Source organism: Convolutriloba macropyga, chromosome 6 (assembly GCF_964194025.1).
Source record: "Convolutriloba macropyga chromosome 6, txConMacr16.3, whole genome shotgun sequence".
Classification (NCBI taxonomy): domain Eukaryota; kingdom Metazoa; phylum Xenacoelomorpha; order Acoela; family Convolutidae; genus Convolutriloba; species Convolutriloba macropyga.
This window is the reverse complement of record NC_134473.1, coordinates 67,365,494-67,432,086: the sequence shown is the minus strand read 5'-3', so window position 1 is coordinate 67,432,086 and position 66,593 is coordinate 67,365,494. Positions and strand designations below refer to the sequence as shown.

General features: G+C 34.4%; 1 protein-coding gene across 2 annotated transcripts; it reads right to left on the bottom strand.

Annotated features, from left to right (window-relative positions):
* Positions 1 to 6,760: 6,760 nt before the first annotated feature.
* LOC142340542 (galactosylgalactosylxylosylprotein 3-beta-glucuronosyltransferase 3-like) lies at positions 6,761 to 56,138 on the bottom strand. 2 transcript variants are annotated; one of them, XM_075391163.1, is made up of 7 exons: positions 55,444 to 56,138; positions 50,360 to 50,785; positions 28,934 to 29,152; positions 10,242 to 10,560; positions 9,880 to 10,002; positions 7,901 to 7,967; positions 6,761 to 7,041 (listed from the first exon to the last, which is right to left on the bottom strand). In XM_075391163.1, the coding sequence occupies exons 2-7, from the start codon at positions 50,620 to 50,622 to the stop codon at positions 6,896 to 6,898; spliced, it is 1,137 nt and encodes a 378-aa protein (XP_075247278.1). In that variant the 5' UTR covers positions 50,623 to 50,785; positions 55,444 to 56,138; the 3' UTR covers positions 6,761 to 6,895. The 2 variants fall into 2 exon arrangements, with proteins under 2 accessions (XP_075247278.1, XP_075247279.1); XM_075391164.1 differs by lacking the exons at positions 50,360 to 50,785; positions 55,444 to 56,138 and adding an exon at positions 31,368 to 32,082.
* Positions 56,139 to 66,593: the final 10,455 nt, after the last annotated feature.

The following is a 66,593-nucleotide window of genomic DNA, read 5'->3' as shown; positions in this document are numbered from 1 at the left end:
CTGAAATGGAAACACTATTGCGGATTTAACCCTGACAAAAATTGCCACGTAAGAATGAGCTGCAATGGGCTCCAATGGGAGGACTTTTGACAAGTTAACCACCTGACTAAAATTGCCAAGTAAGAGTGGGCTGCAATGGAAGGACTTTAGAGGAATTACCCTCCCCCTTTATAAAATTGCCAAGAAAGTGTGGACTACAATGGGCTGCAATGGGAGGAATTTTTGGTTGTGAGGGGGTAGTTTGAGGTAAGAGTTGAGCTGCCAAGGGGGGTAAAGTGGTGTAAGATTTAGAGGTGATTTAATCAGAGAAGTGAGGGGGTGTTCAGGTATTCAGGTGAGGGTTTTTATTGAGGAGTGATTTAAGAGTGAGGGGGTAGTATGTTGAGAGGGGGCAATTCTTACAAGTATTTTTTATATATAGACCGTATCATGAGTTGGACACGCATTGATGGTCTGGAAGTTAAAGAGAATCAGCTGAGGGTACAGAGGTTGAGGGTTCAAGACTGGCAGTCTTCAAGTATGGGGGCTGAAACAATGTAGGATTGAGGCGGTAAAACAACGTAGGAGTTGAACTGTCAAGGGGGCAAAATAGTGTAGGAGTCAGGGGTTGGTTTGTTCAGAGGGGGTAAAATGATGTATGAGCGGGAATGCAATGGGAGGATTTTTTTTAAGATGCAGCTCAAAATTCCTACGTCTTTTTTGGGCTGCATAAGGCTTCACACGGGGGTAAAATGGTGTAAGATTGATTGGGTAAAAGACAAAGTAATCCCCACTCTCACTTTTTTTGGTCTGTCAAGGGGGTAATGTGAAGTACGAGCTCGGGGGTAATGGAGAAATTACCCCCTAGCTCTCACATCTGTTTACCCCTCCTTGACAGACCAACAAAATGTAAGCGTGGGTGGTTAATTTTTCTTTTATCTCTCACTCTTACACCATTTTACCCCCGTTGGAAGCCTAATTCGGCCCAAAAGACGTAAGAGTTTTGAGCTGCATTTTGCTAAAGAATCCTCCCATTGTAGCACCAGCTTTATATCAGTTTGGGCGGAAAAAATGGACCCGGGATTGGAAAAATTTTTGAATCAACGATTCAATTGATTTGCCTTTGAAAAACATTTACTCAAAGCAGTAAGCCCGCGAAATTAAAACTCTGGAAGTTGTATTAGGACAGTCTTTTACAGATAGAAAACTTAAATTCAAACATCCCGTGTTGACAAGATGCGGGGAAATCGATGCAAGAAACGTTTTTTTTTGTCGAATCGACCATTTCCTTAAACTGTCGCTTTTCATCGGTATTTGATGTATGAAGTGTCAAATATCGTCGTTTTTGTCGTTATCGTTAGTCTCAATTCGATTTACAGAAGAAGTAAGGAACACTAAGTAAGAGCGGGCGTAGTGGAGCAGAAGCTGGCTAGGAATCTTGCCGTTCCTCTGAAGGGGGTCTGGCGGCCGGAGGTGCACTGGGTTCTTTCTTCCTTTCTTTCTTTCTTTCTTTCTTTCTTTCTCCTTTCTCTCTCTCTCTCTCTCTCTCTCTCTCTCTCTCTCTCTCTCTTTCCCTTTCTCTCTCTGTCTCCTTTTCTCTCCCTCTCTGGCTCCCTCTCTCCTTCGCCGAATACACAACAAAGACCCCCTGAAAGTAAAACTCCGCCACCAAATTCCTATCCAAACCAATCTTACTTCCTCCATCTTCCAGACTATTAATCAACATAAACCACCAGAAACCATCAAATATAGCAAAACCAAATGCAAACCAAAGTCAAAGCGCGGTATACAAAGTGGCGTAAATTACCAGCTGAGAAATAGCAATTAGCAGTTCACTGCTAATTGAAACATTAAAAAGCTGAAGTGAGTGGTGGAGCAGAGGAAGAAGAAGTGGCTGACATGCAGGAGGAGGGAGGTTCGAATCCGTGTGAGGACGGTAATTTGTAGTAATGTGTGAAATGTGATGTGGTGCATTTTTGTGAGTTCAGCCCTTACTCTACCGGTGAAATTGCATAATTTCACTGCATTTCTACGAAAAATTATGTACGAAATTTTCGATAAAAAAACAACTTTCCACCACTTATCTTACATATTTTTCCGGTTTTCCTCGAACCGGGCTTGACGGCATTTTTTAGCGATTTCATCAGTGACCCGATAAACACGACCCGACAGCACATGACAAAATGCACGGCTTTCGAGCAGTTTAGTATCGAAATCCTTGTCATGTTATGAGCAAATATACTTCACCACTGAATGCAGTGAAAACAAGATACACAAAGAGATCGATAATTAGCAGTTAAAATGGTCCCATACTTAGCCCTCGTCTAATGAAAAGACCACACTTGACCCAAATGGGCTCCACTTCGTCATCTCGCCTTTAGTTCAGACTTGGTATAGTCCAAAAGTAGGAAACTGGGTCATTTCCTAATTTTGGACTATACCACGTCTCAATTTTCTGCTTCTGGATTTCATCTTGACCCAAACTTTTGATTCGCAGTTTTAGCTTGATTCAATTGTTCCGCTCGATCAAAATAATGATTTACAAAATTGGGTCACGCCATTGTTAAATCATGAGCTGAGCAGGAATCTTTTCATAAGTCTGCATCTCTGCTTCAAAAGGTTTGTAGAAGAAACATCAGAGAATATTTCAATTGAAATTGATCAGAAGAATTATGCACGAACCTGTGTGCGTTAACAAGTGATCTTCAAAAAGCTCCAAAATGCATTTTTGCTACAAAAAAAAACATTCAACCTAATCAGGAAAAAGCTTAATACTACCGAATCTTGTCTCTTATGAGTAGAAAACTTAAAACTAACAGTAAAAAAGTGTTGTCGACTGGTACATTCCGGGCTACTCAAGTGGTTAAATGCGCACTGATACCCCAATCTTTTGACATTTTCCGGGATATTTGATGTCGAATGCCGGTTTAGCAAAAAAATTTTATTCGATTTGCCGGCTAATTTTAACATTTTCTGCCCTTGTTTCTGGCGTTTTCTTGGCCATTTTTTAACTTCTGAAAACTTCGATTTATAATTCCCAGGTCTTGGCCAAAGAGTGGATTCATACTGACAATTGCAAAAAAACTACAGTCACAGTTCTGAATCAGTAACGATCCTCGACTTGTAAACAGACTTGCCAAGAACTGATATTCCCTTGGCAATGAGTCCAGGCAGGCATATCAAACCTCTAAAAGGTTGTTAAGTAGTGTTTGCATTTCCCCGTCTTTGTTAATCAGTTTATTTTAAGCGATGTAATATATATGCAAAGTTATATTCCTTTATAACAATAACTTTATTTTACTTTACCAGGAGAACAGCATCCCACCGATAATGACATATGCTCAAAGTCATTGCTCTTAGTGTTCTAGTCCACGCATATGAATATCAAATACAGTGGGCTGTCAACTTAGGTGACAACTGTGGCCCCAAGCAACAGATAAAACATCGATAATGCGACTTCTGGAAAAAATATAAGGCAACTAAATTTTCCAAAAAAAATTTACAACGAAGAGTTCAAAGATAGTTAACTGGAACTCGAGAAGTAGAAGAATATACAACTTTTGAAAAACAAATGAAGACAAACGTCATATCGAATGCATTGAGATGACTTTCAAATGTTGCAAAGGGTGATGTTCTATCAAAATCAAATGCAGTGATTGTTGAGGGAAAACAACAAATTGTAATGAATGTTCTACAAGATAAGCACCCACCTCCGGTTGTCAGAAAGCCTACGATAAATATTCCGTTACCCATATAAGTAAACAAGATTTTTGTTCCATCCTTCAATCAGTCAAAACGTGAAGGGTCTGAAATAAAACGCGCCGCAATAAAACAAATGGAAGCATTGATCCATCTGCCCTTGAGTCAGTGAAATGGAGACATTTTTTGACATCAAACAAATCCTCCTCAAACAATCTCTGTAGAATAAAGGACCACAAAAGAACACGATTTCTTGAAACCTTGTAGCGATTGTTGTGATAGATAATCTGGTCTCCACCAAATGGCATTGATGAGGCCATAAGAACAGTTATTAGCACGAGTACAGTGGAGTGCGTTCAGCTATCCTTCTAATTAACGCAAAGAACGCTTTTAACAGCCTAAGTAGATTTCTTGCCATAAAAAAACTTCTGAAATTTCTTTTCAGGAAGTTCGCAAGGTAAAAAAAAAATAACCATTTCCTAAGACGATAAAACCGAGGTGACACAATGGCTATAGAAATGCACATCTTGGCTAGAATTTGGCTCATCGATATGCTTCAAGAACAAAACTTGATGATACGCTCATAGAGATGTTTTAGCTGGTTGCAATTAACCAATAAGAATTGTTTTAGATAAGCACCCCAAACTTTGCAGCTCAATTGGTCACCATGCTGTCATTTAGCGTGTTTGTTAGGCTTGCTAGAACAATTCATTAATTTTGCTTTATATTTTGAGTTCTCAGTAACTCAAAATAAAAAATTTTTCTAGCAAGCTTAAAAAACATTCCAAAATTACTAGTGTTCATCAGAATGTAATGATGTCTTTCACAAATGGACTTAATTGAACTTCAATGCAAACGGTACTCCAAATCTGACAGAGTGCTGCCCGAAATGGTTAATTTAATTGGGAAACATCTTTCATCTTCAAAAAATGAACCACCTTTCTTTCAAAGATAAAGTTTGCAAGGTTGGTTCTCCCATTGTTAGTTAGAGCGCCCTAAGCAAACTTCTACCTAAAAATCTCAACCAAATGAATGGATCTATTCAGATATGTGAGCAGCTACAGACCTAAAACGTTTAAATGTAGAGTTTAGCTCGAACAAATCTTTCAGATACTGAGCAAAAATATAGGGTAAGGTGTGAACAAAATACTTGCCGTTAGAAAAAAATCATCATTGCAAAATGTATATTTTTAAGCCATCGCTATAGAAAAAAACATCAGGAAGATCCACACCCCATATATATCGTTTTATTCTTACGAGGGGAGCCGTAAGAGGCGAAGTGACCCTCCGGAACGGATGGGTTCCACTAAACTGCCATAAGTATGAGCGTGTCGAGTAATTTTGAAAAGAACTAACGCTTTTAATACCGTAAAAGCGGGTATACGCAAATAATGGAAATAGAAATAAATAACATTTTTGTCAACTTGATCAATGAGGTGTGCCAGGATCTCGAATTAGAGCCTTGTATATTGGCTTGGCAAGGAGAAAATTTTACAATTCAAATACAAATAAAGGCAACGACACTCAACTGTAAATCAATCTAACGACCTCTTCACTTGACCATTCCGCAGAAAATTATTTGATGTGAAAATGTTCAATATGTACACTAGGAGTTTCCGTAAGAAGCGTACCGAAGTGAAACAAATATCAGGAGTCCACCAAGAAGATGGAATTGGAGTCAAAGATAATTGACGTTTAGAAGGCCAATTCTTCCGTTTATCTTCACTTGCAGGAACCGGTCCAAATGCATCAGTCATAAGACAATGGCCAACATGATGTACAATAAGCAACAAACTTAGCTTGAATTTAATGAGGACAAAAATTTGGGCTCAGAAACATCCTTATTTGAGAATTTGGAAAAGTCATTTAGAGAAAAGGCTATTGTTGTTTGTAAGTTTTTTGTTAATTTATATCAAATTCGTATTCAAAACCACCGAATGTTGTACATTGCTTGCAATTTTTCATATCCATACTGTTCATAATTGCACTTTTCTCTCTCTCTCTCTCTCTCGCTCGCTCGCTCGCTCTACTGTCAGATATATTGCTTACCTGCCGCGGCCGAGCTGACCGAATACCCGTATTGCGTGAGGTGCCTTCCTTTAGTTGACCTTAGATTTTTCAGTTTTGACATGCTATGCAACATCTTCAAGATTGACTACTTATTTAGCAAAACCTTCATTAGTTTACCTGTTGTCAATTTAGCTTGAAAAGACTAAATTTCCTTGAACAGATCAGCACAACTATCATCCACAACTTCCAGGACCATGTTTTTTCCAAACATAATGTCAGAAATGCGTAACCACTGAAAAAATTTTTGCAAGATAAATCTTTCATAATTATTCGCTTTATGGTATTCAATTTTCAAAGCCTTTCTAACATAAAGTCCTCACTTGTCACTATTTGACATTTTGCCACTGATAAATATTTCTTCCAGTGAGTATGAGCGCATTTCATACAAAAGATCAACTTTTTCAGCGGCTATTAGCGCATTTCTTACAATTAAATTGCATTTCAGGTTTGCGTTGAACGTTGAACTCAAGTTCTTTTATGTATCTGGGTTACCTTGTTTGATGCTCACTATGCGCGGCACAACAAAAAAATACGTCGGAATGAACATTCCAAAGGCAGTGCAAACAGTTGTATTATGTATTTGCACAATTGTTTATATTGCTCTTCGGAATTAAATTTCAAAAATTTATGTTGAATAAAAACTTCATTGATCGTCCAAAATCTTTATAGAGTTTGCAAAAATTTGCCAAAGACATATTTCGACAGAACTAATATCTACTGGTGACAATTTCTTGCCTTATCATGTAAATGACTTGGATTAACTTTGTCTGGATATAAATTGCAGGATCTTTCCCGTTTGTGGGTGGTGCAAATGATATGCACCCACTAAGTTGAGGGAGGGGGGGGGGCACAAACGAAAAGATCCAAATTGCCTTTTTAATCTGCCTGCCAATTTCTTCGCAAACAAAAAAAAACTGAGCTCAAGCATAGTTTCAAGCATAGTTTCAATTTTTCAAAAATTAATTCGCTCATAGGCTATAAAACAAACCTGGTATAAATATTTAAAGAAAGCTGATTTTTGAAAGGATTTCATAAGTTAATTGAAAATTGATCAGTTGAAATAAAAACAAAAATGTTCACAAAGTAGCTTTTCAAGATAGAGGGATAGAGTTTTAGATAAATAATAGCACCAAAAACGATACAAATATCACGACTGTTTACTGGATTTTGAGTCGTTTTTGGGTTTTGACGTGTCAATTACTGTTCCATTCCAATAAGCAAGTACTGATGGGAAGTATTTCTGATGTTTACTAGTTACTGATTTTGTGTGCCACACGTGAATGCCCAGCTCGCCTGAAAACATTAAAAATTGAAATCCTACAAGGATCATATATGATTTCTTTGGTTTCATACTAGGATCCTACTAAGAAATCAAGTATGGACAGTATGAAATCATTTGGAAAAACTAAGTGAGATGTCCTTACGGACCAGCGTTCGTAACTTTAGTTAAATTTGCGCTAAAGTTAATTGAATAATTTTCAATTCGTGTAGTCGTTCCTTTCTTGTCATATCCCATACTTTTAAAGCTCTTTTTACATTTCTTAAGTTACGTTTTGTGGAATTAAAGAGGTCAAAATAGTCAATCTTGTTCACTTTATTTGGTGCCGTGTCTGACTGAACAACTGAACAAACTATCAAGACAGAAATTAAATTCTAAATTGGGTTTTCTTTCCGTGGGGATTTATTTCCGTGGTTGTGTTTTTTTCGTTGTTTTTTTTCCGTGGGGTTTTATTTCCTAGACCCCTCAAAACGATTCTGCTAAGTGAAATTACTTGCTCGCCGAGTCAAAAGTTAATTTTCAACCCAAACATGAAGTTTAAAAATCCTCTGAAATATGATTTGTGTCCCCCCGTACGTTATGCAACCCCCCCCCCCCCCGTTACTGAGCAGTGTCATTACATAGTAAATCATTGCAGTGCTGTTGGGGGGTGCAAATAAAGCACCCACTAAACTGTGGTGGGAACCACTCACGGAAAAATCCTATTCCTTTTTGACATTTCTGTCGCGCCGCAATTAAAGGCCAACTTGGATGTAGTTACTTTATTTCTTCGCAAACTAAAAACGTTTGAATTTGTTCAACTTCCCATCCCTCTCCACCGCACGCAAAAAATCTAAAAACGACAATTTTTTCCAATAAACTTGACCAACTCACCGTGTATGTATTCCATCTGAGGCGCTGATATGTTGAACTGTGCCAGAAACAGTGGCTCTTGGTAACCCTGAAATACATTTAAATTGTGAACCATTTTTAATTTTGAAAGGAAGGCTAATAAGGGCCGCAAACCGCGGGCTACAATAAGTAAAACTCTTTTTTCCCACCAGAATTGTCTCCTTTCTTTCCATAAAAAACTTTCAATTTTGCTCCTTTTCAATAAAACTTTAAAACACTGCAACCATATTCTTTGAAGCAAAACTAGAGTGATGTGAAGAAAAACGTTTAAATTTCGTGCTTCTTGATAATTTTGTTCTAAAATATTTTATTGTTCCAATCTACAATGAAATGGGGCTAGGAACTTTATACCAGTACCACATTTTTAGTTCAGCCAATTTTACCCGATGGATATCTTCTGCGGCTAGTGACTGTTTAAGCATCTTTCAAAAAAAATGTATGACCCTTGTATGATTACCAGGAAATCATGCAAATCATATCTGACCTTGTCTTTTTCCTAAGAAGTCTGTAAAATAAAATACTCTTCAATGGTCATAGAACTTGGAGGAACAATAATTGCCGAAATTTCCAAGTCTATTACTTCTTCCGTCATGTTTTGAGACCAATCTATATGACTCATTGAAGCTCGTTCTGTGATAAAATTATGTTTTCAGTCGTCTGTTATAAAATACATCTTAGTGTCAGAACCCTCGAATATTTGATTGACTTCAATTAAAGGATTAGAGGAAAATAGTAAAATTTCAATTAGCGATCGTTTTTAGGTTTCTCTTAACATAACTTATGTTTTACGTCATAGTTCCCATTTGTTAGCTTGGAACCATTTATCATGTTTCGGTTAGAAAATTGCGACATTTTACCCTGCGCTATACACGAACATGTGCTGGCAAAAATTTTCTCAGGGTTACACTTTTGTTCGATATCTCCATGTTTTTAGATAAAAAAAACACTGGTTTTCTTTAGTATTATCTGAATGGAATACTTCTCTGTTTCATAGAAAACTCCTCGCCTTTTGAAATCTGAAGCTTGGAGGTTTTGCGATAAAATTGTTAGAGAAACATGATTCGAGATATGATGCAAATATTTTTAAAGTTGTTGTCATTTTTATAGAAAACAGTCCATCACGATTATTCTGAAAATAAGCAGATCATCGCATTAGTACACAGCTTGTTGTCAAGAATTCCATAGCAGAATTTTACTTTTTAAATAGATCCGAGCTTCACACCGTGCTACGGTAAAATTTAAACTTAATTTTTCATGCATTGCTTATGCTTTTAAAGGTCGGAACATTATGTGCAAACTCACATAACCAATTCTCCTCGTAATTTTTTTGTATTATATTGCGACAAAAGAATTTCCTTCCTCCATACAAAAACGTCGATAACAACGTAATAACGACCAAACCGACCATTAAAGATATTTCAAAGTTTTTGTCAACAGGAGACAAATATTTGGGTCCTTCTCATTATAGTTCCCCCCACCCACGAAAGTATATTCCACCCGCATTATGGTATAATTATCACCATTGGGGGGCTATAGGTTATTTGACCACTATATTTGGGGCGGGGGCTATAAAAGACCTAAACATTTCAGCATCGTTTGCATGATTCATTCACCAATAACTGAGGAACGTATCAGTTTTTTAAGTTTTTTCTAAATTTATTTATATATATATATATATATATATATATATATATATATATATAATGGATTAATACAAATCTTTGTTATCAAACTTTGGTTCGGAATCAAAAGTTTTTGCTCATTAAAATTTCAAATAAGGAATTGTTTGTTTTGTTGAAGAATTCTTCATTCTTCTCAATCGCTCTCTATAACATCAGTCTTGTTATCCTTAAATTTCAGAATTTTTCTCTTTTCAATCTTCATTGAACTCTTGAAAATTATTGGGTGAGACAATACTAACAAAAACGAAAGTCATAACTGATGCTAAATAATTCACCTACCGGTTGGACAACTTCGAATGAGGGGAAGTTGTGGTCTGCTAGGAATCCGATGTTGATAGCGAATCCAGCCATGTCTATTGCATACTTCCTGTTTGCATACCACGATGTTTGGAAACCCACAACCTAGATAGAAGGCAAATCTTGCTTTGAAAGGGTCAACACTTCGTATAAGAGTAAACACCGGAGACTTAGCCACTGGGAATACCGGGGGGGGGGGGGGGGGGGGGGGCAGTAGCCAGCAGTGATATCGCTTAAACGGATTTCATGATGTATACCGGTCAAACGATAATTTTGCATAAAAAAGACACGTCTACAATTGCTACAAATTTCGTTTGAGAGCTGACCTAAATGATTTCACGTACCGTATTGTTTTCAACTATAGGCCCTTCGAATCTCGCATTTGCAACATTGCCCACGTTGAAAACTGATATAGTTTTAGTGCCTTTCAGTAAATGCAGAAATGTAGAGTCGAACGTGTTGTCATCGTCTGCAAAATAGACCACAGCCCTCCGGTAAGGGTTCACCCTCTTCTTTTCCAGGGCAGATTTTGTTTTGGAGTTTATTGATTTTTCCGCACTTTCGTATAAATTGCGAACTGTTTCCAGACCCAGATTGCGCTGGCTTCGACCTCTGAGGCTGGAGTATTTTGGATCTGTTTTGGCGGCTGAGTAGAACAAGTACCTGCAAAATTTAAAATTTCAAAAAAACTGTCAAACCAAAAGTTAAATATTTGATAAAATAGCGATAAGATTTTCGCTGAGAAAACGCTAAGATATGTACCAACTTCCAAGACATTAGCGTAAACTTCAAGAAATTAAGGATTTTATCACGATCTTATCAAGCATTTCAATTTCTATCCGAAAAACCAATTTCTTTAACAATTATCGGCGAAATTAGCGGCGAGTTATGAGTTGCTATTTTGAGCGCCAAAATATTTCCCGCGTTTATACCCGGGTCGAGATGTTAAGCGGATGCAAGCGGAACATTTCGTAAGAAATGCGCTGAATGCGCTGAAAGTTTAATTTTAGTTTCTGAATGCGCTGAATAAAAATACTTTCAGCACTGTACTGAAGTGTGCTACACTCAGTAACACTATTTGATAATCTTAGTGCTATTTTGAGAACTTACGTTATAGTGCGTGAAGCACAAACTTGATTTGGACAGAGTCCATTTTAACGTGTGAACAAATTACTAAGTAGTTTTGAATAAGCTACTATTTTAAGATCACTAACTAAAACTGAGAATACTATGACGTGATATTATCACGCCACACAGATAACACCAAGTTAACCTTGGTAACTCTGTCGACACTGTTATCTCTATCCAATAGGATACAAGAGAACCACGTGTCCGCAAGTATAAAAGGAGCTTGCACGCTCAACTACCAGCACAATTTGGTCCCTGATAACTTCTGAATTAAAATCAAAACTCCCGTATTGCCCCCTTTCTCAATCTCAGATTACTTGAGATATTTTTCTAACTTAGAAAATTTTGTGACTTGTTCTTAACTAAGAACTCTCTAAGTCATAAAATATTAACTTAGCACAAAATTGGAAATCAGGTAAGTTAAACTTAACTACTCTAAGTTATAATTTAATATCTCTTAAACTCTATCTAAGTTACAAGTTAACTTAGAATAATTCAACCTGTACTATCTAGTGCTATCTTAGTCTTAATAACTTTAATTATTCTATCCCTTCATGCTCGGTTCATAATTGATGCTGTTTAACATAACTTATTAATTCATATTTGCATTTAACTTTCTTTAATAACTATATACCAAGAGTAGAACTAGGGGTTGAACTCTCAAGTTATACATGTGGTCCCGCACTTAACCCCGTCGTTTAAGTATCTAATGTACGGACTAGCAGTATAAATGGTGGTCCCAGAGAGGCTACTTCAATTTAACTTGTTCATTTAATATAGAGAGGCAACTTTAATTTAACTTGTTCATTTAATATAGAAAAAGCATTCTCAATTTAACTTGTTCATTTAAACTATCAGAGAAGCCTGCCTAAATTTAACTTGTTCACTTATTGTAGAAAAGCCATTAAATTAACCTGTGTAAGTTAACTAGTCAAAGGGCTTCTCACTAAAATCCTTTTTTGATTTTGATTTAAACTATTCCTCTGTTCTTAATAATTCTAATACAATAACTTCAGTCCTTTAAACAATGGCCAGTCCTGGTGGTAGTACTCCTCCACCTGCCGTTACTCCCCCACCTGAAACTCCCATAACACATCCAAATCTTTCACTTGTATCTTTTTCAGGCAATGATCCTAATCAGGATGCCACTTCTTTTTGGAACTCTGTAGAAAACAAAATACTCTTTTCACTAGGAACTAGGCCTACAGCACCCGCTGCACAAACTAGCTATGATAAAAGGCAACAATCCTTATTCGGCTCACTTTTAACTGATACAGCACTAGAATGGTTTGAAAGTGAAGTCACAGATGCTACAGATTGGAATACTTTAAAAGATGAATTTATAAAAAGATTCACAGACGGTAGAGACCAATTTAGATTTAGACTTGAGGTTGAGAACACATTTAGGCAAGAAGGAGAATTAATAAAGAACTATCTACATAGAATAAAGAGTGGAGTTGATAAAGGTTGGCCAGAAAAGATACCAACAAGTATTGAAGGAGATGACAATATAAGGAAAGAAAAAGAAATCCAACAAAGACAACGAAGTCAGAAATACATAGATTTTGCTATAAGAGGACTAAGACCACAAGGTTTAAAACGCAAAGCGCACGAGAAACTCATTGAGAATCCTTCCATAACTTGGACACAGTTTGTTGATCACTTAGTCGTGAAAGACTTAACATTTTCTGTAACAACAGAATCTAGTGGAGCTACAGGAATAGAAAAACTTAAAACACTCGAGAGCAAAATTAACAATTGAACCAGTCTTTTCAAAAGCAATGAAGTGAATGCTATTGATACTTCTAGGCCAAGAGACCCTAATATAAAAGGCAGACCTAACAGTATTGCAGTGATTATTGCAGAAGCAATGGTCATTCCATCTCTAGATGCACAAAGAAACAGATAGATGATAGTGTTAACAAATTGAGAAAGGAACTAGTTGAACCAAGGAGGCCAAATATAACATTCTCTAATGATTATAGAAAGAATAACCGAGGCAATACAAGATTCAATGGTCCTAGAAACCAAGGCTATCAACCAAGAGGTGGCTACTCAAACTATAATCCTAGGTTCAACAAGCCTAACTATCAACCACAAAATACATCTTTCAGCAGTTATAGCAATAGATTCACTCAGCCATACGAACAAACCTTCCCTCAGCAAAACACATATAAAAATAATGAACCAAATCTTGAACAACAATCACCATCACCACAACAACAACAGCCACAACAAAGTGCTAGCTTCTATACACCAAATAGAAATAACAATCTACAACAAAGACAATCAAAACCCAACAATATTCAACAACAACCAAATCAAATAAGTTTCGTTGAAGGCGACGATGACTACGTAAATGCTATAACAGACTTCTTTCCTTTAAACTTTTGAAGTCTCCGGACGCTACTAAAGAAAGTAGTACTAAGTCAAGAATTTATCTCAATTTATATCACTTTGCCACCGGAGACATTAAAAATAATAGTGGTTTAGAAGTAGAATTCATGATTGACCCAGGATCAACCTGCACTATTATCAATCATCCTACATACCTTGCACTAGTAAACCTTGGACAAAATTTGCATTTACAAAATACAAATTGTGATTCAAAAACATATACTGGTTCATCAATCAGAATGCTTGGCTACACAACTATTCAATCTAGCTTCGAAACTGACGGTAAATATACAGTCCCCCATAAAGTATTCGTTACTAAAGAACAGAGACAGAACATAATAGGTATTGATTTTTGTCATTTGTTTTTAAAAGCACTTCACTTCGATATCCCCGCAGTAGAATTAAAAACTGAGAGAGAAACCTAATTTGCTACGGCTCACTCAACAATGAGAAAGATTATACATACATAACTGAGATGACTGCTTTAAACATAGCTCAACCAATCTTTCTACAACAGAAAAGTACACAATTGCATAAGCAAAAGCACCCCAGTCAAGCCTTATTTCCACCAGGAACATACTTCATGCCCCATATTAACGTTGCAAAAACTGACCTAGTCTTTGTGAACACACTTTGTCCACAACCTGAAGAATTTCTACCCATATTTATGGAGAATCAAAAGAATCACCCAATACAGATAAATAGAGGAATAATAGGTTATGCTATGTGTGACATAACCGACAAACCTATACAAAGATACAATATCAAAAACTGTGCCGAATTTACAAGTACAATACTAAACGAAAGTGAGGACTATAACAGTTGCTTCATACTGAACTCAGTAGTAAACAATTTACAAGAAGGACAGCAAATCCCAACTAATTCTTGCATTAGATATATAGATTTTCGTACCCAACCTATATTTGACTCTAATATGCCTATAGCGCACACGATATCCTCAGATGCAGAAATGAGAAAAGGTTTTGCTAACACAATCTCAAAATAAATACCCTTATTAAAGGACTACTGTAAAAGTAGAAACTGTGATATAGGTGACATAATAACTTTCAGAGCAGATAATAACTTAGTATATAATCTCATCACTAAGGCTAATCATTATGAAAAGCCAACAATTGATACAATCAAAACAACACTAATTGCTATGAGAGATCATGCACTAGGACTAAATTTACGCTGTATAGCGATGCCAAAAATAGCTTGTGGTTTAGACGGAATGGATTGGAGAGAGGTATCTTCTCTAATTGAACAAGCATTTAAGAATTCAGGAATAACTATCTATGTGTAAACAAGCAAAGATGATATTGATAAACTACAAAAAGTAGAAACCAATACACTAGAACAGGAAGAGGTGCTCGAAATTATTGAGAGTGAGTTAATAGAAAAATGCAAAGAAGATGAGAGAGAACTAGCCACAGACTTCTCTACCGAAGCAAAAGAGTTATGTAGACCTAAAGTCAACGAACAGTTTCCTAAGTTTAGAGATAAACTACAAAGCAACCGAATCATAAATAAGGCAGTTAGTGATTTTGTAATTAAGCAAAATAGAAATACCGTTCAAGACATAGAGTATCTAGAAAGGTTCTTAGATAATTTTGATTTCACGCAAAGTGATTTGACTGATGATGAATTGTTTGAGTTGCTAGAAATAATACTTCAGGATAATGATGTCTATTCACATCGTTAGTATCATATTGGCAAAACTAAACATAAATTCCATTTACCCCTAAAGAAAGACGCAACCTTTAAAAAGCAACGACCAAGCAAAATACCCATTCATCTCAGAGATAAATTAGAAAAACTAATGGACGAATTAATTCAAGCAGGGATAATCAGAGAACTCAATGAGAACGATGATATGAATAGTTGGTTTGTCAATCCCGTCATCATATTACCTAAGAAGGATTATGTAAAACTAGTCATTGATGCTAGATACCTAAACTCTATAACTGATACAAGTAATTCTAGTTGGCCACTCGAACCACTAAACGTTCTAATGACAAGGATAACCGGAACTATATTTACAAGTAGTGACTTGTCATCGGCTTATAATCAAGTACCACTAACTGAAGATACACAGAAAGTTACAAGTTTTATTGTAGGAGGCAGAGAGTACACCTATCAAGTAGGATTTTATGGTCTTAAACCATTACCCAGTTTCTTTAGCAAACTAATGCGTTATGCATTTGGAGCTCTTATAAAGCGTAAACAAGCCATAACATACATAGACGATACTTTATTGCAAGCTAAAGATAAGCGAGAAATGTTCACAATAGTAAGAGAGTATCACTCTTTGCTTCGAAAGGCAAACCTTAAAGCAGCCCCCGATAAAACAATGATTTTCTTACGAAAAGTGAGATTTCTAGGACATGTTATATCTAAGGACGGACTATCGCCTATTGCTTCGCGCATAGATGATATTAGAAACCTAAAATCGCCAGAGTCGAACACAGAAGTCTTAAGAGTTTTAGGAATGATGGGTTTCTATCATACCTATATTTTGAACTTTCACATAGATGCAAATCCTCTATATGACTTAACTAAAGATACAACATTATTCAAGTGGTTACCAGAACACGAAAAGGTATTCACAGACCTTAAACAAAGATTCTGTCACGATATTTCTAACGCGTTTCCTTCTAATGACTATCCCTTTCATATACATGCTGATTCATCTAATTTAGGAACAGGTTGTGTTCTTATACAAGATTTTCCTGATAGAAAACGTATGATTTCAGCAAACTTGAGAGTATTTGATAAAGCTGAACAAAAGATGTCCCCTCAACATAGAGAACTATGCGGAATAATATCTGCATTACAAACATATGAATTTTATGTGATTGGATCCCCTTTTCCAATTTACCTATATTGTGATCACAGACCAATTCTATTTCTTTGGTCACGACGAGGAAAAATGTCACATCGTTTCTTTAAGTATCAAGTTGTAATAACTAAGTTCCAAAACTTGCAAATTATATACACTGAAGGCAAAAACTTAGCGTTCCCTGACATTCTTAGCCGATACGTTTCTTTAGCAGATGCTAAACTTTATCAACTAGAACACAAAGTGATACCTAAAGATATAAAGTTTCATATTAACGGAAAAGAAGTTAACTACTCTGTATTGCATCAAGACGATAAGGACGCATCAGCTAACGACTGTTATCCAATTATTGCTCAAGTCAAAGGCGAAAGAAAGAAACTTATTAATATAAATGATGAAGGTGACTTTAGCGTAGATGATGCACCAGACTACATAAATGAACACTGTAATGCTATACACAGTTTCTCTGATTGTTTTCGCTACGGCACACAAATAAATCAAATAAAGAAATTAACTTCAGAACTAACTAGCGAGTATGATAATCACTACTATTCCGAGATAGAAGAAATAGCGGAAATAAGTGATGACCGAGAAGGTTATGATGACCAAGATTGGTTAGAATTAGTAGAAGGTAATATTGAAAACTCACTTATTGAACAATTAGAATCTGCTAAAGCCGATTATATCAGACGGACAAAATTTAAGAAACTTATTGAACCAGAAGCTTTTCAAAACATCTCAGAAAAGGATGTCCACACAGATACATTAGATTTAATAGCTAAAGTTACAGATTTTGCAAAAAACGCTAATCTTGACACCGATAATATTCTTGAAGAACAAGTAAACGACTCCGTGATAAATAAAGTTAGAGATTGGCTAAAATTAGGCAAAGCTCCAGAAAAGGACTATATTATTAAACAATCTAAAGCACTACAAACTTATAGGAATAATTTCAACTTGTTGTTTTTAGAAAGTCAATATGATTTACTCTGTTATTCCGAACCTTGTGAAGACGGCTCTTTTGACGTTAGGATATGTGCACCACTTTCACTATTTATAAAGATATTCGAAGTCGCACATACGCATGAACTTAGTGGTCATAGAGCAGAAAGCACAACTTTCAATAGAGTTAAGCGATATTTCTATTGGCCCGGTATGTTTAAATGGATTGAAATGTTAATGCTAGATTGCTTAAGTTGCCAAACTAATAAGTCAGCAGGCAAAGACTTGAACGAAGCACCCTTAGAACCATGGGGACAATTAGAAGCTATACCCCTACATACACTTCATATTGATCATAAAGGTCCACTACGACCACTTAAAAAGGAAATAGATTTTGTCTTGTAATAGTAGACGCTTTCTCTAGATTTATACAAGTATATCCTAGCAAGAATGCTGAAGCTCTTGAAACAGTAAATCAACTAGAGAATTTTATAACTACATTTGGTATACCGCAACAAATAGTACATGATAACGGCAATGCTTTTATTAGTAATGATTTCGTTCACTACACAAATGAAATGGGAATTACACTATGCCCCCGAACTGCATATTCACCGTGGACTAACGGCAAAGTAGAAGTACAAAATAAACATTTGACCAATTACCTAAGACATTTTATTAGTAAAAGTGGATCTAATTGGTCCGAGTACACTAGTAAATTTGCATTTTCACACAATACTGCAGTAAACTACAGTACGGGATATACCCCTTATGAAATACTATTCGGAACGAAACCGCAAATACCCTTATCATTAAAGTTAGGACTACTACGAGATAATCAAAAGAAATGCACATCAGAGTATTGTAATAATCTACCGCCACACTCACATAGTGAAGAAACTTGTAATAACAAAAAGATAGAGAAATTGTTACAAAACAGATTATCTAAAGAAATGTTAAAGCGAGAGAATACATTTAAAACAATATACTCAAATACCTACACTAAATGTAGACAAACTACGAATAAAGCGCACAAGTATAGAAATAGATTCAAACTCGGAAAGCCTATACCTGAAGGTAGAAAAGTACTACTGGAAAATCACTCTAAAGGACTACCAAAGTCTAAAAAGCTACAAGAGCTACGCTCAGGACCTTACACTGTGCAACGAATGCTAACTAATACTACATATGAGATACAACATGATAAAAACAAATGAGAAGAAAACCGTGCATAGAAATCATATAGTACCTTATTACCCGAAAGAAGAAAAAATACAAGAGTTAGTTGAGAACTGTATAGTCCCAGACGATACAGATGATTATTGTACTCAATATAATAAGCATAATATAACCAAATCTAATGCTTATAGAGGCGCACAACATATTGCTATTTCACAGTGGCCCTTAGTAGAAACACAATATACTGTTAATCCTAGTACTACACTACAGCCAACATTTAACGCTGAGGCTACTCCAACAAAAGATTCAGGCTTAGAATCGCTACAAACACGAGCAGATAATACTACGCATATACAAGGCACAAGCTCTTCTAATTTTCTACCCCCACGCATTTCAACCCCCTACCCTATGCAAAACATGTATTCACCTAATAGCCCACAGCAAGAAAATTTTTCTACACCACCTGATAATACTAGTAAATTTAAAGCTACACGCAAATTATTCCCCCAAGCATCGCATAATAGCCCCACATCATCACCTCATAATTCTACACCTACAGCTTCACCTAATGTTTCTAAGTTACCAGACGCAAATGAAGTATTAAGCAGACCTCAACGTAATAGAAAAGCACCTACATTCTTTGGTGAACCTATTCCTTCTGACTTTATACAGAAACTCAAAAAGAAGTAAGAGACATAAAATCTCCTTTAAAAAATATGTTATAATAAAAGCGTTATTACGCCTAAAATAGAACAAAAATAGCCAAAATTACACTGACGATTACATCTTGCGTATAAATATAAAAATAAACAAAAAAGTTAAAATAAAGAACCTGAATTTTTTTTCCTCCCAACATTTTATTGAATGTGTTTTTCAACTAGCGCCCTCACTGTTTGCGCCATCAACGTTTGTGTCTTAAAACACAACAATTCTTCAAAATTCCAGTTCCGCAGCTGCACATAGCACTCCTGCAAAACTGGACCCGTTTTGAGGTCCCACCAAGCTGACCCCAACGCATCTAGTTGGTTCTCTAGCTTAAGTTGCTCATCCCAATATTTCTCCACATCTTCCCCACACTTCGCATAGAGACGCTGATAGAACAAAAACAAACTTTTCTCCATATATATATAAATATATCACAAATCAGAACCCTCAAAACAAACAGCCATTTAAACCCCTTCTTCTCCAATAACCCCGTGGAGGTCCACAAAATCAGAATTGTCAAGTTCACTCACATCCTTTCCGAGGAAGTACTCTACAATGTCCGATGTATCATCTGACACACACTGTGTCCTTCTCAGTTCCCAAGGAGAGTAACTCCCACGGGCACCAAGGATCCCAATAACTTCATCCCCTGTCAGCACAATTTTATATATCTTGTAGCCAACAGAAAAGAAAAACAAGTAATCCTCCGCAGTCAGCCCCGAGGTATCCCGATAGATAAAATCTAAATAATCCTTCCTCCTGATGTGCTCAGTAGAACTATTCACCATAGGCTCGCTGAACCCACTTGTCCTCAACTTCCACTCAGCCCCTCCCAAGTCGTTTCTATTCTCCTCATTGTTTCTGAGGTAGTTTACTGTGTACCAGTTCATGATGCAATAAAGAAGAAGAAAGAAACGAAAAAAAATAAGAAATGAACAAAAAAGAAAATTAAGAAGAAACAAATTAAAGAAGGAACTAAGATTAAGAAAATAAAAGTTAAGGAAAGGCTAAAAGAACTAAAATTGAAATTAATGGTCAAGAACGAAATAAAAAAAGAAAGTTAAGAAGAAGTTAAAGGATTGAAATTTAATAGTCAAGAGAGATCAACTGTATAGTATGAACATTTAAGGCAAAAAGCAAATAGCCCACTCAACACAAATCGTACATAAAGCACGCAATTAATCACCATTGCAAGCTGTTACACACACATAACTTCTCTACATGTTTAATACTCAAACACTTTCAACATTTACACAAACCTTTTATTGCAAACTAACGCTGAAAACACATGTTACCCAAAGCACAGCTAAGTAGAAACAAGTCCCACATGAGCAAATAACTTATCTAAGTTAAATACCTTAAGTACAGAATTTTGTCCCTTACAAGCTATATACCCCACACTAACTCAGGAATGCACTAAATTAGTCAGGAAACGCGAATTTAAGCAACCCACATAGTCAACAAATAGAATTAACTTTACTAGTTTAAGCACCCAAAGAATGTTTAAAATAAACATTAGAACAATTGTCAACAAAAAACTAACCGCAAATTTAAATCCCCCACGTAAGAATTATGTCACCTAAGCGCAAACTTTACTCAACCGTCAGAAAGAGCTATAGCTTGATCATTTTCCCGCTCAACATTCCATGCACAACTAGTTGAAACCTTCTTTAAATTTAAGTTGAAACACCAGAGTAACCCAATTTTCGCATCCGTAAAAAAAATTACAAAACCCCAAGCGAACCGCGATTCGCAGTGCAGTAATTTTGGCACCATTCGAAGCGCGAGTATTTGTTTCGTGTTTTAAACTACTTTCCGGACCGCTCGTGACAACACTATTCAAGATTAATCACCATCCAATCAGATTTTGAGCAAACAATTCAGAGCACACAAAAATTGGTAACTTAACCCTGAAAACCACTATTTAAGAGCCTTACCCAAATTCAAAATCACTTTTCTCAGTTACCTTCTGAAATCAATCACTTCTTTCTCTCACAAATTCAGCTCTAACTTAACCATCGCTCTCTCTCTCTCTCTCTCTCTCTCTCTCTTTCTCTGTCCCAATTTCTATCTTTTTGCATTTTGCCCCTTTCAACTAATAAACTTAGAAAACTTAGCAATTTTTCAAGCCTTCCAAATTGTGACTAACAGCAAATACTTGTCACAACCCATCCCCACAACACATATACCAGGTATCTCAGTTCAATATTAATTCTCAATCAATAACTATAGCAGGAGTTTATATCTCTTTAGAGACTGACAATTCAGAAAGTTTCTAGTCCCAACAAACACTACCTACACTAAACACTTTCATCACCAGTTAAACACACCACAATACACCACCACCGTAAAGACAATCAATCCTAATATATGACCAAAATCTCATTCGACCAAAATGATTTTCTTATTTCTCTTTCTATCAACCCTGACACACTTGTGAAAGTTTCCATTAAAGCAAATCAAAAGCTGAAATTTAATAGTGAGTTTAACACCTTAACCAGTTGTCAAATTTCTAACAAAGTAAGAACTGTAGTATTCTTTGCTACTAACTCTAACGAAGACCCTATTGCTGTCTTCTGGGGAAAGTATAACCCTCAACAACTTAACAGTTTATTACTTCAAATTCATTCTTCAAGCCTAGTTGACTTCGACATTTTAAATGTCCCTTGTTTGGTTTTAGAACCACCAACTGATCAATGAATATTCCGCTAAACGATTATTGGGTTATAGCTTCAAGAACAACTTTCTCAACTTCTTACAGTCCTTATAACATCCCACATAAAATTCTGAAATGTAATAACAAGTCAGCAAAAATTGATCGATCATATATTTCATATAAAGAAAACATTGTTATTGTCTTCGTTAAAGACCAGTTTGTAAACTTAGAAATAATTGTTTATTGGACCCCTAACAAACCAGAACATATTGAACGCTTTCATTTCCAATTGAACAACAGAGACGAAATAGACCTTGATATCATCGAAGCTCCCTTTACTGTAGACCCTTAATCTATGTTACCACCTTCCCTTGAAACACAAGTTCTTACTGCCCTTGCATTCGACCCACTATCGTATATTAGAATATTCCTCTTACAGAAAATATTGAAATTCGGAAATAAAACTGTAACACTTGACAAGTGTTTTGTTTCTAATCAACAGAGAACAGTTGCATTCTTCGTAACATCAGAAAATAACGCAAAATTTGTCATATTTTGGGCACCCTATAATTCCGCTCACGTTCACGAGCTAAAATATCAGTTTACTTTCACGGATAATATTAACTTGAATTTGTTAGACTCACCTTATACTGTCTTCGTTTATTAAATGGAAGACGGCGAAATCAAGAAATCACCAGCAATAGACGAAGTAATAAACGTAAGTTACAAAAAGCTTATTTTTACATTACTTTGCTTAACTCTGTTCCTACCTGTAGCAACTGATATTGAATCTGAAATTGCTCAGCGTATTGCAGAATTAAAATTCCTAGTTGAATATAACGATTCTCACCCACACTTCAAAGAATGTGTCGTAAAATGAAATAATTGTCTACCTGAAGAAATTCCGTACCTTAAATTACTAGAGCCTCCTGAAAAGCTATTAATTTGGTCAAAACGCAACGTCCATATGCCACTATCACTGATTAAAGACCAGTTCTTTAAAGAAAAACTTACTGATAAGAAAGCGTTTCTTTCAAAAGTAGAATATTTTTTAACCTACATAGGAAACCAAATTCGTTCTGTTCAGTTTCTTAAGATTATTGCTATAATACCTCTCACACTTCTCTGTGTTATAACTGCTTGCTCTGCAAAATATTTGATCTTTGTTATATTTCTTGCATTATTACTCTTAACGTCTTTCACTGACGCCAGACCAATTGAAAAGATGAGTATCTACGAAAACACAGCTCCTAACCTTCATGTTAACCACTTTGATTGCTCAAAAAAGATCTCAAACCAGATGTATTCTCTCAACAAAGTAGCACCTTGCGAAATTCGCCCTGATAAAATTAGCACTAATCAAGCACGAGTCACTCTCTACCAAAGAAATTATAAAGTTAAACTAGAAGCAACTATGTGTAAAGCAACCCAACAGCAATTACGTTGGTTTTGCGATTCTTTTGACTCTAGCGGCATAGATGCCAGACATAATACTATCACTACTTCAGTTAAGCTTGATGCTCAGAAATGCAAACTTGCAAAGGAAAGAAAAAAGAAAAAACTTTCCTCTTCTTCTAATTCAGTAGAATTCGATTTTGACAAATCTTTACTCTCAAACTTTAACTCAGGCGATGTTGGAACTGGAAACAATGAATGTAACTCCCGAGGTTGGATTACACACTACACTTATGAAACATATATGCAAAATGTTAGCCTGAATGTAAACCTTAGAGATGGCACAGTTAATAACTGGCAAAATATACCTCTACATTGTCCTTTATCAGCCGGAGGCTGCGATTCTACATCTACTGATCCATTCGCATACACTTGGGATGAACCCAATAATTGTCTTTTCACTATAATTCGCACTTTTGACGCTCAAATGATTAAAGCTAATGACAAATACTACATAGTAAAGGATCCTAAATTTACTTCAGCTAAGTCAGATTTCGACTTACAAAGCTTTATGATCCAAGTTTATAATAAACCACAGTCTTTATGTAGTCATCCACGAATAGTATATCCTACGCCATATGATTCTCTATACATTAGTCTTCGTGACGGATTTGATATGAACACTGGAGAACCCATTCACAAATTTAAACCCGATACTGCTGCTATAACTCAGAAAAATAAATTCTATTCGAGTGACAATAAAACAGTTGATACAACATATTCTCAAGTTTATGAAAGTATTGATTTCGAAGCACATCTTGGAACAAAAATTGACTATTTGCACTTTAATAATCTTCGGCAACTTCAAACTTCTACTCTAGAGCTATTAAGAAATGACTGTGAATTAGAGCGCTCAACTATTCTTAACACTTTAATGATTTCTCATGAAAATCCGCGTTTAGCTGGATATACCTTAACAAGAAACAGATATATGTTTCTCAAAACAAATGGCAATGTTGCCTGGCTATATAATTGTCCTGAATTTCACTCACCCTTACAGATTCTTAATAAGTGCTATAATCGAATACCAATTCTTTATGAAGATGAAATTCATTTCGTTGATCCGATTTCTAGACAAACTTTCACTGAAGCCGAAGAACAATTGTGCTCTGATAAACATTCAAACTTATTTCAACTAGATGTTGACGATGATAATTCATGGGTTGAGCTAACCCCACAAATCACAAAAGTAAGAGGACCTGCACTCTTCAAGCCACACATAGTTATTCAACAAATTGCGAATGTTATTACTGCGAGTATTTATGCTTCTATCTATACATATAAAGAAATGATGTCTTTCTGGAAATCAATAACTTTCAACTCCAATATGAAAGGAGTTCTCAAACACTTCACTAAGTCATTAATAGATAGCAGAGAATCATTTTCAAATATTTCAGGCACGAATTATTATAACTCTAGAACTATTTATCTAGATTCATTCATTTCACCGGACTTCTTTAATAATCAATTTGTTGAAACCTTTGGTAAAATACAATATATAATTGAGCGATGCGGAATATTCTTTGCCGCTTTCTTATTCATTAAGCTACTCATCGACATAGTCTTATGCTTAATTCGAGCAATGCAAATTAACAAAATTACAGATGCATCTATTCATTTTGGTAAGTTACTCTTTGCTGCCACATTTGACTTAATGTCAGTTCCAATTTTGACATCTATCTATCAAGCAACAAATTCTGATAATAATAACACTGATGAAAACAGAGAACGGACAATGCAAGTTCCAAAAACCGAAAATATTAATATTAGAGAACGAGTTATTCAAACTCCACCTTATGCAGAAAATATAGGCTTACAAGCTTTAAGATTTGAGAATAAAAGTGGTTACCCAAACCTACATGATGAGAATAAAAAAGACGAAAATAGAAACGATCACAACGTTCCTACGTCTCCAGTATAGGATTAATTCCTCTATTACCTTAATATCATCAAACTATATGATGATAATACAGACTGACTTCAAAATTACTACTGATTTACTTTGAAAGAGAATACAAAAAAATAAGAAAAAGAGAATACTAAAAAATAACTTCAAAAAATATACTCTAAGAATAGAATAAGAGTAGAGAATACTTGATATTTCAGGAACTTTCTTCAATCCCTAACGAACTGATACCAGTCTTTCAGAAGGAACCATCAAGTGGTTGGCCCGAACACAATACACAATCAACTTCTAAACCTCAATCTGGAGTTAAACAACTTGACAGACTAGTACAACCCACAACTCACGTTACTCCATCTACAACTTTTCTCTCAACTATCAAGATTTCAGCAGTACAAACTCAAGCAACTAGTGCAAATTCATCAACGACGGTTACATCATCCAAGAAGAGAACTAAAACTGCAGATACAATTGCAAAGAAACAACCACGTAAACAATTCATTAGAGAGACATTCAGCCCAGCGACACCGCTAGAAGTAAATATAACCAAGACAAACAGTACGGCACCCAACGTCTTAGCAAACACTACAACTACTCAATCGTCACGACCAAACTTCCTTAATCTTCATCATTACACAACTACCCCCCTGCAAGACCGCCTACAAAAACAACATCAAGCTGAAATACAAGCTAAAACCCCCGGTTTTAGTGGACACCCGAACTACGATACAAATTTAATCTACCAGTTGCAACCCAACATCAATAGATTCAATCTCATTGGTTATTTGTCAAACAAAAATTCTTATCTACTAACTAATCACAACCTACAAGAACAAACAATACAAGTCCCGTTTGATAATATTACAGCAAACCTCAATCCTCAGCTTGATACCTTCACCTATCAGGTACAGCAAAACTTTCTGACAGAGAGACAACGCTCTCAACAGCTCGAATAACGGATTACTGAGCTCCAACTGGAGATCGCAAATCTGAAGCATCAACTCCACATCCTCCACTCATCACGTTGAGCACTCACGGAATGGAATAGATAAATTTGTGGTTGTTGATGTTCAGTACTTCCTTCATTGCTTCTTCTTCTTTCTCCCGCGGTGAGGAAAATTATTCGTTAGTTTAAACGCCTAATTATTAGTCATTTTGATTACCTTACTCTCTTTGAATCCATTACTCACATCAAGTAAAGTAATCCGCATTGAAACTATCTTCAATGATTACAATTAGCGCAATTTATGGTGAACAATGAGTCCATTCTTATCTTTAGATTGCAGATTTGGTTTGTTCTCGCTTCTCTAAGAAAATCTATTCTTTATCTTTACCGGTTTATCTTGCTTACGACATCACTCGATTGTTCCATCGAATTCCATAATTTATTTAATGTCTTACAACCTTTCAGTAGACGTTAAATATTTCAAAACATATTGTGATCTCGCTGAATTTATTCAATCGCAAGTTATTAAAACTTCGAAAACATTCTTAGTTGGAAATAAATTCTATACCCCATTGTCAGTTCATTGGACATTTGAGTTACAGGAGATTATCTTATTCTTGCAAGATAACAATTCCAATGAAATTGTAGTTTATTTTCATCAAATTCCTGAGTACGATTTATTTGAAATTCTAAAACTTATTCATACAGAAGAAATTCTTAACATCAATAATCTAAACTTTCGACCGCTCACTTACTTCAATTAATATGTTAATCTTCAATACTTCAGTGATCACGAATATAAAAATGTTACAACCCTTCGTTAACAGGTTTGCATTCATCGCCATCCGCCATTTATAGTTTAAGGACTATTTGGATCTTCCTGTCAATTCCTTTCAAAGATTAATGGGTCTTCCATTCTCCCCATTGACATTAAAATTGAATTACTGCATTATTCAAAATGAACACATATTTTGAAGGAGGTGTTGATATCGAATGGTTTAAAGATTATTGTCAACTCTCTGATCATGTTGAATCCGCTGGGGTTAACTTTTCTGAACAAATTATTTTTGACGATAAAGTTTTCAGAATCTCCGAATTATATTATTCTGAATTTCAATGCGAAGTCATTTTATTTCTTGAATACTTTGAACAAAAAGATTGTTATTTACTTTGAATCAATGACGAAAAGCAAGAATAATTATTTCATGAAGCTAATTCATAATGATCAACCAAGTCTAAATATTAATTCCATAAACTATAGCTACAAAGCTTACTTCAATTGATTTATTCTTCAACAATACTCAAATAAAGATGAATTACGAAACGGAATTCTTTATTTGGGGGAGTTATTTCAACAACACTAGCCCTTATGGTGTTGTGCGCAGTCATTTTAATTTCCCTATTCATTTACCTCGCTTGTCATTATAGACCATTAACTTAACCAGTATATTCTTCAACTTATATTATTCTATTATTCAACCTCAGATGTACTAGCAGCACAATTTTATAGAAAAACTCCAAAAGGTCTATTATAACGGCCAGCCAAAAAAATTGGATCTATTATTTTGTACAGGCCTGTATCTTAGGACATCGTCAACCCTTCTTCAAGAGAGAACTCAGAAACAAGAAGCTACGATGAACTTTAGAACTTTAACCAAGTAATCTACCTCACAAACTTTAAATGCTTGATTAGTATAAAATTAAGCTAAATAATTTATTCGATTATGTAAAATTTGATGTTTTGATTTAATACCTATGGACCGGGATGGGATGTACTGAAGTGTGCTACACTCAGTAACACTATTTGATAATCTTAGTGCTATTTTGAGAACTTACGTTATAGTGCGTGAAGCACAAACTTGATTTGGACAGAGTCCATTTTAACGTGTGAACAAATTACTAAGTAGTTTTGAATAAGCTACTATTTTAAGATCACTAACTAAAACTGAGAATACTATGACGTGATATTATCACGCCAGACAGATAACACCAAGTTAACCTTGGTAACTCTGTCGACACTGTTATCTCTATCCAATAGGATACTAGAGAACCACGTGTCCGCAAGTATAAAAGGAGCTTGCACGCTCAACTACCAGCACAATTTGGTCCCTGATAACTTCTGAATTAAAATCAAAACTCCCGTATTGCCCCCTTTCTCAATCTCAGATTACTTGAGATATTTTTCCAACTTAGAATATTTTGTGACTTGTTCTTAACTAAGAACTCTCTAAGTCATAAAATATTAACTTAGCACAAAATTGGAAATCAGGTAAGTTAAACTTAACTACTCTAAGTTATAATTTAATATCTCTTAAACTCTATCTAAGTTACAAGTTAACTTAGAATAATTCAACCTGTACTATCTAGTGCTATCTTAGTCTTAATAACTTTAATTATTCTATCCCTTCATGCTCGGTTCATAATTGATGCTGTTTAACATAACTTATTAATTCATATTTGCATTTAAGTTTCTTTAATAACTATATACCAAGAGTAGAACTAGGGGTTGAACTCTCAAGTTATACATGTGGTCCCGCGATTAACCCCGTCGTTTAAGTATCTAATGTACGGACCAGCAGTATAGCACCTGCCAACATTTTCTCACAAAAATTCAGCACATTTTTCAGAACATCAATTACATAATTTCTCTACTTACAAAAATTCGGAATTCAACACATTAAGCGGATAATTATGTACTTCTCCGCTGAAAAATATTTTCTTTCAGTGGCTGTCAGCGCATTTCTTACATGATTTTCAGTAAAAATCTCGACCCGGGTCCGCAATAGTTACAACGATATTCGATTTTGTATTGAACAATTACTTTTGTGACCGGTGGGTGCCGCGGACCTCCTGCCTGTTAGAATAATGTTAGAACTATCTAACCCGGAGGAGAAGTCCTTGAGGTACGAGTGAACAAGTGGGTTCGTATCTGTGGCATCCTCAATCACGACCCAGTCACAGTTGGGCACAAGTTGCAGGGTCTGCTTCACCCTCATCAAGTCTGGCACCTGGGTGCTTCTTTTATACGTTGGGGTGATTACAATCAGTCTGTGGGTCCTGAGAGGATCCGTTTTGGTCGAGTCCATAGATGAACCAGATAGACTGAAACAAAACAAAACTGAATGATAGAAATATCGAGTGTATTCTCATTTTAAAAAAGAGTGGACAACCCGCTATTCCATTGGCCCTCGGACAGCCGCTTTCATTCAAAAGTCGGCCCTGAGTCATGATCAGACTACCCCGGTATGGCCTGTTAAAAAGCGCGATATCCAGCCCTATCTAACCCCCGTCCCCCCTCCCAATATGCACTATAATTGGCTCATCATGAATAGAAGTCTCAACACGCCATAAAAATGCAATTGGAAGTGATCGCTTAAACTGAACTGAGATTTGTAAACATAGACGAAAGAAAGTACAATCTTTGATCTTTAAAAATGCAGAAAATTAATTGAAAAAATAGAAATTCACAATATAAACAACCTGCCTAAGGTGCACCTGGGAATTGATATGAAACTATCACAGCCAAAAAGGATTTCAAATTAACCGGATCATATTATAATAAAACATGATGGAACAGCCAACTGTCAGTTCGAAACCGAAAATGGAATAAATTGGGCATTCTTGTATTGAGTATTTTGACACATTGGATAAATAAAATTTTTGTAAAATGTCAAGCAACCAAAAAATATCAGTTCAGTACAAAAATTTATTTCAACACGTTTTACAATTTGTGATAACGGATGACTATGGGCTATTTATCGTGTCCCCGTGAAAGGCATTGTACAAAAATAGTTTTCTTGGCACACAGGATTTAAATTTTGCGGAAATAAATATAATTTAACAACTTTTTTAATGAGAGTACATGCGTGAACAAATTGACAAGAGGTAAAAAAGATCAAATTATGTGATCAAAAAACAAACACAAATTCAAAAATAAAATAACAAGAGTAAATACCAAAAAAGCAGCATTTCGACGTTTGGAAGATGTTCTCAAATTCTGCTAGTTTTATTTAAGGAAACAGTAACGAAAGATGTGTGATAACCCAGCTTTTTATGTACCCACTAGCAATGTTCTGGCCGCATTTCTAGAGATAGTAATTATTTAGCAGTATATGGAGTTAGCTAATATCGCAGGTAGCTTGTTACAGTTGGTAGAGCTCAAATTACCGGCTGCTGCCTTGTGTCGTAGTTACCATAAGTTCAGTTGGCTATTGAGTTGTCTGGGACCAACTTGCTTGAGAGGGAAGTAGCGTAATAAGCCAGCTTGTGGTGTATCAAGCTAACTATTTTGTTACTTCAGTAAAACTTGGGTGCAATGACAGCAAACCTGACCCGGGTTCTGGAGATAGTAAGTTTGGTTCGCAAAGCTCTGATTTGGTTCTTTAAAGCTATCGCGACTTTCAGTTGGCGCGAGACAATATTCGGGGCTACCGACAAGACGTCGGAAAAGTCAAGTTCACACCAAAAGGCTCGAAAAAAGAACATGTTGTCTCGTCAGTCTTCTTGATTTCAAGCAATTCGGACTAGCAAATGAAAAAATCTTGAGGGAGAAGTGTGACGCCCCTGCTATAAACTCATATTAAAAATTCTACGAGAGGTTTCATTAACTGTCCTTGCTGTTTCGAAGGTGGCAAGTTAATATTGTTTGTAAATATTTTAGTTTAATAACACCAATTTCCTGCTCTTGCTTTCCAACAGAACATTTAATTTTTTACATTATTCGTCTGCTATTTCAGCCTCAATTTTGATTCCCAAACTGACCTGACAAAATCTCTTTCATCGGTTCCCCGAGGCCACCGAATCGAAGTGAGTCATTCTAATTTTTCAACTGGCAAAGAAAAGTTTTTCTAATTGTACCACAGCAGCCAACACTACTCGAACAGAGAGCAACTCATTCTGGTCTGCAACAGATTCCTATCTCATAGATATTAAACTGTTTTCTTTTCCAGTTTCAATCGCAAAATATCTTCTGCGCAATTTGTAATTTTTGTAAAAATAACATTACGCGTCAAATTGTATCCTGAAAGAGCAGAGCTCGACCAGAACGAAATGAATTCAACCCTCCAAGATCTTACAAGTCAATTAGGCAGCCTTATTTTTTTTTACCAGAACCTTATATATCCAGTCTCGCCTACGGTTTTGACACGAAATGAAACTTAATGATCGAAAATTTGAGTTGGAGAAAAAATATTACATTGAGTAAAGTTACGATTTCAAAAAGAGCTCTGAAACGTCTAAAAACTTGAATTTTGACCTTTTTTTAAACATTTTACGAAGAATTGATGTTTACAGAAACTTGTTGACTTAAGAATTGTACCTTTTGTGAGATGACAGCAGTGTATTCGCGTACGCGTCTCCTGTAAATTTGATTGACTTTGACGTTCGGAAGTTAATATTACTTGGAACCCATGGAATCCCGCAAAGGGCAATTACGAGAATTAGAGGCAGGGCTAATCTCGTGAGAAGCACCACGACGTTAAAATGTCGCAAAATTGACAACATAACAAATTCTTGCAGAATCATTAAGTTTAACCCAGAAATTTTAATTTAACGCAATAAATAAAGAGCTGAAAGTAATAATTCAATTTTAAGCTTTTCTTATCAAGATGACAAAATTCGGGCTATAATTATAAGTGGTGATTTTAAATTTGATAAATTTGAGAAATCTTTTTTGATTTTGGTCAACCAATCATGAAGTAATATTGCACAACTAACTCATCACAAATTTCATTACAAATTCACCTTTTTATTAGTTATCACATAAGTTTGTTGTTGATGATTTGTGATTCATTGTTAATGATCTCGCGACAGGAAATTATAGGTTTCCGTTGTTTTGTAAACAAACAAGGGAAAAGGGTAAATTTCCATATCACATCAATTAACATCCAATTCACCTGTTTGTTATAAGCAAACTGCTACAAATTATACGACGGGCAACACAGAAAGGAAACACACATTATTGTGAAATAATACTAGAATAGTAGTCAAAACTTGCAATTAACTAACTATTAGCAGAAATTAGTAGTCTGGTTTGAGAAAACAACTCATTTGTTTACTTAGTTTGGCGGCTTGGTCAGGTAGTGAAAGTGAATAACTAGTGTTTGTTCATTTTGTTCAGCACATAAGTACCCCCCCCCCCCCCCCCCCCAGCCACCACCCTCGCCGACTAGTAAAAAGAAATAAGCGACCACCATTTGCAAATCAATTAGTAACTAGGGCTGCGTACAAAGAAAGACCCAGATTAACAAATAGTTATTCACTTTTCACACACCATTCACCCATTTTACCCATCCATTTTCTATTTGTATCTTTGCAAACTTATAGTGAGAGTGAGCGACCTTGTGATTGCGATTACAATAACTATTGCATGGGTTGCATTTGCCATGTCACGAACGGCAAGTTTGAGTTATGGGCAAAGTAGTTAATGGAGCATTTTGTCAAAGTTTATATTAGAATGATGTGTCAAATATTTGCTTTGACATTACAATAGGGTTGATGTAATCTGAATTCGCAAAAGAAAGTACGAAAGAATTACAAAACACAACCAATTTATATTATTCAAGGCATCTATCTATACAGCTAGTTATACAGCTATAGCCAACTTTAAGTCTGCAAAAATAGCAGCCAGTTTTGGGCTATTTTGGTGAAAATCAATTTTGTCTAATAATGGATAATATTTTTCACTGTTTTATTTCAAAAAAGTGGCAATTTTGTCCCATGCTCTTTGCTACCGTTATAATAACTATCTAGTTCAGTTCTCAAATATAACATTGATGTGAACAAGTTAACAGCTTATAAAGTCATTCACCGTTTTTTCTCAACTTTTTACGGTTGAATCGCGATATTTGACCCAAGTTCTTGCGAGCTGTCGGGTGTAATCTAGGAGCTCGCCAGGTACTGCGAGGAAAATTGCAACAAAAGCTCAGCTCAGATACCGATATACAAGATAAGATATACAAGTTTTGTCTGTGCATAGTTTGTGGTTTATCAAAATTTGGATTAATTTAAAAACAAACGAGGTTTTACCTAGTTTGCTCTTGAAAAAGATTAATTAAATGTCAAAAACCATTTAATATCATTCAAGGATAATAACATTTTTGTTATGAAATAGTCTTTAAATAATCAAACAGGTCGATTTTTCTCATCTGTCACTAAATTAGAGTACAAAGTGGTTAGGATCAAATTCCGAGTTCGAAGTTCATCAATTGCCATTGAGGGACATTGGAAGTTCAATCTCTGAAAACCTGATTTTTTAGATTTATAACTAAAATTGAAGGTGAACTGAATGTCAACTTTTCCAATAGTCAGCAGCTTTATGACTTTGACGTTTTCAAAAGAATTTAATTCCGCCTACCGTCATAAACTACTGCGATTAACCAATTTCATTTTTTGATTTCTCATCTAACTTTTGCAAATTTTTTTCTGCTATTTTAATTAAATAGCTTATTTAAGGATTGCATGCATTTGTGACTGTTGGCCCATACTTTATTAAAGGTTAGAGTATGCACTCTAGTAAGTAAGTTCTGATCATAAGAGGGAGCTTAATATGTTAGCTCAATTTAAGAGAGCATAGTAGGACTCTCGCTGTGTGGACCAGTTGGTTTAGAGGAGATCACAGGTTTGCAATTAATTAAGAGATTGTGGGATCGCAACCCACAAAGGTCTCAAACTTTACTCTCACTATAATGGCGTGAATATAATAGCTGCTCTAATATAAACTGTTTTGAAAATAGAGATCAGCGGCATAAAACTGTTTCCACGTATTACACAAGCATTTACATGTTTCTAACAAATGATGAATTTGTGGAAATAAAAGCAACTGAAAGCAACGTTTTTAGCTTAAGCCTCAGAATTTTTTTACGTGCATGCCTTTCTTTGTCTTCAGAATTGGAACTATTTGACATAGTTCTCAAAAATTATCAAAATGTCAACATTTTATCACATTTTCTAATCGAAATCATGCTCATCTCAGCCACGATCAGTAGCAATAATGATTAATTTTGTGAGCTCAGTCTTAAAAAATTAAGCGTTTTTTGGCGTTTTGTTTTGCTATCAAATGGCGGCCATTTTAGGTTGTTTTTCCCTGACGAGATTGTTTAGCTGTCAAACTTTTTAAAGCAATTTGATGGAACGAGCGAGCCCTCTTGTTCAAGCAAGCTCTTTTGTATGGATTTTTGTGAACTTTGATTAATATCCTATGTTGAATTTGTTAGAAAGCATGCGCTAAAAAAATAATTTCATTACAGAAAAATAGATATTAAAACAAAATTTCAAATAATAATCATCCAAAGCAGAATAATATTCTTAACATACAATCTAAGAATTTGAAGTAAATTTTGTGAAAATTCAGTGGTTTTCAAAACTGGGATAAAGTAACAACAGTCAAATTTTTTTGTATTTTAAGAGCAAACATTTTGATAAAAACGCGCTTACTGTTAAATAAAAAAATAATTGATAAACCAAGGCGTCGTATAACAAAAGAATATTAAATCCAATTTTGTAGTTTTGATATATTCTTTATAAATCGAGATTTAAGCGCCTCGAAATGTCCCCGTGTAGATTTGTAGACGGGCGATTAATAAATCCAATAAAATGTCCTTTTCAAAAGTCATTATAATTATTTCAGGCTTCACAATTTGATGGAAATTTAGTTTCCTTTTGTAAAAAAAATGAAGTAGCTCTCTTTTAATGTAGTTCTACAATATTGTAAGGACCGAAATAAACGTGTGAAAAAATATATAGAAATTTCCAAGTTGGTAATCTATGGCACTGCTTTGTTGATATTGTATCACACGCCATCAGTTAAATTTATAATTTAGCCATTCCCAGCTGTAGCTGTCTTTTCAGTCCAGTCCAATTGTATAAATAATTCAAAGTAATATACAAAAACTGTCCGAAAGGAAATATGGAGCAGTTTATAAAAATGGACACAAATGTATCAACAAAAAATCACTGCGGTACGAAACAGCTGGAAAAACTTAATTGCTTTTATTTTTTCCCTTTAGAAAGTAAATTTGGGAATGATTATGAGGTTGAATGCAGAATGAAACTTATTTATTCACGTGAACAAAAACACATATTGTTTACAGAAAATAGCATATGGAGTTGATAAATAAACTTTGTAAAAGTAGCTCACACTGGGGACGCTTGCAGTTTTTACATCTTCTTGGCTTTTGTATATGACCCATGACTGCTTTTGCTTCTCATCCAAAAAACTTTCATTATATTTAAAAGTCATTCAGAAGCAATTCAAAATATGATTATATACATTTCACTGATGTAGCATGCAGTGGTTACAATTAAAATCTCATTCGGGATAATCCAAAAAAAATACGTATGAAAAATGTACTTAAAATTACCTATCAGTATTATTTATCTAAAATAAAAATGTTTTATGGGAGCACAAAGTCTTTTCAGACGTGCCGGAATCCAAAAAAAAAATAAAATACGTATCAAAAATCTACTTAAAATTACCTATCAGTAATATGTATCTAAAATAAAAATGTTTTATGGGAGCACAAAGTCTTTTCAGACGTGCCGGACTGTTTAAGAAAAATCATCTGAACAATAAATACTAATAAAAATTAAAAATCATTTTTTGAAATAACACAAAAAATATTCTACATCTCCGCGCCCCATTAAAAAAGGTAGTTTTAGCTGACGTTTTGAGACCCTATAACATCCTTTTTCCCTTCTTTAGAACCTTAAAACTCGGGGGGATTAGAACGCCTGTAACGGATTTTTTGATTTTGTATAATCGCAAATTCAACTCGTAACGGCAAGGTGGATGTCTTGTAAAAAAAAATCAAGTTTAAATCGAGCCTTAGTTTATTCATTCCTGGTTATGAGGACATTCTAACTCAGGTTAAAAATGGACAAATTTTTCGCTCAACCGAGCGTGAGGCGGTTTTGCCACTTTTAGTCGTTGCTTTTCAGTTAAGAATTCTACAAGTATTTTTCTGAATGCTGTAACAATTTTTTTTCATGAACAAATTCTGTCATCTAATAATTCGTTTCTCACCGGTTTCTTATCAATGGAAATTTATAACTTTTGATACCATTCCAAAGAAAATTGCACCATCTTAAGTTTCGTCTTTTATGTTTCATCTGGTTAGTGAGAAGATGCACCTTTGTTACTCAAAATTTTTAGTATATAATGAAAAAATTAAACACAAATACTCGCTAATGCAATAGAACAAAACAAAGTTGGCTGCCTGTATTATGCAGTATTTTTGGTAACAAGCCTACCCAAGTTCAGGTGTCATCCGGAATTGACCTCTGATCAAAAAGTTCCAGACGAAAGTAACCTCTGATCAGACCATCCCAGACCAAAGTATCCACTGATCAGACTAAAGTGCGCTCGAAACACGGTGTGCGCTCGAGGCGCGCTAAAAATTGTCTGATCAGACCTTGCCAGACGGGAATGACCTCTGATCTGACCAAAATCAAACCAATGTCTAGACGATTTTGCAACTCAGAGCATCATACAGACGATTGTGCGCTCAAAATCACTTCTGATCATACTATTGTGCGCTCGAAAGTCACTTCTGAGCAGACTATTGTGAGCTCAAAACTACCTCTGATCATACTCAATTGCTCTCGAATTAGTATGATCAGTGAATGGTTTTCGCTATGAACGAATTTGTTCAATTTTGCTATAATATATTCATTTCGTAAAAATTAATTTTTGCAGTATTATATTCATCTAATGAAAAGACCATTAGTTTTGCGAACAAAAAGAAAACCCAACTGTTGAGAAAAAATTTATTTATTATACCCTTAGTGCATATTTTTGACTCAATGGATGAACTTAGACAGCTTTCCATATAAAAAGTTTCCTCTTAAGGGGACCGGCATTTTCTATCAGCTGGACCCCTTTGGTTCCAACATCTCTCGGTAAAAAAAAACAAATCAAAAGAAAAAATATCCATTCGAAATGGTCTCTCATCAGACCCAGTTGCGCTCCAAATCTTCTCTGATCAGACTAATGTGCGCTTGAATCCGCCTCTGATCAGCCCAAACAATCCGGAAGTGCCTTCTGATCAGACCATCCCAGACCGAAGTGACCTCTGATCATACTATTGTGCGCTCGAACCAATTCCCAGACCCTGTAAGTTTGGTCTGGGAACACACCGAGTGCGTTGGACGTGGTCTGATCAGAGGTCACGTCCGGATGCGACTTCAACCTGGGAAAAAACGATGCGAGAACAATAGATCAAACGACAATAGATCGGAAGCAAAAATGGTACAAAAGATACGAAACGATAGCGTTCAAGTTGCATTTTATTGGTCGACCAGTTTTAAAGACTGACATAAGATCGTATAAATTGTTTGGTTGTGATTTTGCGTTTGGTGTCGACATACTCATATCATTTCCATGTCGTGGCCACGGCTTATCGAGCTTATTTGCAGTCAATTATCACAAAGTGCGTTTTTGATCCAATGTCCCAATTTTATTATTTAGCTCTATTGTCTTTTCAATATGTTGTCACCTCAGGGCTCATGGGTCAGCAGATTTGGAATACCTATATTTATGACTAAAATTTCTCGACGCCTGATAAATGCTGAATTATTTTAATTGGTAAAAAGGAAGATTGAATTTATCACTTCATCAAATGAATATTTTTGCAATGTAGTGATAACTTCCATTGAAGAACTTTAATTCCAAATTTGAAAAGTCAGGTTCTAATCAATTCAAAGCACTGAAATTCTTGTCAAAATGACAGCAAACACTTTGCATTTTTTTATTTTCTACTTCTTCCTCAATTGAAGAAAAATTGTACAATTTTTAAATATTTAATTTTAAAAACCACACAGTACACACACTAATGGTTTTGAAAGTACAGATTAAAACTGAGTATATTTTTTGGTTTTCAAATTTAATAAATCTAAATTTTTAACAAATTTTATCCCATGTATTTACAATTTTTCGTTCATAAACAACAATTAAAAAGTTTGCAATGAAATTGAGCCAAACATTTTGCAGCTAATAAACAGAAGGAGAGAGAGAGTAAACATTACAAAAATTTTGCTGTCTTTATGGGATTGAAGTTTCATATTCAACTCTGAAGAAAGAGCAAAAGATTTTCTACATTTTTTCTCAATTTTGACGTTACCAAAATATAAGGCTGAAAGCAATGGGTTAAGAATATTACGTAAAAATGTATTGAGTTTAACCATAATCTTTTTTATCTTACTTTTACTTACTTTTTTTCTTATTTTGCAAGCCAATTGGGAAATATCTGATTCTTTAATTAGTGAGCATCTTTTGAAAAAAAAATCAAAACAAAACAATTGATGATACCCACACCATACTGTTAGAAGGTTGAGAGAGAACAACCTGATGTAAATTGTGCATAAGATAAGCATGAAAAAGCTTGACAAGAAGCTCTACTTGTTCAAAGTATACTTGGCTAGAGAACTGAAGCCCTGAGGAACAAGAAAGAACCTGCGAACGGGTTATAAGAGATGCACAAGTTCGAGAACTTAAGTTATTGTAAATGGATAGTACACAAGGCTTGCAAGTAAGCGGTGCTGGTTCGAATCCAATACTGGTCCATTTTCACAGTAGTTGCACCTGCTTAGACCCCCTTGCACATACCTATTCGAGAAACAAAATAATGCACCAGCTTTTCACAGATCGAAAAAAAATTTCAGACCAGAACAATAGTGGTAGTAAAATGTCAATTGAAGCGAATCAGATTAAAAAATGTACATTCTCTTCAAATTAAAATCGAAAAACAGAGTTCTTGAGCTTGTTATCAATTATTTTCTCAATCAGCACGTATTTGTAAGATTTTTGTGCGTTCTTAAAATCTTTGAACTCTGACACTTTTAGAATTCAAGTTTTTATTTAAGTTGGTTTTGCCAATGCTCAAATGCTCAAAAATTTTATGCTCAAAACGGTAAATGCTAAAAAACGGTAATCCCTCTATGAACCAATTTAATTGTTAATAACAACAATCATATATTGTTAAATCGATGTGCATATACACTGCTTCGAAATGATTATTAAATATTACTAATTTAAAAAAAAATTGTAATAAATTTGACGCCCCTTAATAAGATGAAAATGAATGCAAATAACTGAACTAAACACTGAAAGCACAAAAAGTTTTCGTTGCTTTGAAAAAAAAGAGGAAATGAAATTTAGTATTCTCGCCACTAAATTAAGTAGATATAAATTTCTTCTTCAGTCTAATCTTCCAAGTCTCCCAGGCTTAATTCTTCATTCGAGAGAGACAAATTTAAGCCGACGATGCAAGGGCTGTTAGATCCTCAATGTTGGATGGAAATTGGGAAAAATTAAAAGCAAAACATCTACGCTTCCTTTTTTGAACTAAAAAAATAGTCAGGCGCATATGCACATCACAGAAATATTTTAACAATTTTATGATTTTTAGGTGCACACATACTCACAGCATAGTTGCTCATAAAATTTGCAAACTTAAGTTACACCCGGTTTTGAAATTGATCAAGTAGAATAAAAATGTTTGCAAATTTCTTGGTTAGATTAAAGTGAATACATCAACAGGTGGGATGTAAAAAAGATCGCAAATGTTAAGTAACAAAGAGTTTATAATAACTCATTTGAACATCGCTAGTTTTCCATTTTCATCAGAGTTAAGACATGGCATCTCTTTTCGCATTTATGCAATTCGTGGAACATCTTAAGATCTGAAGATCTCAAAGCAAATATTGGTATCAATAAATGTGGTTGTTAACACCTAAATGCAAGAATTCTCTTCTCTTGCTTTCCTTTTTCCTAAGTTTTTGCGCATAAAGACTATATCAAAAAAGATTCTAAGGTTTTTATATATGAGATTTGCTTTGATTTCGCAATTTTCTCTGGGGACTGCTCTCTGTTTGTGTTTAGGTGATCTAATACCATTTCTGTGCGCCGGGTGATTATATGATTCACTGATGTGTTAATGCATATGATGATAACGAAGAAATAAGCTGCAAAACGCTATAAGCTAGTTCTATTATGGGTGTTTGCAACCTGCTTTGAGTACAATGACTCTTACCCAGGTTGTCCCAGACGGAAAGTCGGTATGTCCAGACCGTCCCAGACGGAAAGTCGGTATGTCCAGACAGTCACAGACGGAAAGTCGGTATGTCCAGACCGTCCCCGACGGAAAGTGCCTATGTCCAGACTTTCGTGCGTTCATCAGACTCTTGGTGCGTTCATGTCCAGACTTTCGTGCGTTCATCAGACCTTTCGTGCGTTCATGACCAGACTTTCGTGCGTTCAACAAACCTATCGTGCGTTCATGTCCAGACTTTCGTGCGTTCACGATCAGCCTTTCGTGCGTTCATCAGACCTTTCGTGCGTTCATGTCCAGACTTTCATGCGTTCACCAGACTTTCGTGCGTTCACGATCAGATTTTCGTGCGTTCACGATCAGATTTTCGTGCGTTCACGATCAGACTTTCGTGCGTTCACGATCAGATTTTCGTGCGTTCATGAGAACTTTCGTGCGTTCATGTCCAGACTTTCGTGCGTTCACCAGAATTTCGTGTGTTCACCAGATTTTTGTGCGTTCACCAGACTTTTGTGCGTTCATGATCAGACTTTCGTGCGCTCATCATACCCTCGTGCGTTCACGTCCAGAATTTCGTGCGTTCACCAGATTTTTGTGCGTTCACCAGATTTTTGTGCGTTCTTGTCCAGACACCTTGAATTTTGCTCAAGATAGCAAAAAAGGCAGTGTCTCCCTATTTGTATTAAGATGTTCATGTACCTCACGTAAAAACAAGACTTAATGGATGGATTTGTACGACTCATGGAACCCTTTTCATCTTCATTGGATTTCTACGTGCCCAAAAAGTAAGTTTTGTCTGCACATGAACGCACTAAAGATCTGATGAACGGGCAATTTTTCGTGCGTTTATCAGACTTAAGCGCGTTCATGTCCAGACTTTCGTGCGTTCATGATCAGATTTTCGTGCGTTCACCAGACTATTTGCGCATTCATGGTCAGACTTTAGTGCGTTCATCAGACTTTTCGTGCGTTCATTTCCAGACTTTTGTGCATTCATCAGACCTTTCGTGCGTTCATTTCCAGACAATCGTGCGTTCATGTCCCGACTTTCGTGCGTCCACCAGATTTTCGTGTGTTCACCTGACTTTTGTGCGTTCACCCGACTTTCCTGGGTTCATGATCAGACTTTCGTGCGCTCATCATAGCCTCGTGCGTTCACGTCCAGACTTTCGTGCGTTCACCAGATTTTTGTGCGTTCACCAGATTTTTGTGCGTTCTTGTCCAGACACCTTGAATTTTGCTCAAGATAGCAAAAAAGGCAATGTCTCCCTATTTGTATTAAGATGTTCATGTACCTCACCTAAAAAAAAGACTTAATGGATGGATTTGTACGACTCATGGAACCCTTTTCATCTTCATTGGATTTCTACGTGCCCAAAAGGTAAGTTTTGTCTGCACATGAACGCACTAAAGGTCCGATGAACGGGCAATTTTTCGTGCGTTTATCAGACTTAAGCGCGTTCATGTCCAGACTTTCGTGCGTTCATGATCAGATTTTTGTGCGTTCACCAGACTATTTGCGCATTCATGGTCAGACTTTAGTGCGTTCATCAGACTTTTCGTGCGTTCATGTACAGACTTTTGCGCGTTCATCAGACCTTTCGTGCGTTCATGTACAGACTTTTGCGCGTTCATCAGACTTTTCGTGCGTTCATGTCCAGACTTTCGTGCGTTCATCAGACCTTTCGTTCGTTCATGTCCAGACTTTCTTGCGTTTTTCCTTGTTTCCAGACCATGTAAATTTGAACACACGACACCCCGTCGTGCGTTCATCTGGGTCTGGACATATCGACATTCCTTCTGGGACCTCAACCTGGGTAATTATCAAAAGGGATCCTGAGGTTTATGCCTTTATTTAGATTTGAAGATATTAAAAAAATCTTACGCACTATTAGAAACAATCTTTGACTTTTTAATTTCAAATAGACGCAAAGAGCCCAGAATCCACTTTGATATAAAGGATTCGTAACAGGACACTTGCATACGCAGATGTCACTAGTTTTTTTAACCGTTCTGCAGTTTATTTAAAATCAGCAATTGCATTCGCACATCAATAAACCATATCAGCCGGCAAACAAAAACTATATTAGATCACCTAAATACAGAGAAAAATCACCCCAGAGAAAATTCCAAAGTCAAATCAAATCTCATATAAAAACCTCAGACTCTTTTGAATATAGAGTCCTCATACGCAAAAACTCGGGAAAAGGAAAGCAAGAAAGAAAAGAAAATGATCGCCTTTAAGTGTTTTATCAATCATATTTATTAATACCAATATTTGCTTTGAGATCTGCCACCAATGATGTAAATGCAAAAAGAGGTGCCAGGTCTTTGACGAAAAATTAAAATGAAGAAAATAGAGATAAGGAAGAAAAATGTGTTAAAAAAAGCTTTCAGGCGATTTACCTGTCCACCTATTTTATCTATAATAATTGTTCTCAAGTCTGTATATAAAACAATTAGTTGACAGAACTAATTTACATGCACACTTGAAAGGATATCAAAACTTTTTACACCTAGTCGAATGAAACCGGCGTTTTTCACGACTGGCCTGGATCAGATTAACATTCCAATTCAACGCCCTGGTACCTTACCAATTTATCTCGTTTGAAAATAGAAGTCCTCAATTTGTTTGAACATATCTGACAAAAACAAGCGGACCCGGATTTTAAAAATGTTCAATCATCGGTCGCTCAAAAAATGGTAAATAAGTTTTTGTTAAAAGAAACAAAACCAAGAAATCTTGATCTTGTTAAAAGAAACAGACACAGCTTGAGCAAAAAACAAACTTCAAATGAATGAAACCAGTTTTCTACCAATGAATTCAGAATGTTCAGCTTAATTGGGCTCTTTTGAAAAAACTTTTGAAGCTCCCAAGGAGTTCGAAAGAAGTTTTCTCGAACAAAATAAATCTGACCTTTTGTATGTGCGGGCCACATCAGTTGAGGGTTTACAAAAGTCAAGTAAATTAAAAAGATTGACGAAGTCATAATTGTAGTTTCCAATCGAATAACTTTTTGTGAAATAATCCACTCCGTTCGTTTTCCTCAAAAAGTTCTTATTTTGATCGCTAAACAGAAAGGTGATAAAAATCAGCACAAAAATCAAACTGCAATTTTTGAGAGAAATGTTTCTGCTAATAATTCTCACCATTTTTATAATATCTTGAAAAATTGTATTTTCTTGCACACTTAAGCAAATTAAAGTAATAATTTTTAACTTGCCTGAAAAATTAACACAAATTTAAGGTAGGTTAAGAACTGGTTAGGTCTGCTAAAACTCTGACAAATTTTGCGAGATTTTATGATGGTTTGGGTAATGTTCCATTTTTCTAAAAAAATTAAATTGATCGTAATTCTTTTTGGTGTTAAGATCAAACTACCCAAAATTAGCAAGTAAAATAATTATCCATCTGACAAATTAGAATTTGGGTGATCGCTGAAAGCATCTATAAGTGAAATTTTGCGAGAGTTAATTACTGCCGATTGATAACATTACTTGTGAGTTTCGCAAGGAATCGACTTGTGATAGACTAAATTTTGTTTGATGCGGCGACGCAAAATTGAGCAGCGCCCATATTGTGACACAGTTTAACTATAACTTTAAAAATAGCTATTAAATTTATGAATCAGTCTGAACAAATTCTCAACTGTTAACAATCATTTCCTGCATCAAACATCAATTTTTTCAGTGATGCTCAAAATTTCGGAGACAAAGAAAAAGAGCGCAAAAGATAAAAGTCACAACATATAAAAAAAAACTCGAGCAATTAAATCGGTCACTCAAAATTCAATATAACATGGTAACTTGCTACAATTTTATATAAAGTCTATGTACAAATAGTGTTTGAAAATTGATAGCAATGGTATCCAGCTCGCTGTAAAATGGTACCCGGTGAAATTTTTATTGCCCGGCTAACAGGAGCGCGGGTTCATTTTATTACTTTTTCAATCGACTCAACAGAGGTTCAAAAATTACCACAGATTTGTTCACACGGGTATCCTGTCCGGAAATTATGGGCAATTTTGCAAAGCTTATTTTCAAAGAAAATGTGCAATCTTTTGAAAAACGGCCAGATGAAGCGTCTGTTTATTTTTTTCAGTCTGGGTGGTCGAAGAAATATTCTGGACTATTACATATCGGAGCAACAAGAACGCCAAAATGTGAAATAGGCAATAACGAGCCAATAAAAATATCAAATCGTAAATATTAATCGTTTAGTTTTTTGGGTTTGATCTGAATAATTACATATGGTGCAATTCAACTAAAAATCTGGGGGTTATTAAAAGAATTAATAATTTTCGGAACAAAAATGACCCTTTTAACTATTATTTTTCGGAAAGTTTTAAATCTTAATCAATCTATTTTGTAAAATTTAATCGGTTTAGTCTGGTCTTTAGATATTTATATGTCGCAACACGCAGACAAAAGGTGAGATATTAAAAAATAATTCCAAGAATTAGTGGTCAAAAATCAAATAAAATCAAATGATTTTTGTTTCCATCAATCCAAAAAATAATAGTAAAAATGAATGCTAGTAATTTTATAATGCTGATTTTCCATCCGCATTTGATGATGCACTAAGGTATGTTGCAATCGACACATTGTTTCAATTTGTGAAAAATGGTAATTTGGCTGAAAATAAGAATTGAAAGGGTTTAATTTTATGTCTGGGGAAAGCATGCAAGCGACATCTCAATGGCCATAAGAAATGGGAAAATTTCTCTGGATGTATTAATCATGGGTCATTAAAAAAGCTTGAAGGCTGATTTCGGTGCTAAGTCTGGAAAAAAGGGATAACATTTGTGAAAATGGCAACAGCATACTTTTTATTTTTTGGGTAAAAGTACTGGCAAAATCTGGAAAAGTGTTGAGAAGTCTGGAACAGATAACACAGGTAAAAATTCTGTGCAATTCAGACAATTCGCAGTAAAAATTTAAAAAAAATTGGTTGTAGGTAAATCAATTGAGCTCAAAAGATCTATCATTATTGTTTAATTACTTCTCAATTTCAAAATTGCTGCGCGAAACAGTATGTTAAAAACCAAAACCCAAAAAAGCAGATTTCGATGCAAATTTTAGCCACAGATCAATACAAGTTAAAAGTTGGCAGGATAAGGAGGCTCGGTGATGTGCCTTTGCATTAATGTTCTGACCTCGCTCATCCGAATTTTTCACTTAATTGTCTACCAAATGAAGATATTGAAAATTTTCCACAATTCACATATCGCTAAACAAATACCTAAACGAATAAAAACATTCCGCATTAGAGGGCCGATGATATCTGTCGTTAATGTGACCACTACAAAAGACAAAAATAAAAATCAAATAACTTTTTCATATGACCAAAACATGATATCTATTTTAAAAACAAAATTAAAGTGCCATGAGAAAAAAGCAAACAAAACAAATTAACCTATACTCTATTATCAAAAATATGGGACCCGTCCTGCGACATGGCAAAATGCATACAAAAAAGAGCAAAAAGTACGTTCAAACGTACGTTTATATTTGTGAAAAATATTATTTTTAGTGTGATTAAAAACATTAGATATCAGCTGAAACCAATCAAAGCATCAAATATACCTTTTTAAAAAGCTCTTAAGCTGGTCAATAATCAATGTCATACGACTACAAAAAGAACAACCAATGGAAGGCAAAAACAAAAAATTTCGCGCAAAATGGTGTCCCACTAACTAATACTTTAAACTGTTCACTATGAACACTAAAAAATCCAATTGCACATTTTTAAATGCCAACGCGCTCTCCCCAAAACATTATAAGGTGAAAAAAGAAACCTCAAAAACAGGCGATTAACAAAAATCACAAATTGCTTATAAAACTTGAAGCCATTAATTTTGTTAACGTATTAACTGCCGTCAACCCTAACCCTAACCCTAATCCTGACACAGGTGCGTTTTTATGTGGGGCCGGATAACTTAATTCTTCATTTTTGTTTATTTGAATATCAAACGACCTACTCTGAGATCGAACTTTGTAAAAAAAACAAAAAGAACCCCAAAGAAAAATAGTATCGAAAACCTACAAAAAAATTTCAAGGATAAAAATTCTTTGGGCCCTCAAGACATCAGTCAAAACGTATAACCAACGCAAAAAACTAATGTTCAGTTCACCAAAAAACTGCACAAATTTCTCGTTATAATGCAATCTAAACTGTAAGTTAAAAAAATTCACAAAAATTAGCGCACAAAAAGAAAACTTGAACATTTTTTTGACAAAAATCGATTTCAAAATCGATAGAAAAAGCTAAAAAATTTCTTATGTTCATTTAACATCATTGAAATGCCATTAAAAACTTTGATTACCGAGTATCTGACATACGACAATAAACAAAAAAATTCGAAAAAGGAAAAAATTGAACTATTTATTTCGGCAAAACATTGTCGCGGCCCTTAAAAACAAAGACATTCACGAAAAAAATTGAATAAGCTCAATTAATAGTTTTATAGCGCTATCGATTGAACTTGTGATTAATTAGACAATTTGATAAGAAACAAAAAGATCTCAAAAACGTGTATATTTGCATTAAAACCACAAAAGATTTATAAAAACCATTAGTATCAAAGCCAAGCAGCCATATGTTTGAAAAATCACAGAAAAAAATTCATTATAAGCTCAATGAAAAAAGTTGACCAGTTCTTACACATAGGAACACAAATTTTGATAGAACTAAATTAAAAATGGCGAAATTCAAAAATCAGGGACATCCTAAAGCAAATTTTTTCAACGTCAGAAGAGACATTTGTTGCATACAAAAAAGCGCAAAAAAGTACGTCCAAAAGTACAATTCTAGTTTTTTAATGAGTTACTTTTAATGTGATTAAAACCATTAGATATCAGCTGAAACCATTGAAAGGTTCAAGTACACCTCCTCGAGAAGTTTTTAAGCTGGTCAATAATCAATGTCATACGAAGACAAAAAGAACAACCAATACAAGGCAAAAACAAAAAATTCAGTTATTTTTGCTCAAAAATGGTGTCCCAGCAGCTAATACATTAAACTGGCCACTATGAACACAAAAAAATTCAATTGCACATTTTTAAATGCTAACAGGTTATACCAAAACTGATATAAGTTGAAAAGAAAACAAGAATTCTCAAAAACAGGCGATTAAAGGTTACAAATTGCTTATGAAAACTTGTAACTTCAAAGCCAAAAACCATGGAAAAAAATCGGTTTTGATATCAAATTAAGTACACTTCAAAAAAGATTAACCTGTTTTCCAAATACCAAGCTATAAGATAACGGAAATATGACAACAAAATGACAAAGCTCAAAAAACCATTGATTGTTTTGAAACCAAACTTTCAAATGTCGTGACAAATATATTCCTTCAAGCAAAAAAATAGATGGATCACCTTGCCAATTCTAAGGAAACAAGTTTTGCCTGCTATTGGTGAGAAAAATGGATGGGACTAGAGAACAACAACAAATAAAGGCAGAACTCAAACCTTCACAAACATCTTCATGAAACCACATAGTTGAGGCCATTTATTTTGTTAAAATATTAACTGCCGTAACCTTGAATTTTCATTTCTGTTTGTTTGAATATCAAAGGATCTACTCTGATAACTATGTGTAAAAAAGAAAAAGAACCCCAAACCACGAACAGTATCAAAAAATTACAAAAAATTTTAAGAAATAAGTTTTCTGGGCCCTGAAGACATCAGTCAAACTTATAACTAAGAGGAAAACTAATGCTCTGTTCAACAAGAAACTGAAAAATCTCAATAAAATGCAATCTAATCTAAGTCAAGAAAAATTGACGAAATTGAGCGCACAAAGTGAAAACTTGAACTTTTTTTTACAGAAATTCATTTCAAAGTCAATATAAACAAAAGCTGAAAACTGAAATTTTTTAATACGTCCCTTTACATATTTTGAGATGCCATTGAGAACTTTACCGAGTATCTGACATACGACAAAAAACAGAAAGATTCAAAAGAGAAAGAAAACCACGAAATAATTATTTCGACAAAATATTGTCGCGGCCCTTAAAAACTACGACACTCACGAAAAACATTGATCAAGTTCAATTGATCCTTTTTTAGCGCTTCGCAATTTTTCAAATGAAATTGTGATTTGATTATTTGACAATTTGAAAAGCAAAAGAGAGCAAAAAATGGTAATTATGCACTAAAACCACAAAAGTTTAATTAAAACCAATAGTATCAAAGCCAAGCAGCCATATGTTTGAAAAACCACAAAAGATTGATTATTAGCTCCAGTGAACGAAAACTTGACCAGTTCTTACTGTTAACCAAAGTTCGACAGAAAATAAAAACTGTACCTATAGATAAACCTTTGTACAGATTTCAGTTGAGAGCTATAATTTTTCATGACTTTGGATTTACATGTTTAAAAAAAAATGTTTTTCTTAAACTTGCATTTTGATAAAACATTTTGTTCACTTGTTAACTAGACTCATTAACGACAACTTTCATATCAAAATATTGGTGTTGAAGAAAGGCACAATTGAACATTTCTAAAAATTTTTAGTGAGTTGCTTATATTTTTTGACGGCTTGGATCCGCGTTCTTAGCAATATATATTTAATTATTGTTTTTTGTCTGTCTATCGATCTTTTTGTAGAACTCTGCCATATTTTGAAAAATGAGAGATCTCAATGGTTTATTCTCAAAAAATAACAGAACCTATTTATTGATTTTAGTTGCTAGCTTATGTTTTATATCTTGAAATTATGTTTTAGAAAAATACAAATGTTTTTCAACCTTTTCCCATTTTGTGCTTTTTTATTATTTTTTTTCACTAATTCTCATTATTCGGAGGTCACACATCTCATAATTGGTGTTCACAGAAGGCTCAATTGATTATAACTTATTTTTTACTAATTAGTTTATAGTATAATCGGCTTCGACGCCGTTTTCTTGCAGACGTTATTTTTTATCGTCGTTTATTTTTTACTGAATCTGTCGTTTATTTTTTTTTGTAGACGTAGAACATGTTCTCGACAATGCCAGGTCTCAAAGTATTCATATTGCACATATGAATGAACATTGCGCATATTCATTATGCATTTGAATGATGAGAAACCTTTTAAAGATTTCAATTGATATCCAACGGGTTTGATTATTGGAAAATATTTGCTTTCATTTCCGTTTTCGCAGTTTTGTTCTACTTTGTTTGTCTTTTTTATGTGAACAAGCTCATAGGCAAATTGCTGATCATAATTCAGTAACTGTAAATTCATTTTCTTTTTTGTTTCTCAAAAAAGTTTTTGTTGCCTCTTCAAAACTTGATTCCGCAAGGCACAAACCAACAATCCCAAATTAAAAAAAAAATTACTCAATTTGGTAAGTAAATCGAATGCTATGAATGAAAGAAGTCAATCGCGACGCAAATACAGCGAGAAAAGTATCGAATAATCTTGAAACTCAACAGAATAATTTTGTAATTGCGCGGAGCAAAATCGGCCGATTTTTTGAAATACAAAAGAACTAGTTTTTAACCCTCGAAACTGCAAATCTGTAAGTGAACTGCTAATACGCACTACACGCCTCTCAGACTGACTGGCGGTGCATAACATTTCATTCGTGTTCCGAGGTGCAGATTTCTTTGCTATTTTTACATGCTTGGAGATTTTCTCTTAAATAGCTTGGAGATGAACATTGTTGTTTTCTGTCCAACGAAATTTTTTTTTGAGATTTCTTCAGAAGTTGCTGTAAATGTTGACACTGTTTTCGAAGGGGAGAATGAATCAGCTCAAATAATGTAAATTTTTTCCACAGCCAAATTAAAACTAAAAGTGTAGAATAACCCTTACGTTGTTTTTTAACTCACGTATTTGAGCTTCAAAAATCCGAATTAACTATGAAATTAAATGAAATATTATGACATGATAAACAAAATTCTTTGTAAGAAATTTTCGAGATAATCGTGGACTTGCAGATCTAATTAAATGTTCTTAAAATTTGCAACAGTCAGAGAAAAAAAGTATTTGCCGATTTCTTCTACGAGATCTTAAATTGCGAAATCATTGTCTTTAATCAAAACTGAGTCTGAAAAGATCGTGCTAAGATATCCCATGTCTCATAGCATGTCTCACTGTTCACGGTCAAGTCATCAGGAGTAAAAGCCTCTAGTAGATGTACCAACTTTTTGGGTGAACACATTTTTAATCACAATTCACCACAATTCTCACATTCGTTTCAGATGAAACACCGCCCTAATTATCTTGTTAAGATTTTTCAAATATCGTGGTTTTACTGGGTATCGGCTAACCTGTAGTTTTTGCCATCTCCTTCTGGTTCTCTGATGGCATTGAAAACTGCATCATCCAGTTTCAAACTGTTTCCCGCTTTCCCATTTCGCCCTCCGTCGGCGTAAAACAGAGTACCTTTGGGCTCTCGATTCTTCCGGATGTCAACCGAGTCCCGTTTCGAAATCAATTTTGGACTTGTTTCGAAAAATGCGAAGGCAAATAAGCCAATTAGTAAAAGCGAAGTTATGCTACGATAATATTTTTTCGCAGAAGAATTGGTCATTGCAAAATAACGAGGTTTTTAAACTAATAACTGTATAAGAAAATTTGTTTTTTTTTCGGTAAATGTGAAAAATTAGATAATAATCCACTTCAATTTAAAATCAATAATGGCAATCGAGAACTGAATAAGAACCATTAAGGAATGTTCTCAAATCAGCGGCCACCTTAAATGTCATTTTATTGCCCCGGATAATGTGCCAGATTTATAAGCTGTTAAGCCTGTCGAAGATCAGCTCTTTTGCTGTCATCGGCAATTGTTTATTTACATTCCCTGTCATCGCCTCTGGCATAATAAGTCTCACAGGCCAGGGAAGGAAATCCAGATAGTAAAATTTGTGTGTTATTTTGAAACGAACTCTTGATTTTAAAGAAATAATGTGTCCCAATGAGTTCAAAGGACAAAGTTCAAATTTCAAACATGCCCCATGTAGAAAAAAATCGATGAATAGAACTCTTATTGGGAAAAACGTTGACATTCAAATGACCACTTCGATGATCAATTGCTTGTTTTTGTTGTTTTCGAACGTTCTATTATTTCAAATTTATGGGACAGATTGCATAGCGTGTCCCATAAAATTGAAAAAAAATTAAACGTTTCAAAAACTAAGTTCGTCGGTCAAAGTTCAAACTTTGATAGGTTGAAATGTATAGTCTGTCCCATAAAGTTGAAATAAGCGAACGTTCGAAAACGTCAAAAACAGGCAAGTGAGCATCAAATTGGTCATTTGAATGTCGACGTTTTTTCTATTAAGCTGCTATTCATCAATTTTTTCTACATGTTTTAAATTTGAACTTTAACCTTTGAACTCCAATCTGTGGCTTTTGAAACGTTCACTTATTTCAACTTTATGGGACACGCTATAAATAAAGACTAACATAGCGTGTCCCATAAAGTTGAAATAAGCGAACGTTTCAAAAGCCAGAGTTTAGAGTTCAAAGGTCAAAGTTCAAATTTAAAACATGTAGAAAAAAATCGATCAAAAAAACTTTTAATGGAAAAAAAACGTTGACATTCAAATGACCACTTCGCTTCGATGATCAATTGAATGTTTTCGTTGTTTTCGAACGTTTTCAAACTTAAATCATGCAGAAAAAAGTGACGAATGAAAGCTGAACGGAGAAAACGTTGACATTCAAATGACCACATTGATGCTCAATTGCACGTTTTTGGCGTTTTTCGAACGTTCGCTTATTTCAACTTTATGGGACAGACTATAAAAGGGGCTACAGTGGTAAAGTTAGTCCCATGAAGTCGCAACGCAAGTGAACGTTCTAAAAACTCTCCATATGCAAATAAGCAACGTAAATCTGATCTTCGAACGTTTTAACTTTTAACTTTGATCTTTGAGACGCTCGATAGCCTTGCAACTTTATAGGTCTAACTATATATATTGTTAGTCCCATAAAGATGAACCACTATGGACGTTTGCATACGAGGATCAGCAATTCTTTGGTTATCATCAAGTTGGAAGTTTTTCGTACGTTTGTTATCGTTGCAACTTTTTGGGACTAACTATAGTCTGTCCCATAAAGTTGAAATAAGCGAACGTTCGAAAACGCCAAAAACATTAATTGAGCATCAAATTGATCATTTGATTGTCAACGTTTTTTCCATTGAACTAATCGTTAGTTTTTCTACATGTTTTAAATTTGAACTTTGACCTTTGATCTCGAGCCTGTGGCTTTAAAAACGTTCGCTTATTTCAACTTTATGGGACACGCTATATATGGGACAGGCCATTTAATCGGTACTAGAAAATTGCAAGATGACTTCCAAAAAATCAAAATCCTAAACGCATGCGTATATCGTTTTTTCAATATAATCATTCGCAATTCTGGAATTTTTTAAACTTTCCTTGGTGCGTTGCAATTTTATGCGCAATTGCGTGTTTGGTATTTTTAAACTATAGCATATTTCAAAATTACAGGGCAGACTGTGAGCCCTGCAACAACTCAAAAGCAAGAAAAGAGAAAAAGTCAGAAGCAAAACAATGTGACAAAGTTTGAAATCTCATATTTGAAACCTTTTGGACAAAAATTGTTGTTGCAGTTATATGAATATTGATGATCAATTTTATGCCTACCGTTTGCAATTTTTTCAGCGTTAGACTAAAAGACTTCAACTATTGTAAATTACAATTAATGCAAGTTCAATTATGCATTTCTAAATTTTCCATTTCAAGTTCTATAATTTTCGTCATGCTTTAGGAATTAACTTTGAGAATCGATTATGTGTACCTTTAATTTAAGTTTATCGGACAAACTATGGGAGCATTCAATTTCTCATGATCAGAAAAGCCTGAGCTTTCAAAAGAAACATTTTCTGAAACGAATTGAAGCTCAAATTTTTAACAAGCTTTGCACTTGCTGGATGAGGTAACCGGGTTTTGAGTAAATTTTTACTGTGTTCGTTACAAGCCGATAATGCTGATCTTTTTTTTGCATTTAGGTCAAATTAGTTTTTTCTCAACTGTGGCTACCGGGCGATGAGCTCTAGTCGAACGATTGATTAGGCCAAGAAAAAAATTGCAGCAATAACGCAAAAAATTTGAGCTAAAGTTTTGTGGACTTTAGACAAAAACCAGTTAAAACACTAAAGGGTGGCACTTAAAAACCCTGCTGACGCTTTTAATACTTCAAGTGATCTGTATACAACTGTCTTTACATGAATAGTTAGTAAAGCATATAAGTAAATGTTAGGAATGGTTTTTTGAACTGTTACCTCATTTCTACAAAATTGTGCAAACGATTTTCACAAAATTTATGGTGCAAAAGTGGAGAACAAGATGAGAAAAGTTTTCACTGCTTTATTGTAAATGTTTTAGCTGTATGTGGTTGGGTGGGAATGTGTTGCAGTCTCGTTGTTTGTGTGTGTGTATATGTTGTGTGTGGGACTGTGTGAGTGTGTGTATGTGCATGTGTGTGTGCTTGCGTGTGTGTTAGGGATTTGAGAAAATTGTTGCAGTATTTCATAGATGGACCTAGACTTAACGAGTTAATTGCTGCAAATGCACAATATTTGTGAAACATTTGTTATTATTGTCTAAGACAACGTTTAAGGTCACTTATTCAATATTTTCACGTACTGCTACAAAAACATTTTCGGGTACTGCGAGGTAATACTATGCCAACGTTGTGCCTAAGTTTGTATTTTAACTAACATTAACTAGCACAAAATCCTAGACAGCAAAGTGAAACTAATAAATCTGTGGGATTTTGCATGTAGTTACGACCAAAGTGCTTTGTGGTAAAATGCATTATGGTATATCCATGTCGAGTGGAAGGAATTTCTCTTTTGGATCTTTTCAGCTACTCTTAGCCGTACCGCACCCCGCGCCCAAACGAACACACATACCACGCACACACACACGCAGAAACCTTTATATATATATATATATATATATATATATATATATAATATATATATATATAATATATATATATAGATATAGATATATATATATATATATATATATATATATATACATACATTTATATATATATATATATATATATACATATATATATATATATACATATATATATATATATATATATATATATATATATATATATATATATACAAATTTATTGCTTGCAATATAGCCTATTTCGTTTAGCGTTACAACTAGTCATTAATAACAAATAGTAAAATTACAATTAATTGTTCAAAACACACACCCAAATTATCCACCCCTCCCCCCGCCCCATGTTTTTTACAATAGACTATCCCCTCCTCTCTCTCAGCTACCCTCAACATTAATTTAAGTACGTTCCCCATAGTTCACAAAAAATATATCGTTTCGAGCGCGATGGATGACAGCTGCTCAAGACGCGGTATTTAAACTATTTTGAGGCAATGTGGTTATGTGTTTTAAAAGGCTATCGCCCAATGTCCACAAAACTCTTATTCAATATTTTTGCGTACTGCTACAAAAACAGGCTTCGGATCTTTTTAGCAAATCCGGCCCCCTTTTGCAAAAAGGGGCTATTCTTGAATGATTACGTACAACTATGCCGACGTAATACTTTGGCGACGTTTATGAGTGCCGAAAGTGAAACTTATTTCAAGAGTGTCGAAAACATGAAAAGAGTCTTTCTGTGAATTCAAGAGCATCTAAAGTAAATTTTAAAAGTTTCAGGGTACGCTGATTATATGTTCGGTTGTGATAAATTTCTTTAAATTATCACAATTTATTAAATTAAAGTCTCACGGGCCACAGGCATGGCCAATGCCCGCAATTACTACTGTTTACTTAATGTTTGTCTTTCTGCGATTTTCTTATACTAATAAACAATAAGTTTCATAAGAATACTAAAAATGGTTCCGAACTTACTAATAACTTTCCTCGCATGCGCATACTATGTTAAACTCAATAGAATAAAATACGCCATGCTATGTTAATTAACCGAATAGGAATGCAAAGCGAAAGGAATGTCCGACTGGCGGGTCGGTGGTCGCGGCTTCGTCGCGATTACCGACCCGCGATTTCCAGATTACATCCCACAGGGCATGAGAGGCATGGCCATGAACAGCGGTCCGCAATTGCGCTTAAACTCATATTCGGGCTACTCATATTTCAAAACAAATGTTTGTAAATCGGTATATGATATCTGATTTTTAAAAACTAAAGCTATAAAAATATCTAATTTGTATAGCTCTAAATTCTCATCATACGCTATAACATGTATTGCATTGGGGTGGAAGTCCGCATTGAGGGTTGAGTACCGGCCAAAGAAGAAATATTTATAACAGACAAAATTTAAATTTGTAAGGGAAAATTGGTCATCGAGCACATCATTCGGAGCTTCTATAAAATACTTGTAATTTGAAGACGTAATATTTAAAATCGATTAAAACGAGCAGCAATTGTGCTGAATTAAAGCAAAAATTTTGTCAAAATATAAAATTCGTTAGTGCTAGAGATAAATCTAAATTCAACTCTCTCAAAATAACTCATATTCATGAACCATGAATAAAACTGGTGATTAATTGTATTTACTTATTTCAGAACAGTTATAAAACCGATGTCAAGAACAAAACCGCAATTCTTCTTAAGTTTCGGAAAGAATATAAATTGAACGAGGCTGTTTTTGTCTAATTTTGATAGAATGAAGTAACTTAAGCGTTGTGTTAGAGTATCAGCAATAGTGTTCGAATCTGTAAAGTTTAAACTGCGAATTCTAATAGATAATTGTTACTAAATGGTGAATTAGTAAATCTTTAGAGACGATTTATCAACATAAATTACGATAGTTCATCAGCTAACCATAAACTGTTGAAGGTATATTTCGTTAAAGGCTTGTATCGAAGTTTTGTAGAGGATAAATTCAACGGCGGCGCTAGCATTAAGCATATAAACCTCACTTCGTATATTTAGTAAAGTTATCCGCACTTAAAAGCTAAGAGTATGGTTGTTGTACATTTCATTACGGTAAATCTTAGGAAAGAGTTTCTAAATTTCGGCGTATAGAGCTTTGTAAGCTTGGCAATTTGATTGTAGTTCACGAAAATCAGTGGTTTATGCCTCAGTGTGCCTAAGTTTGTATTTTAACTAACATTAACTAGCACAAAACTCTAGACAGCAAAGTGAAACTAAATAAATCTGTGGGGTTTTGCATGTAGTTACGACCAATGTGGTTTAGAGAAAACATGCGTAGATATATAAAAGATTTCATAGAATTCTATGAACAAATTGAAATAAGAGTTTTAGAAAGAATATTTATTGCAAATTAGGACGCGGCTCGGCCAGTAAAATGCATTAGGGTCTATCCAAGTCGAGTGGAAGGAATATCGATTTTGGATCTTTGACTCTTAACCCTACCCAATCCTACATGCATACACACACACACGCGCGAGCGCAAACACACACACAAACTCTCTCTCTCTCCTCTCTCTCTCTCTCACACACACACACACACACACACACACACACACACATATATATATATATATATATATATTATATATATATATATATATATATATATATTATATATATATATATATATATATACATATATATATATATATATATATATATATATATATATATATATATATATATATATATATATATATAATTTGTTGGTTGTAATATAAGCTATTTCATTTAACGAAAGAACTAGACATTAATAACAAATCGTAAAATTACAATTAATTGTTCAAACACACACTCAACTTACCCCACCCCCCCCCCCCCTCCCGTTCGTACAATAGACTATCCCCTCCCCTCTCTCAGCTACACTCAATGTTAATCTAAGCACTTTCACCAATGCCTATAGTTCAGAAAACATATATCGTTTCGAGCGCGATGGATGACAGCAGTTGATTAAGACCATGTTTCGCATGGGCACTGCGGTGCAATCCAGAAGTCGGGGGGACAATTGTCCCAGTATTTAAACAAAAACGAAAAACAAAAACAAAATCAAAAGTAACAGGAACGATGATTAAGCTGCATGAAAAAGTTCCAAAAGAAGAACTGCAATAGGATTAAAATACATTTTTCAGCAGACCATTTCAAAAAACAGAACCTTGAATTGTTATAATTAATGATAATGGTATAGTTTGTATTTTAAATTTCTATCGTTTAACATTAACCAAGTGGTTGTTGTTAATTTGCGTGCTTCCTCTTTTGAACAAGAAGTTGTCAAAAATTGACAAGATGTTTTTCTCTTCACGACATACAATGCAAACCACCGCACCATGCTCGTCTCTTAATAAAATTTTGATGCAGCAAAAATATTGTCAGTCACAGTTTTCATGTACTAATTTGCTTCATCTCCAGCATAATTCAACTATTCTAAAGATCGACAATATTGAGGTATTCAAATAACGTTTTTTAGCTTGAAATTCGCCATTGATGTCCTCTACATACATAGCCAGTTGAAATCTGGATTCAGTGCATTCCTTAACATTATAAGCAATACAAGCATATGCAAATTTTGTTTTTTTCTAAATCAAACTCCCTCAAAACTTTTCGATTTGTTTTTAAATTCCATGCAAAAATTTTTCATTTATCTTTACTCATAGCATTACTTATTATAATTTAATACCTGTCAATGCATTTATTTTTTAACATATAACTTTTCATTATGGCAAGTTTGCCAAATTTGAGAAATCGGATCTACTCTAATGCAATTACCTAAACAGTTTCTTTTCTTAAGAGATAAGTAAACCATTTCAGAGGGTTTTGAAAGCATCATACGGTGCTCAGTTTGATTAGGCGCTCAATTTGGAGATACCCGGGTCGAGGTTTGGTCGAAAAATAATGTAAGAGTAGTGGTGAATAGCAGTGAAAAAAAATTCACTTCAAAACGCCCGCATCTTTTAGCGTTGAATGCGGTGAATTTTCGGTTTTTTAGCGGTGAAATTTTTTTTCACAGCTTTCACCGGATTTCTTACAAAAAAGAAACTGCCGTACACGGGATTGAAACTGTTACGTCCTGCATGTCAAGAACTTTTTATTCCACTGCTCCACCTGTCACTTACTTCAATGATATTATCTGTAAATTTAAGATAGCGTTGAAATTAGCGTTCAATATTTGTAAGATTTGAAAATTTAGCGGTGAAAATTTTTTTTCACCGCATTCTGCTGGTAGCGCTCAAAAATTTTTTTCATCGCATTCTGCTTGTAGCGGTGAAAAATTTCCTTTTATTTAAAAAATTAAAATGCTTCCTGGATCGAGGTTTGGCGATGAATTTTCGTAAGAATTGCACTGAAATTCGCGTAGAATTTTTGTGAGAAATGCGATGAAAAGCAAATTAATTTTTTAAAATTATTTTTATCCCATTCTCTGTATTATTTTCTTACCCCATTCACCCCATTTCTTTCATTAATTTGACACAAATGTAATTTTGTGACACAACCATTTTGTAAAAGGTGCGGTGAGTTTTTTCCACCTCATTCACAGCAATCCCCGCTTTTCTTACAAAATTTCACCGCATTCACCGCATTTCTTATAAAAATTCACCCAAAAACCTCGACTCAAATTTGGATTACTTATCAGGCATCCAGCGTCTGGTGGCGTCCATCAAATATGTCTAGATAACAAATTTGGAAAAATTTGCTGGAGAAGAAATTTAGATTTCAGATTGCAGAAATGTCCACAGGCGATTCCATCCATAATTTCTTAGAAAAGGAGGCATAAGATATAGCAAATCATTTTGAATAAGGCTTCTGGTTCAAACTTTATTGTTCCAACCCCCTCCTTTAGTGGGCAGGTAGGAACTATATACTCAAATGGGGTTTCTTTGTTCAGTCAATTTTGAGCGATCGATATATTCATCGTAGCGAGTTGTGAGTTGTATCCTTAGAGAGCACGTACATCCTACAAAATGGAAATAAAAACAATTTTTCAAATTGCAGTTTATTGAAGGAAGTTATCAGGTTTGAAGATCTGTGAATATTCTACAGTTTTTATTCACATTTTTTTATTTTCGCTAAAATTTGGCACATTTTTGCTAAATTATTTTTTCACAGCATTCTGCTTATAGCGTTGAAATTTTTTTTTCATTTTAAAAGTTAGAGCACTTTCTGGGTTGAGGTTTGGCGATGAATTTTTGTGAGAGCTGCAGTGAAATTCGCGTATAATTTTTTTGAGAAAAGGAATGAAATACCGCTGAATTATTTTTTTTACCCCTTCACCGCATTTGCTACATTAACTTTCCACGAAAATTGTTGCCGTGAGTTTTGAAAAAGATACGGTAAGTTTTTGTCCGCTTCATTCAATCCCCGCTTTTCTTACAAAAATTCACAGCATTTACCGCCTTTCTTGCAAAAACTCACTCAAAAGCAACCAGCGTCTTCTGGCGTCCATTAAATATGTCTAGATAACATTTTTGGAAAAAATTGCTGGGACAACTTTTCGATTTCAGAATGCAGAAATGCCCACAGCATTAACAACATGTTAAAGACTTTAAAAATAGAGTGTTATTTAATTTGCTAAAGATGGAAGAAAGGTGCTCAATTGTTTGGTTGGAGTTTTTTTCGCAAAAAATTTTTGATAAAAATTTTCAAAATTCGAAACTTTTATCATCAAAAATGACAAAAAATAAGCTTTTTGGTTCAATTTAATTAAATTTGCCTGATACCAATTAAATTGACCTAGAAACCAATAAAAAGACCCTGTAATCTCCAAAAAGAGCTGTTTAAATTCAGGCGCCCTATAAAAGTCTTCTTGAAATGAAATCTGCCCTTTTTTGCAAATCAAACCCAATAATTATACAAAATGCATCATTGTTTTTTATTTTTGAAGTATTTATCTTACCAAGTGATCTATTTCATAAAGAGTCGGAACAATTGGGTAACAAAATCAGGGATAGGTTTGATCTCATCGAGGACTCTTACAATCACAAATTTTTTAATTTTTGTTTGAGCGCTACCTTTTCAAAATATTTCGCTTTATTGTATTTTTAATGCAAGCTACTGACAATTTTTTAACTCACGGTTCAATTTTTGACAGCTCTCATTTGCATGAAAAAATCCGAATGTATGTATAGTTTTTTTTCAGGGAAAACTTAATGGGTTTTAAGGTTTTGACGAAAAATTTTAGTAAACTAACTGAACTCTTGTGCTCCGCATTCATTTGTTATCGTTTTTGCAGTCTGCTTACTATTTCTAACTGATCAAAGATCCCATGGTTTTCTTCATGAAGCACCAATGATCCTATAATCCTATACAATCGTTCGGTCGTTATCTAATGTCTCTTATCACATTGAAAACAATTGTTCTAAGAAAAATTAAGTGATTTTTTGACTTTGTTAAGTTTTATTTTTATTTTCTGTCAACTTTTAGCTTATTCTCAGTAAAAACAGGTCAAATTTCTCTAAATTAAAACGCAATTAATTTTTGTGGCCTTTTTCTCAAAAAGGCTTCTTTGTTTTGGTACTACGAGTTTTCAAACAAAATTTCGCAATTTTTGTGCTTAATTACCCGTTTTTGCTGTTCTTTTTTGTTTTTTTTTTGGTTAATTTTCACTTTTTTGAAAAATCCAATCGGAATAAGCGCTTAAAAAACGCAATCGAACACTATTAATTCTTTCATAACTAATCGTTTTTAGGGCTGCGACACAGTTCTCTTGCAGAATTTGGTAGTTCATCTAATATTTGCCCTGCCTTTATTGTTATTTTTTTGTCATATGCCATATTTTGGGTAAAAAAAGGTCTTCTCAGTGACTAACTGTAGATAAATAAAGGAATTCAATAGCTACTAACGGTATATAGCTAATGGTTTTATTGACTTTCAAATTTATTCTTTACAAAAAATAGAAGTATTCTTCAACTTTTGCCCTCTTGTCCTGGTTTTCGTAATTTTTTCGTATCTTACAATTTTGTATAATTTTTTTAACATATTCTCATTTTTCAGCAATCTCTTTTTTTGTTGAACCGAAGAACAGTTTCTCTGTTAGTTAAACGTTTTGAGTGGTTTCTATAGGATTTAATTAATTTGTTTCAGAAGAACTTTGTGGGTTTTAGATACTTTTCAATATTTGTGGTTCTTTTTGTCCTCGGTTTGAGAGAGTCAATAACTAAAAATTTTCATGATGTTGAATGGAGACTCCAAATGCAAATTGAAAGACTTTTTAAGGTTCAAAGCAGACGTAAGTGATTGATGAAATTTCTTGAGGTTAATATCTTATAAATATAATGGCTTCAACTCTGTGATTTCGTAATGTTGTTTGCAAAAGTTTTTATTCTGCTTGAGTTTATGGTTATTTTATTTTGTTAGAACTTAGTTTCCATAATAACAGGCGCAATTCGTTTTCCATGACGTTACATAATAAACTGTAATCTTTTAGTTGAAAGCTTATGTTTGTTCTGAATTATGAAAAAGTTTGTTAAAAAAGACAAAAATGGTTTTTTGAGCTTAGCCAATCTTATTTCTGTTAACTTGTAGCTGAGTTGCCCTATAAACAAGTCACATCCATTATCTAGTGATCTACAACTTTTTCTTCATAACTGTTTTATTTTCCTCAAATGTGTTTTTGGTTACGCGACTTTTCATAAAATATTCTTAATTCTTTCATATTTGCCCATTTTCTTAAATTACTGTTTTTTTTTCACAATGCCACAATAACTGCCGCTTTTGTTGCCATTTGAAACAGATTTCATCAAAAAAATGTTCTCAGTAAACATCTTAATGTTTAATTGTCTGGGAGGGCATTTTTCGCATTTTCGTGGAAATTCTGGACTTTTTGATTTTGGATTGTATTCTTCGTTCGTTTTGTTGTCGTATGACATATCTTGGATAATAAGAGGTCTCGATCACTTTTTGGGGAGGCATAAATGAATCTCTCAGAGATTTCAATTGGTACATAACGTTTTTATTCAGTCGGACAAAAATTCTTTTTTCAAAACGAGGCAACCTTTAAAATATTACTCTTTTGCTCTTCTCTTGTTGACTTGGTATCAAGTCGCATTGAGTAACAGTCTTATTTTTTTTCTAATGAAGCACAAGTTCATAGTTTTTTAGTATAGATTTCAACTGATGTCATTTTGATCTGATGAATAATTGTTTTAAAAAATGGACAACGAGTTTTAAAATAACGAGAATAATTGTAAAAATTTGAGTTTCATTGCTGTGTCCTCGATAAAAACTTAATTAACTTAATGTGTTAGTGTAAAAAATGAATCCTTAAATTCAAGCTATTGATCCAATTTTCTAAATTGACGCCCAAGTTGCTAGTTGAGAATTACGAATTTGGGCTCAATGCTCTACTAGAACAATATATTAGTAATATAATTAATGTTACCTTAAGTTAAGGACAGGTCTCTAAGGTATATTGTGTTATTCATTTAGTGGTTTGTTGAACAATACAGTAATTTTTTATCTCCTCATTTGGTAGACAATTAAGCTAAAAATGAAGACGAGCGTGGTCGGAATATTATGTGCGAATTCACATTACCGAGCCTCCTTGTTTGAATGATTTGATTCATATTAGTGGAAATTAATGGCAGTTTCAGTGAACGGTTCTCTCAATTGCAGCAAATATTTTTCTTTATAATTCGTTAAATTAAAAGTTTTTTATTATGTGTTCTCTATTGGTTTATTTGAAAAAAGTGATTTCATCCGTTTACGCAATTCTAATTTAAGTGATGGCCAAAAAGATCACATTGAATTTCGTGAAAATTATTTTAAAAATCCTGAATATGTTTGTTAACATTTAGTCTGACTCTTTTTGTTTTTCTACTTTTTTTAGATTGTAATTCATGAGTTTCTACATTTTGTTCAAATCTATCCGAACTGAATTGAGTCTTCTATGTCTTTTAGTAGACCTTGAGCAGAGTATTTTACAAACACGCACTTTTTTTTCAATTTCATCTCACAAAACACGCCCCTAAACAAAAAAAATCCCTTTTCTTGATTTTTCACGGAACAATTTTTCTCCATAGTTTTCCTGACGATTAACAATCGATAAAACTCGAAACTTAAATCGTATTTCGCCGATTCGATCATTTAGAACACAAAGTCACAAAGTCACTGTGTACTGAAAAGTCACTTTGGTAATTTCACGCACAGTGTTATTATTTAGATTTGAACACTTTGTCTGCGAATTCAGTTCATATTTTGAACCCTTTGAGGTGCAAAAAGTTCATAATTTGAACTCAGTGATCATTAATGTGGTAAAGAAAAAAGCGAACCCTTCCTTAAAAGCAAGCCATTGATCCAATATTCAAAATGGACGCCAAAATTGTAAGTTGAATTTTACAAATTTGGGCTCAATGCTCAACAAAAACAATTTATCAGTAATAAAAATTGAAATTACCCAATGCAAATTTTTAGGTTATAAGGTGTTAGTTTTGGAAAGATTTGGAAGATTATCTCAAAAGTATTGTAAGCCCCGCAAAAAAGAATGGCTCATTCTGAACTAGTGGTGAAACTTTGACATTCAAAATTTTTTGAGCGTGACTTTAGTGTCAGTGAACAAAGCAAACTTTGACCTAAAACGAATTCATTCACATTTTAAGCTCTTATCAATCCGTTTTAATTTGAAGGACAAAAATGAAGTTCAACGAGCCGGAAACAGCTCACAAAAAATGCATCCGGCAAAATAGAGGTCAAATCACTGCAGTTGATGTTCACCCTAAACAGTAAGTTCAATTTCCAAGTTTATATTTATAATTATGCATAAAAAACTAATAGACGAAAACCAGATAAAACATTAAGACATTGGTCGGCAAGATGAAGTCGTTGGTTGCGCACAGTTTTGAGAGAATGTCAACCGCTGGCTTGGCTTTGGGGGTCCGCCGTTTATTGTACATTAAAAGAATTTTGGGCCCAAGATTTCTTGAGATATCTTTATTTCACCGAACATAAGCTTTTGCCATTAAAAACCATTGAGCCCACTTGACTTTAATTTCAAGTACCGAAACTATATTTTATTCTGAGTTAGTTTCAGAATGAAGGTTAGTTTTTTTTTCATTGGAGTACTTTGGCCTATTTTTGTACAAATTGACATTACATTGTATAATAAGAACAGAAAATGAGAAAATGAATGGATAAAAAGAAATTCATAACAAGGATATTCCCAATTGCTGTGATCTTACCAAGCTCTCTGAAAAAACTGTACCAGCTGTTAAAGTTGTAGAAAGCAAAAGAACGATATTTGATTGGCGTAAATTACACGAGAACCAGGGTTAAAGTGTGCACCGTTAAAGGCTGGGGTAAAGAGTAGAAAATGGGAAATTTTTGCCACAGCTGGTTCACTGGTTGCTATAGAAGGATGCAATTGAAAAACGACAATAAAATAAAAATAGACAAATAAAATTGAAAGAAAAAATATTAGTAAACTTTTTTTGTTTGGCCTGAAGTTTCTCGTTAATTCAACGGTTAAAAAGTCTTCAACTCCTGACTTCATCTCTATTTTGTAATATCACAGAGTTGTCACTTTCTTTTTGGCCGTAGAATTGGTTCACAAATGGGAGAAGAAGAAAAAAATGTTCTCCACATTTTCAGCTCTTTTCGCAGATTTTCCCTTTTAATTCTATGGTAGGATGTGGTTTAATTTAATGAAATCTTTGCGGCGTCTTGCATCTTGCGTTAAACGTTCATAATTTGAGTATTATGTAGAAAAAATGTGTTTAGTTTGTTTTTTTTTCTGAGAGGAGAATCCTAAGTTTGATCTGAAATTAAATTTTTTAAAAAATCAATTTTTTACTTTTACGGAATTGAATTAGAAGTAATCTTTAATTGATCTGGAAATTGTTTCAATTTGTCGAGTACGGCGGAACCTTGGAATCCCTCACCTCAGGAGTTATTGAAAGATTTTTAAATTTGTCGAATTTTTTGCTAGAATCATCAGACAGAGATTTGCATCGTATTCGGTGCATGATATTGCCAATTCCAACGCAGTAGCTGCAAATGCCAACTGCACATTTAGTTTCATTGATTTATTGAAAAAATTTTAAAATTTTTCTTTTTTATTACAGGTAAAAAGGATTCAAGGTTTGGCTATTAGCAGCTGCTAATTTGTTGCAACACGTTTTGTCATTTCTCTCTATTCTGCAATTAATTGTGGTCAATTTTGAAATTGATATAAGCTCGCTTTTGTCTATATGTACGTCTAGGCAGCAATCTTGTCAACTAATGATTGAGTTTCAAGCTTGTTAGAAAATTATAATTCCTTCCTTGAAATATTTCCATCCTCAATGGACCAAGAGTGTTAAAGAACGTTTCTTGCAATTAATTTGGGTAGCTTAAAAATAAGCAAACAAAAAAAAACGCAATAGCACACCTCGAAGGCACTGCTGATGAAGTGTTCTGACAGCAGTCGTTAAATTAGACGTTTTGGAGCGTCAATAAGCTGCAACGATGTCTTTTGTTTCAAAAATTGTTTTTCCGTTGAATTATTTTTTTCCTAAAAAATTGTACTTTAAAACCACCTCCGAAAAACGGAAAACTACGTTCAAACTGTTTTTTGTGTAGATCTGTTACCCTTTTAACGCCTACGCTACATTTTTTTGTAGAAATTTTTCATAGGAGCTTCTTGACTTATTTTTGTTTTGCACTTTGCAGATATTAGAAGAACAAAATATTAGAAGATATTAATAAAGAACACGAAGTAATTTCGGATTTTTGCAGCAGCAGAACACACAAACATGCTTCATTGTAACTGAAAGATGGATAAACGATAATCAGAAGATACCCTTGAATTTTCTAAGCAAAATCACCACTTTGCTCATCAAAGTAGATCAAAATTGACGCAGTGAACAAGAGGTGGTAGAAAAGGAATAAGGCTACCAATTAAACTCAAACATAACGTAAGAAATGATCTCAACTCTGTTAACAGAAGTTTTTTTGAATCACTATGGGTTGAAATACAAGCATCGTTTAAGAAATAATTTCTAATAAATATTTCTTATTGTGCCAAAAAAAACTTGAGCGATTTTTTTCTAGACGAGATGACATCAGAAAAAACAGTCGCATATTCGATGACAGATAATGCAATACTATAGGGAGACCATAACATAATAAAAATATGTCAATCAAAGTGAAAGAGAGTAATTGACAGATTTAGCTTCGAATGATGGGCTTGAATTAGTAATAAAAAAAACTTCAACCTGGACAAATGGAAATAAGGAAACACTGACTGATCACTGTTTTATCACAAAACACGAAATTTTTGATTCAGCGATTATCGAGCAGTTGTTTGGAAGTGATCATTTTACACAAATTTTCCTTTCGTCACCGGATATTGATTATAAAAACAACAAAACGATTTTTAGGGACACTAGAAAATGTACTAGAGCTAACCTTAATAATACAATTGCTTCAGCGAATTCAAGTCCTATGTATCAACCAAAACGATGCAAACTTCTTTTTTGAAAAATTTTCATAGACGTTTGAACATTTTCTGAATAATATAGCTCCTTTAAAAATAAGGGACATCGTCAAAATTAACAAAAAAAATGGTCTTTCTGAGAAATTTTGAATCCTATTAAGGAAAAGCACAAGCTTTTCAGATGGAAAA

What these genes read in the sequence shown, in the direction of transcription:
- LOC142340542 (XM_075391163.1), bottom strand. Translation starts at nt 50,622, where the DNA reads ATGACCAATTCTTCTGCGAAAAAATATTATCGTAGCATAACTTCGCTT. An exon ending in CTATAGTTGAAAACAATACG is followed by an intron (nt 10,003 to 10,241) that starts GTACGTGAAATC and finishes CCTTCTATCTAG; the next exon opens with GTTGTGGGTTTCCAAACATC. An exon ending in CATTCGAAGTTGTCCAACCG is followed by an intron (nt 7,968 to 9,879) that starts GTAGGTGAATTA and finishes AATGTATTTCAG; the next exon opens with GGTTACCAAGAGCCACTGTT.